General features: G+C 37.4%; 2 protein-coding genes across 2 annotated transcripts; one reads left to right on the forward strand and one right to left on the reverse strand.

The window, feature by feature from the left end:
- The first annotated feature begins 22,836 nt into the window (after window positions 1-22,836).
- LOC107825168 (putative membrane protein At4g09580) lies at window positions 22,837-26,182 on the forward strand. Its single transcript, XM_016651998.2, has 4 exons — window positions 22,837-23,360; window positions 24,810-25,080; window positions 25,163-25,333; window positions 25,765-26,182. The coding sequence occupies exons 1-4, from the start codon at window positions 23,098-23,100 to the stop codon at window positions 25,885-25,887; spliced, it is 828 nt and encodes a 275-aa protein (XP_016507484.2). The 5' UTR covers window positions 22,837-23,097; the 3' UTR covers window positions 25,888-26,182.
- A 3,895-nt stretch (window positions 26,183-30,077) lies between these two features.
- On the reverse strand, window positions 30,078-36,318 carry LOC107825167 (uncharacterized). The gene is made up of 6 exons (XM_016651997.2): window positions 35,372-36,318; window positions 35,196-35,254; window positions 34,765-34,834; window positions 34,534-34,659; window positions 34,330-34,458; window positions 30,078-30,740 (listed from the first exon to the last, which is right to left on the reverse strand). Exons 1-6 carry the CDS (start codon window positions 36,128-36,130, stop codon window positions 30,273-30,275), a joined length of 1,611 nt encoding a protein of 536 aa, XP_016507483.2. The 5' UTR covers window positions 36,131-36,318; the 3' UTR covers window positions 30,078-30,272.
- Between the last annotated feature and the right edge of the window lie 35,771 nt (window positions 36,319-72,089).

Raw genomic sequence — 72,089 nt, forward strand, 5'->3', positions numbered from 1 at the left:
GGTATTTTGCATCGTGCCACGACGTTAAATCAGGCACTTCTTGGGAGGCAACCCATGTTTCTTTTTCTTTTCTTTTCTTTTTTTGTAGTTAGGTGTTATTTTTGTACTAACTTGATTTGAAGTGTGCTACAGGGATGAGTGTGCCTTAGAGGAATGGTGGACAGAATTCTGGCTAAGTGTTGCAAGATTTGCGGACTACGGTTGAATTGTGCGGACCGCACATTTATAGTTGCTGCAGCAAAAGTGCTCTGCGGCCGCACAATTATCTTGCGGACCGCACAAGTGGAAGGTGGAATATACCAACTCTCTGAAGTTGGTCTGTCAGAAAAAGGGTCCATCTGCGGCCACGCCAGGAAATCTGCGGCCGCACACATAATTCTGCGTACCGCAATCAAAAAGTCGACTTAAGCTCCCAGGTAACAGAGTGCGGACCGCAACTCAAATTGTGTGGCCGCACTCGCTCCTCTTTCTCTTAAGAACTTCAATAGTATAAACAGAGGGTTAGGGCTACTGTTACACTTTTCCCTCTCTAAGCACAAAAACTTGCACTATATTGAAATCTCTTGGTAAATCATCTGCCATATGCCCAACAATTGTGATCACTCATCCCTTGCACTCATTCACACCTGGTATGCTTAAATTCCTTGTTAGCATTTTTCATTTTTTAGTTTAAATTGTAGTTTTTAAGTGATTTTAGGCCATTTGTTAGTAGAACTCAATTGTACAACCATTTAGGGGCAAATCTGTAGTGGGCTAACTAATACTTGCTTATTGGGGATTGGGTCAATGTATTCTCATGCTTTTATGTTGTTGCCATGTCAAAATTTGCACAAAAATCACAAAACCTAGTCAATCATACTGGACTGTTCGTATTCTTTGAATTCTGCAGCCTCAAGAAAATTGTGCGATCCGCAGAATTTGAACTAGGGTAACACTAATGAGAAAAAAAAAATATGTGGCCGCAAGAAAGTTGTGTGGACCGCAGAAAATATACTGCGGCCGCACATCAGCCAATTCTCTATCATCAGAGAGTTGGCACATTTTGAGTCTCTGAGTTGCAGCCGCAAATGAAATTGTGCGGACCGCACTTCACTTTTACGGCCGCAATGCTAAATTGGGCAGTTCGCGAGGCTTCATCTGGGGCCGCAAGAAAATTGTGCATACCGCTGATCCTTCCCTTCAAGCACATTGTGTCTGTCACCCTCACTAGCAACTGCGTCTATTTGATACAGATAATGGTTCGATCTAGAGGCAGATGAGACACTTCTAAAGGGAGGGGTGAACCTTCTCGGGGGAGAGGCAAGAGAGCCTTACCTAGTGCCCAACAGCAAGAAATAAAAAAAACAAAAAAACAACAACCGGGAGAGGGAGAGGTGCAGATCTCTCTAAGACGAGTTCATACGCCCCGTCTAGGGATGTATCAGTGGGAAACTCAGCCTCTATTTAGGAAACACCGGCAATACAATCCAGGACGTCAGGGAGATTTCAACAGCGTCCTCATCCCACAGCACTTCCGAGGGTTCGGAAAGTGCTAGTCAGGCTTTTGAGCCATCCACTATACCTGACCCTGAGGCACCAGATACATCAGTTCAGGACATACCCGATTATGGTAGAGGGGGAGATGCCAAAACTGTTGGGATTGAAAGAACAAAGAAGAAAGAGGTTTGGGAGGACCGATTCGTCAGCCTAGAAGCTTTCTCTAGTTTCTGCACATGGTAGCCGGCGAGATTGCTAACACTTGAGCGACAATTCTTACTGACAGATTTAGAGAGGTACAACCCGGCTGTGCTGAGATAGCTTAGAGAACGCAAAGGGTGGATGTGGTTTACCCAGATTGTGGTGGATGCAAAGGAATACCTTGTCCGGGAATTCTACGCCAATGTGGTGCATATCAAAAAGGTGACAAAGGTGACAAAAGTGAGAAACCTCAAAGTATGATTTGACTAGCACACACTGAACACATACTTGGGCTTTGATGATGTCGAACCAAAAGCATACCTAGAAAAGTGTACACTTAGGGATGCAGTTCGTCCTTGGTTAACGGAGATTCTAGTTGCACCAGGACCACCACCACCATGGATCACCGCTTGGATTCCTATCCACCAGAGCACATTGAACTTCGAAGCAAAAGGGTGGCAATCTTTTGTCTGCAGCAGACTGGACCCGAGTCAAAATAAGACTCATTTGCTGATTCCTCAAGCAATCTTAGTTGCCTCTATTATGGCCAGGTACCCTATCAATCTGGGTGCCGTGATGTCGGCTAACATCTCAGTAATCGCCCGGCAGATTGACTCTTCCTACCCATACCCCAACACCATTACAGAGTATCTTACGGATAAGGGAGTGGAACCAAGGGATTTTAATACAAAAGTGAGGTCGAAGAAGCCTTTCTCATGGTACTCACTTATGGATGCAAACAACCCAAAGAGAAAAGGTCAGCCATCTACCACCAAATGAGCCAACTATGGTAGTTGCGGAGGGAGTTGATATCCTATCTACTTCGGCCGAGCCTTCCTCTAGTGCCGAAGCTATGCCTCCACCATCATCCACAACCCCTTATGCAATTCCTGCCACAGTTTCCACTTCGGCTTTGAAGCCGGTGCCCATGCCTACTGCTCCACTTTCTGTGCTGCGAGTCTCCCAGACATTGGCGAGCCTCATCAATTGGATGCAGACAGCAACTGCAAAGCTGTCTGACTTATCCAGTGCTGTTGTAGCACAGTCTACTGTTCAGGCACCTCTGTTCCCCTTCGACAGTTGAGGAGACATTGAAGAAGATCCTAGAGAACCAGAACACCATCATGGCTACCTTGATACAGCACAGGTCAGTGATCGAAGAGTTGGGCAAAGAAGTAAAGAAGATGAGAAAGTCCCAGGCCAGTAAAAAGTCAGTGGAATAGCTTCGGAGGCAGGTGACCAAGCTTGCTGCAGCCGGAGATATCCCTTTTGACATGTTGATCGACACACCCTTTAGACCCATATCCTGTAGCACCATCCGCACCGGTGGCACCAGCTGGCCAGTCTAAGGAGCCAAACTCTGTTGCCGACACTTCCGAGGCAATGCATCAGATGTTCACCAACCTGGTCACTCCCAGAGTTGAGGATAATGAGATCCAGTAGGATGAGACTGAGGGCGGTGACATTGTTGTGGACACAGAGATGTCCAAGGAGCCATAGGGAGCTTTTCTTCACTATTTCCCCTAGTTAACTCTTATTTTGTTAAGCATTGGGGATAATGTTTATTTTTATTCAGGGGGTGGAGTTTATTTGATTTTATTTGGTTCATTCTGAGACAACTGGCCTGTAATAACTTGATATTATTTTCTTTCTCTTTTGTATTATGTATATATTCTTTCTTTTTCTCTCATTATGTATATTTAGTAGTTTTTTTTATTAGCTTCTTCATTTTTGTTTCTTTGTGAGTTCATAGTTTGAGTGAGTAGCTTCTTTGTTTGATTTAGTAGCCTCTTTATATGTTCTAGTAGATAATAAGCCTTTGGTTTTCTTAATATCACGGTTCTTTCCAAAGGTAGTTGTTGTGTAAACGGGGTGACTCGTCCCAACGATGGATGGCGTGATAACCTTCTTTAGGGAATGAGTCCGGTTTTGGTGTTTAGGTAATAATAGTAGTAGTAATGAATAAAAAGACCTAATTAAGTCATGCTCGAAGAGTCAAACATACTTCAATTGGTACCAACACACTTAACTACGTATTTATGGTTAGAAACAAGGTTTTTAAAAGAAATAGCTCTAGTTAGTGACTTTGTGACTCTTGTGTTGACCTTGGCAACCATCGAGTGGTTTAATTGAACCATAGTGATTTTCAATCTTGAATGTGGTCGTTGTGGGACCTCGACTCTATCCTCTTTAACAATCTAGTTGTGTGAGGGGTGAGATGCTTTATTGCTAGTCTAAGTACACGTGCGAAAGGTCTAGAACTTGCCCTAAATGTGTTTCAAGGCGAAATCCTAAGTTTTGCTTGGCTTGAGAAGTGATTGTAGGCTTTCCTTAGCCCGTTTAAGCTTTCTATTACCTACCAATGTTGTTATCCCTAGTCAACCTCTTTGAGCCTCGAACCTTTCTCATTTGACATCCATGTTACAAGCCTTTACCCATTTTGTCGTGACCCTCTCTTGGCACCCGAGCTTTCTTTAACACTCTTTTGAAACAAATGGCTAAAATGTAAGTTTGGGGGAGAGACGAGGAACTTGAAAAAGGTATCAAGGCACAAAAAGAGAAAAGAAATGATGAGAAGGAAAGACAAGAAAAGAAAATAGCCAAAAAAAAACAAAAATAGTGAATAAGTGGAAGAGTTGAAGGGATTCAAAGAGAGGTAATGATTCCAAACATGAAGAAATCAAAGAGGGATAAAATGAATGTAATGATCAAGAAAGAGTGGTGTTAAGTCACTCTAGTTCCCCAAGAAAAAGAAAGTGCCTCAAAGAATTGGCAAAGTGTGAGACGAGAAATGAAAAATGGAGTGCTTAAGGAAAGGTGTAACCACTCACCCATATTGTATCCAACCCTAATCCAAAAGACTTCATTACATCCCTAAATAAGTCCTATTTGATTTCAAGCTGAGTGAGCTTACATTAGTAGCAATCTACATGAGGGGCAAGCATGTGGTACTTGAAGCCGTACTTGCGACATTCTCTTGAGAGAAATGAGTGAACCTTTCATAAATCTTTGGATTAAGTGCTTAAGTTCTTAAGTAAGCCAGGTAAACGAAAAGTAAAGGAGGAGGAGTTTGGAGTCCACCATGACCTACATGATAGAGCAAGAGTCCTTGATGAGTAAAGTCAATTCTTGATGCTCAAATTTCACATTATAACTATATGTGCATGAATGTTTAACTTGTCGCCTTGTTGATAAAACATGAGTAATGTGGGTAATTGTTGGTCCCACCTGATGTGTGGATGGCTCACCTTTGACTCGCTGAAATGACCCTTAACTTTTGGAGGTGGGAACTAAATTATTTGCTTGAGGTCAAGCAAAGACTTAAGTTTGGGGGAGTTTATAAGTGGGGATTTTGACTACTTATTAGCGTCTTTTAGATTTTGTTTTACTCTAAAAGCATTGAATTGTGTTTCCGAAAACTAATGAAATTGTGCAAAATTACAGGAATGCTGGAAGTTGGGCTCCCGAGATGAAATTCGACTCAAAAAGGAGAATCCAAGCACAAGGCAATAAAGGGACAGAAGCACACAATGTGCGGTCCGTATAAGGAATTCTATAACCTCAGAAGAAATTGCGGACTGCAGAATTCCATCTGCGACCGCAAACAAAGAAGGAAAAATTAGCAGACATTTGTGCAAATTGCGGACCGCACATGAATTGTGTGGCCGCAAAGCTAGGCTAAGGGTCGAAGATCAGAGAGTATGCAAAAAGACCAAGTCTAGAGCCTTAGTGAATTGAGGACCTCACAAGATTTGTGCGGCCATAGAAGATTGCCTTGCGGCTGCAATCCTAATATTGCGGACCGCAGACGAATGCCTTGCAGCCGCAGTTCTAATTCTACGGACCGCAGAAAAGTTGCCTTGCAGCCACAGTTCAGAAATATGCGGCCGCAAAACTCCAGCTCCTGCCAGATGATGAAATTTGCGGACCACACATGGAATTGTGCGGCCGCAGAACCTTCCGAGAGGTATTTTTATCTGTGATTTTTAGCCTTGTGTAAATAGAATTTCACAAAATTAGGTCAAGTTTGAACCTCTAAAATTGTTGTAGCCATTTTCCTTTGCTACTTTAGGAAGTTTTACTTTGTTTTGGTGTATTTACAATAGATGTAATCATTTTTAGCTTCCATTATGAGTTTAATTAGTCTTTCTTCCTTATTTTCTTCAAAACCCATTATGAGTAGCTAGACTTCTACTAGGGTTGTGACTCAACCCTAGTGTGTAAACCTTATGGGTATCTAATTTAGTGCTTATTTATGATTGGGTGTTTATTATTTAGCTTAGTTCATGCTTTAATTGTGGAATTAATGGTTGTAAACATTAGTTCATGCCTATTTGACTTAGTCTCTACTTGAGAAAGAAAGACTTAGTCTAGGATAACTTAGCTAACAAGGAATTAGGTCAATTGAAAGATTGATTAACCCAATTAAAGGGTTCAACCTAGATATAGTAATAACCCGACTTGAGCTCTTATCAACTATTTTGGGTGATACCTATTTGGTCTTGAGAAAGCCAAATTGGAAAAAAACTCTCTGGCCGAGAGGTATTGAGTGGGTAAATAAGAGTTGATAGCTATAATACACCCCCAATCAACGAAACAAGCATTAAGGTCTTTATCCCATTAGGCAAACACCTAGGTCATGGTCACAGACATAGGCTTTTTATCCATTTGGAAAAACCTTAAAAATAATTTTCTCTAGTCTTCTTCCTTTATTTTGCAATCAATACAGTAAAACTAGAAATAGAAAACAAATCTTTGTGTGGAAGTGCAATCTAGATAATTCAATCACTCACAGTGAAAAATATATACCCCTAACCTCCATCTTAGCTCCCTGTGGATTCGACCCCGACTCTTAGTTGGGTTTCTATTATTGCAAACGACCGTTTCATATCTCTTTTGAGGTGTGTTTTGGACGTGATCAGTCACGCCAAGACGGTGACCTTAGCCATGCCGGGATTTCCTCGATTAGAGTGGAGGGGGACTCATGGCCACTCTACCAGCAGAGTTATTTCTTATGTGAAGGCTCGACGTATATTCAAGAAGGGGTGTCTAGCCTATTTGGCCTATGTCCGTGATTCTAGTGCGGAGGTTCCATCCATGGATTTAGTACCAGTTATTCGTGAGTTTCTAGAGGTGTTTCCTGTAGACCTGCTGGGGATGCCACCCGACAGGGATATTGATTTCTGTATTGATTTGGCTCCGGTCACTCAGCCCATTTCTATTCCACCATACCGTATGGCCCCGCCGGAGTTAAAGGAGTTGAAGGAGCAGTTGAAAGATTTGCTTGATAAAGGCTTCATTAGACTTAGTGTCTCGCCCTAGGGTGCGCCCGTGTTGTTCGTGAAGAAGAAGGATGGGTCGATGAGGATGTGTATAGACTATCGGTACGTTGAACAAAGTCACAATCAAGAACAAGTATCTGTTTCCGAGGATTTATGACTTATTTGATCAGCTTCACGGTGCCAAAGTATTTTTGAAGATTGATTTGAGGTCTGTCTACCATCAGTTGAGGATTAGGGCATCCGATGTCCCTAAGACAGATTTTTGGACTCGGTACATACATTATGAGTTCCTAGTAATGTCATTTGGGTTGACAAATGCCCCAGTTGCATTTATAAATGTGATGAACCGGGTGTTCAAACCCTATTTGGATTCCTTTATGATCGTGTTTATTGAAGATATCTTGATCTACTCCCGCAGTCGAGAGGAGCATGAGCAGCATCGTCGAATTGTACTTCAGACTCTGAGGGATAGCCAGTTATATGCCAAGTTTTCAAAATGCGAATTTTGGGTAGACTCAGTTGCCTTTTTGGGTCATGTTGTATCGGCAGAGGGCATAAAGGTGGATCCTAAGAAGATTGAGGCAGTTCAGAATTGGCCTAGACCTACTTCAGCTATAGAGATCTGGAGCTTCCTGGGTTTGGCAGGTTATTATCACCGGTTCATGGAGGGGTATTCATCTATAGCAGACCCATTGACCAGATTGACCCAGAAGGGTGCCCCGCTCAGATGGTCGGACGAGTGTGAGTTGAGCTTTCAGAAGCTCAAGACTGCTTTGACTACGGCTCTAGTGTTGGTGTTGTCCACCAGTTTAGGATCTTACACGGTGTATTGTGATGCATCTCGTATTGGGCTAGGTGCAGTATTGATGCAGGATGGCAGGGTGATTGCATATGCGTTGCGGCAGTTGAAGGTTCATGAGAAGCACACCCAAGACCCCCAGGACCCCATCCGAATATACCAACAGGTCCTAAAATACGATACGAACTTAGTTGAATCCTCAAATCACATCAAACAACATCGAAATCATGTATCGCACCCCAATTCAAGCCTAATGAACTAATGAACTTCCAACTTCTAAAACTAAAGTCGAATCATATCAAACCAACTCCAATTGACCTCAAATTTTGCAAACAAGGCATAAATGATACAACGAACCTGTTCCAACTTTCGGAACTAAAATCCGAAACCGATATCTACAAAGTTAACTCTTGGTCAAACCTCTCAATCTTTCAAACCTTCAACTTTCCAACTTTCGCCAAAAATTATCAAACCAACCTACGGACCTCCAAATCAATATCCGGACATACGTCTAAGTCCAAAATTACTATATGCAGCTATCGGAACCATCAAAACTCTATTTCGGAGTCGTCTACACAAAAGTCAAATTCCGGTCAACTCTTCCAACTTAAACCTTTAACCTGGAGACTAAGTATCCCAATTCACTTCGAAACATCCCCGGAACCAAGCCAACTACCCCAACAAGTCACATAACCACAAATGAACATAGAATAAGCAATAAACAGGGGAACGGGACTATAATACACAAAACGATTGGCCGAGTCATTACAGGATCAAACGTCACAATTTCTCTACAAGCTTCAAGCCTCAAGCAACCAAGTTCAAGTTCAAGAAATCAAGTTCAAGCTCAAGAACGAAGAACAAATCAAGATTCAGGGAGTACGAGTTCAAATCAAAGTTCGTGCTAGTTGAATTCAAGATCATCGGTCGTGACAATAAATATAGATTCAAGATCAAGCTCAAAGTCCCTTGAATTTATTTACTATTGGAAAGAAGAATCAGAGGAATCATAGAGATTGTATCACTCATATTGTTTGAAATCAACACTACGATTGTTGTAATATTTTTCAGTCTCGATTATTTTTTTGACACAAATTTATTGTCTACATACATGACTAGCTATAAGCTAAAAATGGTCTTTCTCTCCTTATAATATCAAAATGTACATATTACAAAGTAATATGAAGAAAGTTTCTTTGTTCTGTATTATTTTATCATCACCCATTTGTGGTTTCAGTAGTATTATAGAACATCTTCGATCTCTACGTATTTTGTAAATTAAGAATCTCTTGTGTTTGCACTCGAGTATTTTAGACTACAAGTTAAAAATAAATAAAACCAAAAAAAGAAGAAAAAAAGGGAATCTTCAACTACCATCATAACTTTGTTAGGCCTCCTAAAAGAATCATAACAAGGTCCACCCCGTGGAAGTGACATTAATCAGTAACACCCAACCTACGCAAAAAAAATAATAATAATAATAAGAACTAAACTAAAAAAGAAAGAAAAAGGTATATACTCATAATTTTCTACATGATAAATCTCTTCAATAATGCTACAAAAATGAGAAGATAATTACATAACAAAACTCTGTGGATAATAATCTCCTTTTCTTTTTTATACTTGGTACAATTTTAATGATGGAAAAGGTTATCCAGGGTCTTATTGTGCTCCTTTCAGTTATACCCTTTCATTATTACATCAATATCTGACTTCACATATTCTTTTTTTAGCGAATAGTAAGCCCCTCACATTTTCAAAATTTGTATAAACACTTGCATCTAGCCTAAGACAGAGTGATAGATTTTTAGAATACTTTTGATCGACAAGAAATTCTTGAAACCCTTCCACTGTTCTTGAAACACACCCACCCACACGCGCCGCGCATATATATATATATATATATATATATATATATATATATATATATATATATATATATATACTAGTATATATAAACGTGCGTTGCACGTTAATAATGGCACGTGATGGTTTAACCATTTAAATCATTTGAGAGCCGAAAAATATTATTACATTAGCATAATACGTGAATTTAAAATAAAAGGATGTAGATAATTTTTTTTGTGTATGTTTCCTTCTAATGCTTTGGTTGCTTTGTCATAACCAGAAATTTTCTTGTCGATATTGATATTCCTCTTGAAAGTGCAACATACAGTTGTTCGTGCAAAAAAATATATTGCGATAAATATAGTCCAATATTTAGAATGTTTGTCCTTGTATCATAGTTTTTGCATGTATGACGTTATTGTCAAAACTTCTATATACCATCCATATGCTATTACATAAGCTATTCAGCGGATCTAAGTTACAGACACAGTTTTCTTCAAAATCAATCTATATGCAATGGAAGATCAATTTTAACTTAGTCTATTACATATATGGTGACATTGACATTGACAACAAACTTGTGTGGTAGAAGGCCATTTGGTATTAAAGTATTTAAGTATTCTTCTTGGTAGTAATTGTTGGTATCATATTCTGCTGAGTCAAAAATTAAAAAATATCTTATTTTTACCATAAAATATTGCAATCAACCTTTTATTTATTTGATCAACATATTCATTTCTGCTAGCTAAGATAGCTTTTTAATTTCTATCATGCAATTTGCACAAATTATATTTTAATCTATTGATAGAAATATTTTCCTTATTAAATGCACTACTATTACAACTGGGATTGATAACCAAGTGTTTTGGAAGAACCAAATCATCTTTTATTAGATGCTCTTTTTCGTTTCTGACACGAAGCAAGAAGTTACTTGTCACGATCCAAAATCCAACTAGTCGTAATGGCACCTAACCCAACCCGCTAGGTAAGCCAGTTAATAACTATCCAATTCCAATGAAATTTTACAAGACAATTAAGTAAAAGAAAATATCTAAATCTTATACATTCCCCAAGGACTGGTAGTACAAATCATTTAGAGTTTACAAAGCTGGTATGAAATAAATACATCATCTGTTCGAAATGTACATAAACAGATTTTTCTAAATCTAAGGCTATCATGAACAAGAGGCAGCTACGACCGGAACACAGGTACGTCTCCAAATCCAGCTCACGTCGATCCCATCAACATCAGCATCCAATATTTGCACGCAAGGTGCAGAAGTGTAGTATGAGTACAACCGACCCCATGTACTCAATAAGTAACAAACCTAACCTTAGGTTGAAAGTAGTGACGAGCTAGAACAAAGGTCGGGTCTAACACCAATAGCCAACAACAGTCCATAACAACGTAAAGCAAGTAATAAAAGAAGTAACTCAAAGATAAAATGCTCAGCTTAATTATGATTTCTGAAAAGAGTTCTGCCTCTCAAGTGTATCAGTGAAAACTCATGTCTTTTACCGAAATTGCCAAAAATATGAGTAAGTTTGAAAACAATAATTTTCACAAAAATTATTTCAACAATAAATAAGATGTTTCATTTTCTTTCCAAATAACCAGTGGAAAATGCATCACTATGCACATATGCCAATATGTGTGAGAAGTCATGAATGATGTGATACCGTACAACATGAGAAAAATGCATCTCTATGCCTGTATGTCAAATGTGCATGTCAATGCGATGCAACTCAGTGATAAAACCATATGCATACTCTCAGAGTATCATTTCACTCAGTAATCCCAATCACTCAGTCCTCCCAGTCACTCAGTCCTCCCAGACACTCAATCCTCCCAATCGCTCGAAAATCGTAATCGGTACTCGCACTCAGTAAGTACCTGCGCTCACTGGGGGTGTGTACAGACTCCGGAGGGGATCCTTCAGCCCAAGCGCTATAACAAGCCAATCATGGCATAAATCAGTCAACCATGCTGCGACATGCAGCCCGATCCCATAAATAATAATAACATATATATAAAGCCAATATGGCCTGCTGCGGCGTGCAGCCCGATACCATAATCATCCTCACAATCAGGCCCTCGGCCTCACTTAATCATCAATCTCTCCAGTCTCTCGGGCTCACAATGTCATAAAAATTAGCCCAAAATGATGATATGATGAATCAATAAATAGCAACAGAGACTGAGAGATGATATGAAATGAATGAACATGACTGAGTATGAAGTTACAATTTAAACAAATAATTCGACAGCCGAAATGACCTCAGTGGATCCCAATAAGGCAATAATACCAATATTTGCCTAAGCATGATTTCTAACATGAGTCATAGCTCAGTTTTTCTAACACATAAAAATACATGGAGAAATACGAGTTAATTGACTATAAAGCTCTACGGAATCAACTGAGTCTCAATTTCTACGGTGCATGCCCACACGCCTGTCACCTAGCATGTGCGTCACCTCCAAACAATTAACATAACACGTATAATCAGGGTTCATACCCTCAGCTCCAAGATTAGAGATGTTACTTACCTCAAACCATGTAATTTCTTACTTTGTTATGCCCTTGCCTCGAGAATTGGTCTCTGAAAGCCTCGTATCTACCCACAATTAATTAGTTTCAGTCAATACAAATTATAGGAATCAATTCCATATAAAAATACAAATTTTTTCACAAAATCCTAAATTTAACTCAAAAATCGTCCGTGAGGCCCACGTCTCGGAATCTAACGAAGCTCATAAAATCCCATAACTCATTCAATTACGAGTCCAACCATACTAGTTTCACTCAAATCCGACTTCGTATCGACATTCAAATCCCCAAAATTCATTTTATGAAATTTCTACAATTTTTCCCAAATTTTCATTTCAAAATACTAATTGAATGATAAAACAATGATATATTCATATATATTAACCAAATCTGAGTTAGAATCATTTACCCCGATTAATTTCTTTAAAAACTCATGAAATATTATCATAAATCGAGCTCTCAACGTTCAAATGTGAAATAATACCCTAATCATCGGTTATATAGTACCACGTCTGATCTCCCAATATGCGGTCCGCACATTTTTCAAGTTCTGCGGCCGCAATCCAAATTCTGCGACCGCACTTCACAGTGTCTGTACTACTGGGCTTCAGTAAAATACTCATACCTTTTTGTACAAAACTCCAAATGATTAATGCTATACCTTTCTGGAAACTAGATTCAAAGGTATACAATTTTCGTTTTTGAATCATCTCCAAATTCCTTGTAGATTGAAAGATATAAGCTTCCGAAGTCGGACCAGCGAACCTGCGAAATCACCTTTCTGCGGACCGCACAATTTCAACTGCGATCCGCATATCTTCATGTGCGGTCTGCACAATTCCTACTGCCCCAGCACTTTGGGAGTTTTCGGCCGCACTTCTGCACTCTAAAATGTGCCCTTCGCACTTCAACTGTTCCATAACATCGTCAGAGTGCCGAAATGCCCGGACTCGCTCAAAACTCACCCCGGAACTCATTCGAGGCACTCAGAACTCCGTTCGAATATACCAACAAGTCCTAAAACATGATACGAACTTAGTCAGGCCCTCAAATCACATCAAACAACATCAAAAACATGAATCACATTCCAATTCAAGCCTATTAAAATTAAGAAAATTCTAACTTCTACAATCGATGCCGAAACTTATCAAATCAAGTCCGATTGACCTCAAATTTTGCACACAAGTCATAAATGACATAACGAACATATTTCAATTTTCAGAATCGGATTCTGACCCCGATATCAAAAATTCAACTCCCTGGTCAAACTTCTAAACTTAACTTTCTATTTTAGCCATTTCAAGCCAAATTCAACTACGGACTTCTAACTAATTTTTCGGACACGCTCCTAAGTTCAAAATCACCATTCGGAGCTATTGGAATCATCAAAACTCTATTCTGGGGTCGTTTATATATAATCAATATTCGGTTAACTATTTCAACTTAAACTTTAAACTTTGAAACTAAGTGCTCCAATTCATTCTAAAAACCTCACCGGACCCGAACCAATTACTCCCGGCAAGTCATATAACAACTATAAAGCACAAATTGAGCAGTAAATGGAGAAACGGGACTGTAATACTCAAAATGACAGGCCGGATCGTTACATTACTGAATACTAGATCTGTTCTTATTTTATATTTCTTGTCAATTAAATCTTTTTCATTTGAGGCCATAAGTATAATTTTAGCAAGCTAGTTTTTACAGTCTCTGCTTTCATCGATTTTGTAACTATTGATAGTACTTGACAGAAATCACCTTCCAAGCCATTAGTTTTTCACCAAATGATTCGGTGGTATTCAATATAACTCCGGGGGCAATTATTTCGATCATTTAACACTTAGCCATAAGCGCTTCATGCCATATTATCAATTTTGTTTTTCTTATAAATTTAGCGTTGTTGCTCTGCTTTGATATATTTGTGATGGCTATTTTAGTTATTTGAAGAGGTATATCAAATCTAAAGTGAGTGGCCTCATAATAAAATCGTTGCTGGTACATCATTTGTTATTATTGCTAACAGTATCATGCCTTTTGATTTGATATTTGCAAGTAATGCATGACATAGAAATATTATTTCGATTCCGCCGGAGGCATCTACAAAGGATAATCCCGCTATAAGAGTCGACTCTTTATAATATAGTCTTGAAAGCTTGTTCTTGTTCAAGATTTAGCTTTGATTGTGCTTCAACATACACTTGTATGGCTGTTTGATTCTTAATACTATAATAACATTTTTTACTTTGTGTTCTAATTTTTTTTAATCTCTAACGCTCTTTTTATGGAATAAATTTATGTACCCTAAGAGTTTTCTAACTTGAAAAGTAATTTTACTCATATGATAAATTTAAAAATAATTGAATTGGATTCTCTTGCTAAATAATTAATTAAAAGATTTAATTATTTGGTCTTAACACAAAAAATAATTTATTTTATGTTGATTCAGATTCTTAATATTAGTTCATCTCTTGTTTGAAGATTTAATCTTAATTATAATTTTATCCACTATAAAATTTCTTTTCAAAGAGTAAAAAGATCGATCTGACATTCCACTTTTAGATCTTTATCTTTGCAGAATCATTAGTGGTATTGACTCTTACCAATCATTTTTCTTTCTATTTCTCACACATTTATATTTTTAAATATTTTCTTAGTTGTTCTTTAATAATTGGGTATATTTTTCAATATTACACGAAAAATTAATTAAAAATATATTATTTGAGTAGTAAAACAGTTCAAATATAATATAAAAATATATTATGGGGATATTTTTTCTCAATTTCAATGATTTATGCACTCCATTTAATATTACTTTTATTTTATCTTAGTATTGGATATTATGGAGTGGTAATGTACTGTCAATGTGGAGGATTCTTATGGAATTGATTTTATTAAACCTTCAAACATATTTTTAATAAGAATGTAATAGATAAACTTTCTTAATTTTAAAATATTAAATATTAAAAAATTAACATAGAAGGTCTTGTAGTCCAAAAAATATGTTATTTTAGTTATGTTCTTTCCCTATGAGTTATTCTCTTTAAAATTTTAGGATTATTTTGGTCTATCAATATTGTATTCGTGCTTTTATAATAATATAGGCTCTCCTTTTTCTAAATAAATTTGGATAATATAATACATTCTCAAATTAAATTAATAATAGCATATTATAATACGTTTTCAAATTAAATTATTAATAGAAATTTTTAAGAAGTATATCCTATAAGTAATTGGGTTTACATGACTAAAAATATGTCTCTATCCCGAAAGTAATTACATTAATAGGAAACCTAATGTATTCCTAAAGGTATTAGGTTTACATGTTAACATGTAGTACTATATGTCTATGTTCTAAATTAATTATACTAATAGGATTCCTAAAGGTAATTATGTAGGATTCCTAACTTGTAGTATTATGTCCTAAAACTAATATGATTACAAATGTCTAGAATTTTGGTTATGTCCTTTTATTGTGAGTTGTTATGCTTAATATTATAAGGTTATTTTAGTAAACCGATATTGTATTCATGTTTTTATAATATATATATATATATATATATATATATATATATATTATGTCCTAAAACTAATAGGGTTATAAGGCAATATCTAGAATTCTGGTTATGTCCTTTTATTATGAGTTATTATGCTTAATATTATAAGGTTATTTTTGTAAACCGATATTGTATTCATGCTTTTATAATAATATAGATTATACATATATTATACATCCAGCTATTTTAGTTTAAGTGCTTTGCACGTAGATTACTAGTTTCTATGTACGTGCTTTGCACGTAGATTTTAAGTCCATTATTTATACGAAGGGAAAAAAAATTTAAATTAATAAATGACCATTAATTTTCTTTATTTTTTATTTGATTTTCCAACTCAATAAGTTTTCTGGACGTAAATCCATCCATAGGTTGAAAAGAAAAACAATTCATAGTAAGATTGATATATTCTGTAGATATGGATTTGAGCATAAATAAAGGGAAAAGTTTGCAACAGAAATTATAAATAAAATCGCTGAGGGAAATTTACTTGAATAAAAAATTTAGTACTAAGAAGATATTATTCATCAGTTACGGCCTTATAATACTTTTTTGTCTTCGATGACCGAATGATAACATATTTATGCATATCATGATATATAATCTTAGTCTAGTTTCTTTCTCTTTATACCCTTCTCTCCCACTTGCATATCTCTTGTCGCTTCTCACACATCAATTAAGCCGAACTTAAAGATGTAAACCATACTATAAATTAATAATGTATAACAGTAGTTAGAATGGTTTTCTAAGATAAATTAGTTTGAATAGAAGAAAATGGCTTATAAAGATTTTCGATGACTTCTTGTGTTATATGTTAATGATATTGAGTGAGAAGGTTTTATACTACTAAAGTCACATTTATAATAGGTCATAAGACTCATCTTCACAAAATACATGTGAAAATTAAAACCTGAAGATTAAATTTTAGACATAACTGTAAATTCAGTCTACCAATCACTAAAAGAGTAATTTTTCTCCAATAACACTAAGGAAAAATCATAAACTTAGCTAACACTTTGTCAACTGCAATAACTTGCAAAATAAAATGTTATCTTTACCTGAAAGATGTAACTTTTATTTTCCATTGAAGAATTCCTTGAAAAAAGAAAAAAGATCAAGACAATAAAATCTTATATAATGTATTACCTATTTGGCTTTCAATTGATCTTCATAACTGCTTCAACTCCGGTAAGACTTTCCCATATTGCAAACCATCCATGGATGTAATTTCTACCTTATCATAAAAAAATAAAAAAAAATCAACATCAGTCCAAGCGACTCAATTATGCACAATTTTTTTTTAAAATTATCAAAGTTATATTTCAAAGTTGAGAGTTGCAACTATATACGAGAAAATATTATATAATACAAAGAAACTATAATATTAGTATCCATTGGCTTCATGACGATGAACGTACTAAAGTTCAGTTTTTACGATCTTTGCATAGCAAAATAACAATAAAAAATAATAATCCAATTTTCACAAACTAAAAAGAAACATCCATTCAAATCTAGTTCTCATATAGCAAAATCTACATCCTTGTGAAGAATGGACGTTTGGTAGATAATATGATTTATGTTTGTTTTCAAATCGATATTCCAATCCAATTACATGTCTTTTTAACATAAAAGACTCTTAAATTTACTTGACTTCTAAGATAAATCTATTTAAAGCAGTAAACTAAAATGAAGGACGTATTTGACTTAGATTCAGCAACTAATGGAGTACTTTTACTTTTTTGTACATTAATATTATAAAGATATCTAATTAAGAAAGGGTATAAAAATCGATCAATATTTTGAGAATATTTTTATCGTTTAATAATATGTGAAATATATATATATATATATATATATATATATATATATATATATATATATATATATATTCCGGTTGTGTGTGTGAGAGAGAATTCCCATCAATTTGAGAGCAGTTAGAAACGAATCACAAGAAATTATGAAAGAACTCTGTCCCTTATATGAGCTAATAAGACCAAAGAGGGTGGCAGAATTCAGCGTAATGCATAATTACAGATTTCAAGATGAAAGGATGGTTTTTCTCTATCTCATATATCATGTGGGCACTCACAGTGTCTATATCTAAAAATAAATAAACAACAACAACCCAGTAAAAATTTGTTAATGGGGTCTGGGGAGGGTAGTGTATACGCAGACCTTACTCCTACTTCGAAGGAGTAGAGAGGTTATTTCCGAAAGACCCCCGGGTCAAGAAAACAAAAAGACAAAAGGAGACAATATTAGTATCACCCAGAAGAAAAATGCAAAGCAAAAGCAATAGCTAGTAAATAGGTCCTGCACTGAAAAGTAAAATAGTAAAACATCACATTGCCACTAGCTATCTTAGACAAAAACCCTAACAGACTGATCTCATAATGGTACGAAATAAGAAAAGACTCAACTATCTCCTAACCTACAACCCTAATACTCGACATCCACAACTTCGTGTTAAGTAATTAACGTGGGCCGCAGAGAGCAGAGAGCAATGAGCGGCGAAATCCCATGTGCTAATTCTCGTTTAACGTACGGCAATCATTGCTTGTCTGTTCCCTTCGCTCCTTGTCGTCTTTGACACGCCCACGTTAGGGCTTAGCATGAATCAGATCGGATCGGATTTAATACATTTTGGATTTGAATTTCGGATTTCGGATTCTACAAAATGTAATTTGAATCCGATCCGAATTAATATTGAATTGGATCGAATTTTAAAGTTTGGATTTGATTAATATTTCGGATTTCAGATCGGATTATATGTATTATTAAGGCTATTGCTAATCTAATCAGCTAATGCATCTGCCTTATCTGCTTCTTCTGTGTTATGTGCTAATACAAATATCTCTTTTCTTTTCATCCCTTTTATCAGCATTGCATCTCTAAGAAAATATTTCTCTGGAGGTTCGAGTTGTTCTGCCTCAGAGTTGCAAACTCATACGTATATTTTTTTTTTTGTAAAAGAGGCAATACAGCAAGAAAAATTCATGTTTCTGCAATTATGAGGGTACTATGGTGCCAATATAGCTAAATCCAGCAATTGTTAAGGTAATAATTTAGAGGAAGATATAAAGGAAGTACTAACTATCCGAAATTAAAATTTAGTATTTATACATGCCCTAATAATTTCGAATTTCGAATCGGATCGGGTTAAAATTATACCAATCCGAATACGATCCGAATATCCGATCCAAATATCCGAAATCCGAAATTAAGCGGATCGGTTCGGGTTTCGGATATCCGATCCAAATGAACAACCCTAGCCCACATGCTCATCCTGTTTTGCTCCTCGCCCCGGGAAAAAAACATAAATAGATAAAATTTAAGAAAAATTTTCACAAACGTAGCAGCAATAGGTATTTTACATACATGTCAACTAAATAATTATATTCCTAGCATAAAGCTTTAAACTCTTACCTAAAATCACACATCTAAAGTGTTCATTTCCTTAAATATAAAATCAAAGGGTTTCCGATTTCCATCTAATAATGAAATTGTCATTAATTATGATTTTATTGGTACTTTCTCTCTATTTCAATTATGGTAACGTTTTATTTGGTGGTATAACTATATTTTATTGATAAATGTGAATGCTTGTATAATAGTGCATGCTTGGATGAATAAGTGATATTTATAATATTTAGATATTATACATATTATATTATTTGTATAATACATTAATATTTATTTAATAAGTATATTATGAAGTATAAATTAAATATTATTAGTATAAAATATTATTTTATTTGGATATACATAGTATATAACTCTTTTTCTCAATATGATAAATATATACGACGTATATTCGGAATATTAAATTTTATAATATAATATATACCACATATTTATTGTATAAATATTATATATTTAGAGCACATTGTAGTTGTTTAAACATTATGTAGTATTACTATTATATATAAAGTATAAAAATAACTCATGAATGTTTCACGTTTAAAACCTTTCATTTTATTTAGTGATTGAATTTTGTGGAAGGGAGAGAAAATAGTGAAAAGGAAGAGAAAATCATGGCATAAAGGATTCTTAAATTTATTATGACAAATTTATACTAAAAAAATAACACAAATCTTTAAATTTATTCTAGAAAGATGCGATGAATCTGTAACTGTTATATTCAAATGTAATAGAATATAAAATTATTAAATAGAAAATATGTGACTATATAATGTACGTTTTATAAATATTTACTGATTACATTACTTCATACATGATTATAGATCTAAATGTCCAAACAATTAAAAAAAATTAAACTCCAAAAATTTGAATTTTTCATATTTTCATTACCATATAGATGAGAGAGAAACATTTAATAAGGAAGAAGGGAATAAAATAAATCTCTGATTTAGTGGGATCTATTTATTTTCTTAACCTGCCAAAATAGTAAAAAAATCTTTCATTATTGAAATAAACCACAAGTGATGTTATTTATTTAAATAGTCTTAAATAAGAGACCTACCATGTAAAAATCTCAAGAATTAATTCACACATCCAAATGTTTTAAATTCAATTCTCATTAGATCTTCTTCTTCCCCCCACCCAAAGACAAATAACAATAAAAATTTAACCTTCAATAAATGCCAATCTTATGCTTTGAATATAAATAAACATGAAAAATATAAAGGAAATGCCTTCAGAGGATATAAGCCAGTCAAATTTGAATTATTAGACTTTTTTAATAGTAGTGTTCATATTTTACAGGAAAAAGGAATATACAATTCCACGCCTCCATGTTCCAGCCATGAAATCCTCCAAATAATTTCCATTTGTCTGCATCCATATGTACATTGCACAACTGTCAAACCTTCTCTATTTGCATCATCTCTGTGTTTTACTTCTCCAATAATGGTAATTATCAATAGTTAGAGTTGAAAAGGATATTTGTTATTTTTAGTCCAACGAATCCTCATATACTTAACAATTAGAATTTGTTGCTGCTGGACTTCTAAAACAATTGTCATGTTCTTTTTCCCTTGAAGAGAAACATGATGACGTTGATTGGCAAAATGGCAATGATCTTAAGCTAAAAAATTGAGCATTGATTATAGTTTTGTTTCACTGTCATTTTCTTTCATTTCAATTTTGCCTAACTTCATTAGTTTAATTTTTTTTTTAGGTTTGAGTCTGATTTTCTACCAAATGTAACTTTTAAGCCCTTATTTCTGGTTTAGGTTCAATTGCCACGATTCCGTAACTTTTAATCCTTAATTAATTGTGATTTAGGTCAACATTTAATACCTATTAAATTTCATGGAAGCTTAAAAGGATGTTCTAGATACTAGGATTATAATGTGAGGATAAAACCAGGGGAATTAGATAATGACGTGATTAAACTAGGGGATTATAATGTGAAGTAGATATATTTTATTGGTAATATTTGATATATTAAACTAAAAATAAGATACGTAGGGTATAATACAAAATAAGGAAAGGGCTGAAATGTCCCTCAATTATTGAAAATAGAGCAAATTTGCCCTTATTTTGAATTTGATCCCAAACATATCATTATTAATAGTGGATTGGTTCAGATTTACTGGGGTTTTAGGCCTTCTTAGCCTTTTACAATATTAAATTTAAGAAAATGTCCTTTTTAGATCTCTTATGTGTAAATGAAAGATTTTTTATGTGTAAAAGTAAATCTCCCATGTGTAAAAAAAAAAAAGGTAAGGTCATAAAACTAAAAACAAATTTGTAAAAGGCAATTTGGTCCCAAATATGCCTTTATCATGATTTGACTAGCTCATATTTGCCTTCACCAAAACTGAAACAATTTATTTTTTTCAATAAACCTTTTTACCTTAGAGTTAAAAATTTGACTTCTATTTCTAAAAGAACAAGAGGAAGGACAAAAAGAAGAAAATAAGAGAAAAGAAAAAGAACATGTACAATATTTTCCCTCCATAAATACACATCAAAAGCAGAGATTCACAAAATATATTATTTTGCTCAAAGGACAACAAATAAGTCTTCTCACTTTTAATTTATATCTTTGTGAATTTCAACACTCTTTTGTCTATGAAACTGCAATTATATGCATAAATATAGCTCAAAAGAAATATAAATAATATTTAATAAATTTTATTCTTTCAGGCATGGCAGCAATAGTAATTTTTTCAGCAAGATCAGAACTTCTCGTTAAGTGTACATAATAACTCACTTTCTTCATTTACTTTTAATTATTTTTACTGATTTAAGAACTTTAATTTGTATTTGTGTTCTTGAATATTATTTTTTCCATTGAAAAATAATTGGTCTTCTAGAATTGGTGTTCTATTTAATAGTTGTTAAATTTTTGGAGAGTTAAAAAAAATTTAAAAATATGAATATGTATAATGGGAAATTAGATGCTTTTGACTCTTTTAACTATTTTGGATCTATATAATCTTTTTGGTTAAATTTTGTACAATTGTTTTTGGGGTTGACATTATTATCTTGCATGGTGACACTCCATCTTAATAATAAAAATATAGTTTAAATGGGTATAAATAACAAGTTGAAAGTTCGTTGGATTTGAGGGACAAATATGAGCTAGTTCACTCGTGATAAGGGCATATTTAGAATCTAATTTAGACGGATGGTAAATTTATTTTATTTTTCATAATTGAATGGATAAATTTATTCTGATCACTAGAGATAAAGGTATGTTCAGGATCAAATTTGATTTTACACTAGAAATACATGATTTTTTTAAAAAATTTTAACCTTAGCTTCCCTAAAATACTTTGAGAGAAGAATTTTGGAGAGTGACCGACTAATATGCACGTGATTGTTATTCCACATAGAGATGATATAAAAATAATGTCGTAGTTATGATATAAATAATTTCAAAGTATTCATATTAAAACTAAAAATTTAACAAACATGAAACAAAATTATTCTATATTTATGCTGAGATTATAATCTCTTATCCTTATAATCAAACATTCCTTATAAAAGAGAAAAAGAAAAAAAGGTAAAACAAAAAGAAATAGTAGTCGATAACCAAACAAACGATGAAAACGTTTACGTGTAGCAAGTAATGTCAACCATTTCTTCGTAACTTTTCTTTAATTAGAAAAACACCCCCAGAGAAGAGTATAATTGAGTAAGCTTTCCCCTGCCCTTTTGGTTTGATTCAGAGAATGAAGGAATATTCTTTATCTTCCTCCATAAATTGATTGAGAAAGACAAACAGAAAAAAAAAAAGGAAACCTTTTTTAGCACATAGAAAGAGGGAGGGGAATGAAGGAAGAGTATTTCTAAAGCAAACGAAAACAAACCCACAAAATTAAACTTCCTTCCCCCTCTATGCTTGTGCATAAATTTGTTTCCTTTTTCTAAAATTGGTTCAAGATTTTTTTTGGTTTGGTTAGATTATTGTTGAAAAAATGGAGGGAGAAGTTGGAACATCATCTTCATCTTTGAAGTGTGAAATGCAAGGGAATGGGGGAAAAGGTGCAAGTAGTGGTGTTGTAATAAATGAAACTAAATCTGTTAATAAGTTTCCTTTGACATTTTGGGAGATTGGGGTAGCAGGTGGTGTTGTTTTGGGTTATGCATTGGGTCTGCTTTGTATTTATCTAACTATGCCTGCCTCTGATTATAGCTTCCTAAAGCTTCCAAGAAATCTTGAAGATCTTCAAATACTCAGGTAAAAATGGCATCTTTTTTGTCATTCTTATTGGCTTTGAATGTATTTTCCCAATATCTTAATTCAATGCATATTTTAGCTTGCCAAGCTATTTTTTGATTTTCTTTTTTGGTTTTGAGAGAAGATGGAAAAAGGGGAAATCTTTGACCTAAAAAGTGCTGAAATGGTGTCTGGCTTCCCCCACCCCCAACAAACCCCAGTTAGAAAAATTATGCCTTCCAATGGAAAGGCCAAAATTTGTTGATTTGTAAGATGTTGGATTGAAGAGCTTAAGGGGGTAGTTTATGTCCATTACTAGATTTGTAAAAAAAAAAAGAAGCTTTTTGAGAAGGTTATAACTTTGGTGCCATCTGTAAACCCATTAGCATAGAAGAGAATGTAGATGCAGCTGACCTGCTCGAATTAGAGAAATGATGCTCATTGTAAATTAAAGCGGAGTAACAGATTCTTTGAAGGAAAGGAGGAGGGAAAACTTAGCCCTTTGACATTTGATGGATAAAAAAGTAGAAAGTTTATTATATCTAGTACATTATTCTAGATGGTCGACTGAGAGGCAATTGAAAGTGACACTAGTGAATTGCCCTTGCTCTGCTTTACACATATACTCCTCGATCAACCTAATTGACCATGAGGTTGGACGTGGGAACTGCTGATAACTCAGTGTTGAGTTAGAGAAACAATTTATTGGTAAGACTCGGTGTAGATGTTCGGCAAACCTCTTTTTAAATGTGAAAAGAGTGAACTTCAGGGGGAATAAACATGAGGGGGTTAAATATGATCTGAATTTACGAACATTTACTAGTTTCAAGGACAGTTTGGGGAGTAAAAGGCTTTCTGTCTGACTATGCCTCTGTGCCTATTTCAGTCTGTGGCACCACAAACATATTTATCTTACTTTATCAATAAAAAGGGGGTATCTCAAACATTCACAGTTGCTTGTTCATTGATGGAGAGCTATAAGTAAATCCCGTTGAACGGTGATTAGAATGGATTGTTAGATGTAACATGTGTAATGGGAGAAATTAAGAAAAGACGTGGATTGTTAATAGTTTTAAGAATTGAAGTTGTTATGCACCCATTGCATGAGTGGGGTACTTGGCCAAGGAATTGATCAAACAACGGGTAGGAAAATCAACTCTGTTCACTAAACTTGCTTGCTGGTGATATGTCCTGGCTTTGAACTGTGCACTTGAAATGCTAATGTATTTGTGCAAGCAGATGCATAGGTATCTACACAAATAGCACTTGTAGTTGACATTTAGCATTGTTTTTATCAAATACTGCACTTGTAGTTGACCATGCATGCAAATCTGCATTTTCAGGCTTGTCCTAATTGTTGGAGATGATATCATATACTAGTATATTTCTTTCTTATTCCATACTAATTTCCACAAAAGACACTTGTATTATATGATTTTTATACCACATATGGTTTTAAATGTTCTGTAGGGATCACCTGGAGAGCTATACTAGTGACTACACCATCCAGGTCCTTGTGGGTTACTGTGTAGTCTACATTTTTATGCAGACATTTATGATCCCAGGAACAGTTTTCATGTCACTGCTTGCTGGATCTCTCTTTGGAATCTTCAGAGGTGTAGCACTGGTCGTGTTCACCGCTACTGCGGGTGCATCATCTTGCTATTTTCTATCAAAATTGATTGGGCGGCCTCTCGTGTTCTCACTGTGGCCTGATAAGTTAACTTTCTTCAGAGACCAGGTGATTTTCAACTCACAACCCAATCATAATGTTCCGCTTTCCTATTTGCTACTGTTGCAGTAAAGTATCTCTGATCTATCAGGTGGCTAGAAGGCGAACACGGCTGCTAAATTACATGCTTTTCTTGAGAGTTACACCGACACTGCCAAACACATTTATCAATGTTGCTTCACCAATCGTGGACGTGCCTTACCATATATTCTTCTTTGCAACTGTCATTGGGATCATTCCAGCTGCTTACGTCACTGTCAGGGTACTCGTACTCTTTATTCAACTCTTTATGCAAAGTGTCAATGACTAAGAAATAGGGAACATATTTCGTTTTAGCCAACTATGGTTTTTGCTCCCTTTGACTTAAAAAGAAAAACATTTTAGATTTCTGATGCAAAGAGGGAGTAGACTTATCGACTCCTGGGAAGTGGGGTTCTGTAGGAAGGGGAATTAAAAAGATGGAACATCTTACATACAAAGAGGGAGCTGATTTTAACTTGTGTACTTTTTTGAGTTCATCTGATAAACTCTTTTCGTGTACTACTTGTGTGAACATGAGCTGTGATGGTAGTAAATTAGCTAAAATCCAGACACTAGTGTACAAGCTATGAATTTACGATATTTTACAGTATTAGTTTAATTCTGCTGTATTAAATTTAAAATTGACTATGCTGACCAAGGATTACAATGCAGGCTGGAATAACTCTTGGCGAATTGCAGTCAGTGGGTGATCTGTATGACATGCATTCTATAGCTACTCTTTTCCTTATCGGTCTTGTAACTGTTACGCCCACATTGATTGGCAACAAGAGCTAATTATAGAGCTCAGCTTCAGCAGAAAACATTGTGAAGTGCCATGACTACTATTAACCTTCCTCGGCATGACTTCATTATCTGTACAGATTAGCATTAGACAAGTGCATTGTGCTCGAGTCTCTGCCGCAAAAAGTTATGCAGCTATCGAATTTGATCCTGAAGCATTTGTTTGCAAAAGCAACCCAAAAAAAAGAAAAAAGGATCTGATGTCATTTGAAGATATTGATGTGTAAGCTTCCGTCATGATTCTGTAATAGTTTATTTGACATGCTATTGGAAGACATTGCCTTAGATCTTATATTCATTTCTTTCATCTGTTTCCTTTTTCTTAGTTTCATATTTGAATGAATGGAGAGTTGGAGAGCCAAAATCTTAAATAGCTTAATAGCTTGTTTGGTCAAGCTTCAAAAAAAACTGCTTATTTTAAAGGGGGTTTTACCTAGCTATACTATATTAGAAATTTATTTACTATTTTCCTTTAGATTTCTTAAAAATTATATTGTGCATCTATATTTACTATTTATATACAAAACCATGATAAAGAAGGATCCCTTAAATCATGATTTAAGGGAGCACGTCTATCAGCAAAATTATCACCCTACAATCATGATTTTCTTCCCAATTTCAAAAGATTTCCAAGTCATTCTCTCTTTCATACAAATCAAACAATACCTCTCTTTTTCACACAAATCAAGCTACTATCTCTCTAAAACTGTAGCGTCATATATTTTTCTGAATCAATTCTGCCACCAACCATTAAAAAGCTTCAACTATTGACAAATCTATCGATATTTATCTTTAAAATTGCAGCATCATGGGGTTTACCATTAACAACCATTAAAAAGTTTCGAAGCTTTAAATTCGATATTCGCGTATTATGAATTTGTGATTTCATTGGATTGGGTGTTCTTCCAAACGATTGAAAAATATCATTTAGAATTTATATCTCAATTTTAAGAGTGATTGGTTAAGTTTAGAATTAGTTTTAGCTAAAATTTCAGATTGAAACTCGAAGAAGAAGAAGTTTCAGATTTGTACCACGATTGTATGATAATTGTATTTGATACATCAATGCCTAATGCAATTCTGATACAATACTAATACAATATTTTATCATAATTTAAGTTTAGAGTTGATTTTATGTGGATGTTTTAGATTGAAACTTGAAGAAGATAAGATCAAAATTGTATAACTATTTTTTAGAATTGTATCACGATTTTATATCACAAATTTGTATCTAACTTGTACCTGATACATCAATACCTAAAATGATACCTCTTAAAATCTTGTATTAGAACTATATCAGTTTTTTTTAGAATAGTAACATGTATAGGTAGAAATTTTTCAGATTCCCTGTGATTTTTGCGATATATCTTCAAAATTGTATAATATTCCTTTTTGAGAAAATGTCAGCATAAAAAAAGCATTTCTTTGGCGTAGATTTCTTTGGTTCCATTTTAATGGCGAGTACGACTTTATTTTTGCTTCTAGATCGTCCATTTGTGTTTTTCTTGTGGCTTCTTATACCAGTCTCAAAAAAATTGTATTGGATTATTAAGAAATTGGAAGAAGAATTTGCTTTCAGATCTGCATAGAAGAAGAGGGAGAGGGGAATAGAGAAAAAAAAAGGAATGGATATAATTCATACCCTTAATTGTATATACTACAAGAAAATTTCAAAAGCGCTTTTGTTGGTACTTGAGCTCTTTTGTGAATTGAAACACAGTTGAGCAGCATCCAGAAGCTTCAAAAGCGTTTTAAACTCCCTATTTTAAAAAGTGCTTTTGTAAGAGATGCCTAAAGTACTTTAATAATTAGCTAATCAATTTGAAAAACAATTTTGCCAATATTGGAGGGAGAAAAGTGAGCAAAAGGTAGAGCAATAATTTCAGGTTTGTACACTTGGCCGTCTATCCAGGGAAAGAGTGAGCGAAACACAAATTTTGCTTTGACGTTTGAACTAACCAGGCCATATCTTTTCCAGGGAATGACATCCTTTTCCACGATTTCTACACTGAGCTATCCGTATCTTACCTGTTATGAGTTGGAAAACCGAAAATAGGAGCCCGGACAATATTGGTGAAATAGACCAAGTATAACCAACTACTGTCTTATACGGAACAGAAAAACAAAAACAACGCACCATCTAGCTACTCATTTAGCCATGAAGCATGGTAACGAAGATAATCACAAAGTTTAACAATGGCATCTCGGACAGAAAACAGAATCAATAGTGTAAACTTTGGTTAACGAGGGGCAAGTTGTACACAATTTAGTTCTACGTGAAACTGGAAGCTACAATCCGAGAAGTGAACATACGAATGCACACTATCTGTTACGCGGCGCCTTCCTGAAGTTCCTTGGAAGGGCGACGTAAGGCTAGGCAACCGATGTAAGTATGGTTGCTGTCCGCCAACTGAGGTCCCCTCCGTACGCTAGACTAGATTGTCAGTGCCGTACGGGAAAACCAATGTCATGAGCAATTGAAAGAGAGCAGAAAAGAGAATTGAGAATGAAAGAAAGCTTGATTGCATTGAATGAAAGCTATTACAGAAAACAAGACGATGTCGGGGGGGAGAGACACCAGTACAGAGAATTGTTTGCTTGCCTGAAAGTATTGATTGCTTGGTCCCCCTTAATAATGCTTAAAAAAAATAAACCAAAGTTACATGACTAGACCTATGAAAGCTGGAAAATCACACTTAAAGAAAATGCAGCAAAACTACTCTATATTTACAATGAAAAGGACTTAGTCTTCTACAAAGCAGCAGCAAGTCCGTTGGCAGCAACTTTGTCTTTAGCATCAGGGTCTGCGCGCGCGGCATTGTCTGCGCGCGCGGCGCTGTTGGCTTTTGCCTGTGGCTGGGCGCTGGCGATGGCTATCGGTGGGGCGACAGAGGCACATGCGCGCTTGTCACTTGGAGCTGCCGAGACCACGGGGCCGACCGTGGCGACGGGCGTTGGGAGGCTGGCCAGGACGCCACGGGGCGCGTCCAAGGGATCATGGGGCATGGCTGGAAAGCCGCCCATGACATTCTCCCCCACCTGAGTTGGCGACGTCCTCGGCGCCTTCCTTGCAAGGTAATCATCAATCAGGCTCTTGTAGGCTTTGAGGTTTGTTCCCCTCTCCCAAGTATTCTCCTCTGCATCACATCCCTGCCATTTCACCAAGAACTCCTGGTGATCTTTTCTTGAGGCGTGAATCACTCGATCATCAAGAATAGCTTCAGCACGCCTTTTCCCGGTTGAATTGGGGCCTCGAATACTTGGTATTGTGAGTTGGCTTCGTGAAGGATCCTCCATATCTTCCCGAAAAGGTTTCAGGAGACTGACATGGAAAACAGGATGGATTTTCCACCAAGCTGGGGTATCCACCCGGTATGCAACTTTCCCAATGCGCCTTTCAATGGACAAGGGTCCAATATATTTTTGCAATAGGCGAGGGTCATGGACCCCTGCAAACAAGTACCGCTTTGGGATTTTGACCATCACTTTGTCTCCCACCTGGTATTCCACAAAGCGGCGATTCTGATCAGCATGCCTCTTCATCCGCTTTTGGGCTTTGACAAGATAGCTCCGCACTATCTCCAAATTTTGCTTCCATTCTTTTGAGAAGCTGGCAGCCCGAGGAGATTTTGACATGTTTGGTGCGTTCACTGTGTGTGGGAGTAGCGGTTGCTGTCCGGTAACAATTTCAAAAGCGCTTTTGTTGGTACTTGAGCTCTTTTGTGAATTGAAACACAGTTGAGCAGCATCCAGAAGCTTCAAAAGCGTTTTAAACTCCCTATTTTAAAAAGTGCTTTTGTAAGAGATGCCTAAAGTACTTTAATAATTAGCTAATCAATTTGAAAAACAATTTTGCCAATATTGGAGGGAGAAAAGTGAGCAAAAGGTAGAGCAATAATTTCAGGTTTGTACACTTGGCCGTCTATCCAGGGAAAGAGTGAGCGAAACACAAATTTTGCTTTGACGTTTGAACTAACCAGGCCATATCTTTTCCAGGGAATGACATCCTTTTCCACGATTTCTACACTGAGCTATCCGTATCTTACCTGTTATGAGTTGGAAAACCGAAAATAGGAGCCCGGACAATATTGGTGAAATAGACCAAGTATAACCAACTACTGTCTTATACGGAACAGAAAAACAAAAACAACGCACCATCTAGCTACTCATTTAGCCATGAAGCATGGTAACGAAGATAATCACAAAGTTTAACAATGGCATCTCGGACAGAAAACAGAATCAATAGTGTAAACTTTGGTTAACGAGGGGCAAGTTGTACACAATTTAGTTCTACGTGAAACTGGAAGCTACAATCCGAGAAGTGAACATACGAATGCACACTATCTCATGTATAACAACATTGTGGACAAATGCAAGACCTAAGATTTTCTAAATTTCTTTTTTCTGCCTGCAATGTCAGGTGTTCGGTTGTCCAGCTTCCTTTTTGTCCCAGTTTGTTTCAAGCCGGAGGCAGCAGCCTTGAGTGCTTTTGCTTTTCGGGCAGCAACAGATGGTCTCTTTGCTATGCGCTCATTTGGCTTTTGTGATATCTGGGTTTTCGGTTTTGATGTTCCTCGGCCGTTCATCCTAGATTGAGTTTTCTTCTGCACACCCGATTTGCTTGCTCTCATACCCTGGTAGGAGTTGGCAGCCTTCGCTTTCATGTTACTGTTACTGCCTGGTGTTGCTGAATGTACTGCAAACCTCTTTGCTGGAGAACTGAATCTGTCTTCGGTTGACAAGCTTTTCCTCTTAGATGGAGTAGAATTTGCTTTAGAATGAGACACTCTCAGCTCACGATCCCGTAGCTTCAAGTTACGCTTTCTTGCGACAATGTTGGCAGCATCCTGCGAACCCAAGTATAATATATAAGGAACAAATTATCTTTCAACTTAAGCAACCAGGGTAAAAAGCTACTGAAAAATTAGTGAAACTCATCTAAGACATTAGGATATATTATCTTCAAATAACATGCTTACAAAATAATTAACTTCAACTACTCTGTAATATTATAAAAGGAAAAAAGAAAAAGATAGTCCTAGAAACTGAACCCTTCTTCTCATTTATTATTCCTTCTATTGTAGGTAATTCTATTATTCCTTCTATGATATTTTGTAACAAAGTACTGCTTCTCTGACTTAAACAAAAAGAACCATATAGAAAAAGAATGATATATATCAAACATGACATTCCAAGGATTGCAAAAGACCGCCAGACTAATAAATATCTGTTTATTGGGCAACTGGCTCCAATCAACAAGAATAAGATAGGAAAGCTAGATTACCAATAAATTCCATAATAAGGCTGATTTGCGCACCAACTCAACTAAAATATTTTCTTTCTACTGCCTGAAGATCAACATAAATGGGACCTTTCTTCTCTCATCTCCCTCTAAATGCAGGTGGAAGCATGAGGCGAGAAGTTTTTTCTCGGCCTGGAACATTCATTGCTACATCTGAGCAACCTATGGTCTAATTTCTTGAAAAGCCAAGAAGATAGATCAATGGTCAATTTGCTATTTATCCCGTCTGTCAGCACAATTTCCGCCAGTACGGGAGAGAGACAAAGGGATAGTTGCTCAAGAAAATGCATCCATTAGTTTTTGCTTGTTTAAAAGAAAGGAATTCCATCTTTCCTTGACTCATTTCCTTCCTGTCCCTAGAAGGCGATTTGTAGTAAAGTTTCAGGGGTTAACTTTGCTAGATTTCTAAAATTTGTAAAAGATCAAGTAAAATTACAGGCTTCAGTGCTTATGCACAAAGGAAAGGGAAAAAAGTTGGTAGGGTCACTTCAGGAAGTATAATTAAACGGAGAGGATAAGTACAAGGTAGCATTATTTAATGGAAAAGGGATAAAACCGCAGCAGTTCAAGTTCAGATTTAGATTAGGGATAATTTTAGACCTCCCTTAACACTAACTTCCCTTGTGGTTCACAATATTACGTGTACCTCCCTTAATTTTATTTTTTACTGTAACAATTCTATTAACCTAATTATCATTAATATAAAAATTTATAATCAGACTAAAATACCTTTTTTAATATGTTTTCTTTGTTAATTAATTATTATTTGTAAACACATTTTAAAATTCATTTCACCGTGTTTTCCGTCACCCTCACCTATCCCACCACTACCACTCACAAATTTTTCTCCATCGCCTGCTCAATGACCATCAATTTTCCCATCTCAGATCATGGCTTCAACTTCCACCATTGCCAAACCCCGCCGCTCTCCTAGAAGACATCCTCAAAAAAGTCTAATCCGAACTCGTTAACTGCCATGGCTCCCGCATCTCTGTTACTGACTTTAGCCCATTGTGAATAAGAATTCCTTTCCATTATCTAAAAAATTGAATCAGATCTGTGAAGCCTTTGAACCAAAAAGTACGTCTCCAAAGAGGCTGGAGGCACCATCACACAATTTGCCGCAACCCCTTCAATATTTGAAACTTCATTTGACCCCGTTGATTACGTTACCACTGGTACATGGAGAAAAGGCATACAAAGAAGCTGTAGAATACTACCATACCAGTGAGAAAAGGCATAAGAAGAAGCTGTAGAATACTACTGTGTTGTATATAGAGTGGCAAATAGGAAAAGATACACCAAGATTACAAATGTCGATGCATTTAGAACCAACCCCAGGTGCAAAGTGATTGAATCTATGCGCTAACAAAATAATTCATGGAAATGAATTTAAAAAGAAAAGAATACAAAATTAATTAAACATGGGTATGTTAGAAAGGGTAATTTAGTCAGATCATAAATTTTTATATAATAATTAAGTTAATAGAATTGTTACATCAAAAATCAAAACAAGGAAGGTACACGTAATATTGAGAACCACAAGGGAAAAAAGTGTAACAGAGCCAAACCTGAGGGGAGGTCTCTGAAATTCTCTCTTTAGATTATTGAATAGGGACTGCTGCTAAGTTACAGGGCAGGAGAGAGTAATAAAATAGGGGTAGATATTCCTATGGCGATGCTCCAGCTTACCGAGGACATGACCATGGATAGGAAGGTGCGGAGGTTGAGAATAAAGGTAGAGGGTTAGGTAGCCGAGTGTTGTCGTACATTACTTAATGTCAAGTCGTGTATTTTCGTATTCCTAGATTTCTGTTATTACTTTTTTGTTGCTTTCGTTTCGGTTTTCTAATTGCATTACTTGGTGTTAGTCTTGTATTTTCGTTTCGGTTTTCCGAGTGGTTAGCTTGTTGCTGCCCCTTCCTTTATCTTTCCTGTTCCCGAGCCGAGGATCTACCGGAAACAGTCTCTCTGCCTTCTTAAATGTAGGGGTAAGGTCTTCGTATACACTACCCTTCCCAGACCCCACTTGTGGGATTACACTTGGTTTTTTGTTGTTTTTTGTTGTTGGGTAGATATTCCTTTTCTGCAACTTTTTCTAAATAACATTATAATTGAAAAGGTATACCAAACAAAGAAAAAGAAAAAGAAAGAGAAACTAAAGCAGCTAAAGGACTTAGGTAATTTCATCCATAAAGTCCACCAGATAACAAGTTGTGATGTTTGAAAAGTGGACAAGTGACCGGGGAAAAGCTGATTGACTCTTCCGCAACAAAGGAAAAATTGAATAACCCCAAATAGTTAGGTAGCCTATTTTACTAGAATCAATGACCCACAACAAATCCCAGAACCACAAAATACCTTGTCTATGCAAACCTTAAAGGTACTATAACTAAAAGCAAGAAACTAATCTAGAATTACAATTTGATGCTCCAGAGCTCGGGCCTTATAAGATAGTATTCCCCGCTCTTTCCTTGCACATTCTCCCAGAAAGTAACTGTCACCATTTAAGGAGACTAGCTGATGCTAGAGGTTTACAGATTGGTGCCCAGCTTATCACCAACAGAAAGAGGCAAAAAGCTTAACAGGGAACGGAAAGAAGCTTCCGCTTTCCACGTCAACTCAAGGGATAGATTCAAATAATGATTTTTATGGCTGCAGAAAAGACTGGCAAAACTGCAAACACCTACACTGATGGAGATGCATGCCGACAACAGCTAAAATAACCGTCTATGTAATATGAAGCACGTATCACAAATCTTAAACTCCTCCAGTTAGTACGACAATTAGACATGAAGAAACTAAATAGTCTAAGACTTGACTCTCTTTTCCCAGATAAACCAAATGAGTTTTGTCTTTCTAATCCCAGATGAGGAGTAAAGCAATCAATCAACTAAGCCTTGATTCCAAACTAGTGGGCAATATTATTCCACTGTATCCATCATTCAGAGGACCCAGATAATGCTAAAGCAAACAAAATAAAGATATTTCCATCTACAGCTAATTTCTAGCTTGTATATATAATCAAAGTGCCAACTTTTAAGACTGAATCACTTCAAAGTCAGTATGATGTAGGAAAAATAATATTAATGCCATTATAAATTTGGAAAGCAAAAGAAGTTGATAATATATACCCTCGTTTTGAACAAAACATAAGCAATTCCTTTTCCTAGCAGAGTATTGGGATCTCTGATCACACGAACAGCCTCAATGCTCGACTCCAACTCTTTCATACCAGAGAACAACTGATAAACTTCTTCATCCTGCAAGGAAATGAAGAAAATCAAAATGTGGCCAAAGAAAGAAAATTGCCAATTAGAACAGTAAAAGAAACTGACCTTCACATCAAATGGAAGGTTACCCACAAAAACAGTCCTTTTGTTATCATACAGTGCACTATTCTCTCCCTTCATCTTTTTGCGTGGCGGACATGCTCTGTCAACTCGGATATGTCGTCCTTCAACCTATGTAGAGAAATACCATAAACAAACTTCCCAACAATCTGACTCCTGAAAAAGAGCTTCTTTCAGAAGAATATGCAAAAGCAATCAACTGTAAGAGAAGCTTACCACTGCCATATTATGAGCCAAAGAAGCCTGGGCAGATTCCTCTGATTTAAAAACAACATAAGCATGAACACTGCATTTACAACCAAGTAACCTTATCATAAAATAGGAAATCAGATATAAAGAAATATAGCAATACACCAATCAATGCAAAAAAGCAGCATTTTCGGGACAAGAAACTTTCATCTCCCATACCCATTAAAGTTACAATAACAGAAAGGGTGTTACTATCAACCATACACATGATCAGTTAACTTTGATATCTTAGTCCAACTTTCTAAACAATAATCATGAAAAATCATCACCAACAATCAACCAATGACGCCTCAAACACAAGTTAGTTGGTGAATCCTCAGTATCAATTCCGCTCTATTGAGGTCCATTTAACTATTAAAAAACCAAAATGCAGCTTAATTATAATGTGTTCATCTAACCTGCCAGCATTATCATTGAGTTTTTTCTTAATGATAGCAGCCTTCCTTGGAGTTGCACTCTGCCAAAAAAAGTAACATATAAAACAAATCAAAATTAGGCTCCAAGGTAAAACAATTTACACATAATTCTTAACACCTAAAGCACATAAAAGAAAGAATAAGTAGCTAATACTCACATCAGCTAACGGAATAGACCGAATCCTTACAGATTCTACCTCTCCAAAACTCCCAAACTCCTTCATTAAAGCCTTCTTCTTGATCTTCAAAGGCAAATTCCCAATGAAAACAGTCCTTAAAAGTTTACTCTCATCATCAAATCCCTCAGTTGAGACCATCATATTCTCTGGATTATCCATCTTCTTCCTCTTTTCTCCTACCACCATTTCTCCAATCCTTTTCTCCACCTCCTCCTCCATATCAACCACCCCATATCGCTTCGCCTCGTACTCTGCCTCAATCTCATCCCTTTTCCTCTTTTTCTTCTCTTTTTTCTTTGACTCTGAACCCAAATTTCCTATCATATCCTCTTTAGCTTCTGAACCCAAAATTAGATTTTTGTCCTTTTTCTTCCTCCGAGAATCAGAAACTACACCATTTGATTCCTCATTAGCTTCTTCAGATACAGACCCTGAATCCAAGATTACAGTTTTATCCTTTTTCTTCCTCTTCTTGAGTTTTGCAGTATCAGAATCATTATTTTCAAAAACCCCATCAGTTTGATTCTCGATAGAAGCTTCTAGAATACCTAATTTTGGTTCTTTGGAAGCTGTGGGATTGTCATTATTAGGTTTTCTTCTGAAAGGATTGTTATCAGAAAAGAGTGAATCAATGTTTGAATCTGTTGGGGTTGCTCCAAAAAGGGTGTTGAAAATATCTGAAGAATTTGAGGTTTCATTTTGTGATTGTTTCTGCTTCTCTTTGGATTTCTTTGCCATTGAGATTGAATTTCAGACAGAAGAAGCAAAGTTTCTGGGATTGAAAGTGTAGAACGGGAGATTTTGGGGGTAAGAAGAAAGAAATTGGATGTTATGATTGGAGAGAAAAAAAATAAGTGGCACCTTATACGTTGTAACGTGAACCCTAGGTTTAATGTTGTCCAAATCGTTTCTTGCTTCGTTTCTTTTTCCTAACTAAATACTTGCCAATTACACTTTATATACATAACGTGAACCCTAGGATTATTATTAATGTTGTTAAAGACAGGTAAACATAGATTATTTGTTGTTATCCGTCTCAACATTTTTTTGCAAGCACTTAATTGATTATTTATAAAAATCACTTTTAACACTTAAAAGTGATAGTATTTAACATTTTATGCCTGTAAGTTAATTTGATTTAATCAATTAATCCACCCATACTCCTAACAGTAATTTGAATAATTATTGTTACTCCTAATTTCTCCTATATAAGTATATTTTCACTGTTCTGTAACTTTTTCGCTACAAGAAGAACTTGTAAGTTCTTCATTTATGATTTTAAGCACAATTTATTTAGTATATAACAACATACTCAGTATAATCTCATAAGTGGGGTTTGAAAATAGTAGTGTATACCCCTAAGGGTGACAATTTGAGCCCAAACACATACAACCCGCCCAACCCGCACAGAGATTAATGGGTTGGGCTACAAATATTTTAGCTCATGAGTCTATTTGGGCTGAGCCCAAGTTAACCCATTATTTTTATGGAGAATTTGCAGTTGTACCCTATATTTGTGTCATCTTTTAACATGTACCGTATTTTTAAAAATTATTGATTTGGTAGCCAACTGACAAAAAATCCGTAATAGTATGACAATTACACCCTTGACAAAAGATATAAAACCTGCATCACGCATTAATCGCGTGATCTGCAACCTCATTCGTGAAGAAAGATCTCCTACTCTCCTCTCCTCTCAGCAGCTTTATCCAAAAACCAGAAACTTGTCCAGATTCATGTTCAGAATCACACTTACATGAAGTTGTTTCACCTTGAAACTAAAACTTCATGCTAATGAAGCATGAAGTTGTTTCATGTTGAAGCTAAAACTTCATGCTAATGCATGTTGAAGTTATTTATCCTGCATTTTACAGTTTTGTCATGAGTTTTATCCGAAACTTCAGTCTAAACATGCTGAAGTTTTTTAGTTCATTTGCTAAAACTTCAGACTAAACATGCTTAAGTTACTTAGTTCATTTGCTAAAACTTTAGACTAAACATGCTTAAGTTATTTAATTCATTTGCTAAAACTTCAAACTAAACATGCTTAAGTTTTTTAGTTCATTTGCAATATGTAATTTTCTAATGAGTTTTTGCTAATGCATGCTGAAGTTATTTAGTTCATTTGCTAAAATTTCATACCAAAACATGCTGAAGTTTTGTCATGCAGTCTACAGTTTTGTCATGAGTTTTATCCGAAACTTCAGTCTAAACAAGTTGAAGTTTTTTAGTTCATTTGCTAAAATTTCAGACTAAACATGCTTAAATTTTTGTCTTACAATATGTAATTTTCTAATTAGTTTTTTCTAATGCATGCTGAAATTATTTAGTTCATTTGCTAAAATTTCATACCAAAACATGCTGAAGTTTTGCCTTGCAGTCTACAGTTTTGTCAATAGTCTTTTATTAAAGAAGGGCAAAATCATCTTTTTAAAATGCTTTTAACAAAAAAATGGGTACGGATGCAAACGGAAAAATAAAATGGGTATAAGTTAAAAAGGGGCGACCTAATAGGGCGCCCCATGCAATTTTTACATTTTTTATAGCCCATTCTGACCATGAAGTAGCCCAATTACAACCCATGAAACTCATCCAAAACAAAGGGATCTCAACCCAACTTATCTAGAAATTTACTTAGTTGCCCCATCATTAGTTTTTGTATCTAAGTTTAAAAATGAGAATCAAGGTATTTAAGTTGTCCCAATTTGTTTTTTTCATTTATCTTCACCACCCCCACCATCCTTCCCCGCAATTTTTTTTTTTTACTTTTTTTATTTTTTTATTTTTTTGTATTTTTAATTTTCTATTTTCTATTTTTTCGTTTTTCTGCACCCCCACCCCCACTCCCCCACAAAAAAAGTATTTTTTTTGTATTTTTAATTTTCTGTTTTCTGTTTTTTTCATTTTTTTGCACCACTCATCCACCCCCAATCCCCCCACCCGCAAATTATTTTTCAACTTACACATTTTAAATACTAATTTGTTATTTAAAAAATTATATTTTTATTCTCAAAATACTAATAGCATTTATTTACCTTTTATACATAGGTATATAAAAGGTAAAAAGCAAGATGAGCATGGTTCTAAAATATGGGTCAAGTTGGGCGGGTTGGGCTGTGACCCATTTTTTAGCCCATCTTGACCCAACCCATCTTAGCCCAAGTACACTTTGGGCTGGGTTGGGCAATGACCCATTTATTAACCTAACTCATCTTGACCCGCCCAAATTCAGCTCAAACCGCCCATTTGCCACCCCTATGTACCCCTACCTTGTGAAAGTAGAGAGGTTATTTCTGATAGACCCTTAACTCAAGGAATTTATTTAGTATAGATTTGTAATTTATTTTGCTTTATGACAGTATCAAAAATATGAACTTCCATTAAATGTGAATTTTGCACAACCTAAAGCGATAAATATAAGTTTACAACTTTAGTGTACGTGTGTTGCACGTATGCTTAGCGTCAATCAATAAAATATATGTATAAGAAGAACATGCAAATCAAGTTATCAAATGCTAAGTTTTAAAATGTTTACATTAAGTTAATATTTTACAAACAATAACTTAGTACATAGAAAAGTATAGGGAGTTGTCATTTGTTGAAATAAATACCAAAAGAAAGAAAAATAATTAATGACAACTCACTGAGAGTATATTTTGTCTTCTAATATTTCATCATTATTGTTTAATGTTTGAATTTTTAACAATTTGACTCTTAATTCTACACTATAACTGATTTGTAAGATGGATTTCAAAAGAATGACTTGAATTTTTCGCAAATTAGTTAATTCAAAAAAATATTGGTTAATTAATTTAAGAACTTAATTATTTTTTGTTAACATTAAAGAGAATAATTTATTTTTGTTGATTCATATTTTAATATTAGCTCATTTCAAGTTTTAAATATTTAACTATAATTATATATCCAATAAGAATTCTATGTTCAGAGTAATAAAAAAATCGCTATGACATATCACTTTCGCATTTTTATGTAAGTACAATCATTAGCGTTATTGAATCTTACCAACATTTCTCTATCTTTTAAATTCTTAAAATTTAAAATATTTTCTTAGTTAAGCTTGATAATCGAATTTTAAACGAATTAGAATTAATGATGATTTTTGAGATTACTACCAGATATTTTTTCTTACTCTCAAGCATGATTTAATAACAAAAAATTTAGTTAATATCAAAATTCTACATATAAGTGTAACGACCCAGCCGGTCGTCTTGAGCATTTGCATTCCGTTCAGCTATTTGAAGTCTTGAGCAGCATCGTATGATGTATTATGACTTGTATGAATCGTTGGTTTTGGTTTTCAGGTTATTCAGAATTGATTTGGAAGAATGATTCTCAACTGAGAAGCTTTAAGTTGGAAGAGTTGACCAAGTTTGACTTTTGAGTATTTGATCCTGGATAGGAGTTTTAATAGTTCCGTTAGGTCCGGATAGTGATTTTGGACTCGGGCGTATGCCCGAATTTGCATTTGGATATTTCTAGAAGGTTTCGGCACTAATTGGTGAAAGTTAAAAATTTAAACGTTTGGAATGTTCATAAGTTTGACCGAGAGTTAACTTTGATGATATCAGATTCAGATCGTGGTTCCGGGAATTGGAATAGCTTCATTATATCATTTGGGACTTGTGCGCAAAATTTGAGTTCATTCCGAGTTGATTTGATATGGTTCGGCACGAGTTTTGGAAGTTGAAAGTTCAAAAGTTCATTAAGTTTGATTTGAGGTGCGATTCGTGATTTTAATGTTGTTATGTGTGATTTGAGGTCTCGAGTAAATTTGTGTTATGTTATGGGACTTGTTGGTATATTTGGACGGGGTCCCGAGGGGGCTCGGGTGAGTTTCGGATGTGGTTCGGATCATTTCGAATGGTTTTGCATGGCTGGTTTTCTGCTGTTACCTATTGCTTCTGGTGTTCTTCGCGATCGTGAAGGTCGAGTCACGATCGCGAAAGGTGTTTTGGGCTGCTGTGAACTTGCGCTTTGCGTTCGCGTAGAGTTAGGACTGGTCTTCATCGTGTTCGCATATGCTTCTACGCGTTCGCGTGGTGATTGGGCTGAGCTGGGCAGGAGGCTAGTTTCCTATTCGTGTTCGCGATGTTGTTCATGTGATCGCGTAGTTTTGTGAGCCTTGTGTATCGCATTCGCGAGGCTTTTGCTGCGATCACATAGAGTAATTCTGGGGCACTGCATTTTTCTTCTTCGCGATCGCGATGGTATTTCCACGAACGCAATTCATTAATTCGTCCAGTGAAAATAAAGTACTCTATTTCAGAGGTTTCGGCCATTTTTGCATATTTGGAGCTATGGAGCTCGGATTGAGACGATTTTTGAAGCGATTTTCATCATATGAATTGGGGTAAGTGTTCTCTACTCAGTTTTGATTATATTTCATGAATCTATCCTCGTTTTTGGTATTTGGTTGATGATTTCAAAAGGGAAATTGGGGGGTTTTGTCTAAGATTTCATAAAGTGAATATTTGAGTTTTGAGCATCGATTCGGAGTCGGATTTGAGTGAAACTAGTATGGTTGGACTCGTAGTTCAATGAGTTATCCAATTTTATAAGTTTTGTCAGGTTTCGAGGTGCGGGCTCGAATTTTACTTTTTTGTTGACTTTGGGCTTTTGATTAAAGATTCGACCTTTATCGATTGGGTTTGTTTCCTTTGGCATTATTTGATGTTCTTGAGTTGATTTTGGCTAGTTTCGAGCCGTTCGGAGGTCTGTACGTGCGGGATGACATTTTTGGAATATCGTTTGGCTTGCTCGGTATTGGATTCGGCTTGTTCGAGGTAAGTAACACTTCTAAACTTGGTGTTGGGGGTATGAATCCGTGAATATACGTGTTATGTGTTTAGTGTTGAGGTGATGCACATGCTAGGTGACGGGCGTGCGGGTGTGCACCGTGTGAATTGTGACTCAGTTGATCCTGTGGTACTGTGTAGCTACCAAATCTTATTTTTATCCATGAAATTTCTACGTGCTAGAGTAATTGAGCTATGATCCATGTTAAAAACCATGTTTAGGCTATATGCTTATCCTGTTGGGACTCATTGAGGTCATTTCTGCTGTTGAGTTATGTGCTTGAATTGCAATTACATACTCAGTCACATACATTCATTTACATATCATATCTCAATCTTTATTATCATTTGTTATCACATCATGTTATCATTGTTTGGGCTGATTGGCATGACATCCGCGTGCCCGAGAGACTGGAGAGATTGATGACTGAGTGAGGCCGAGCCTGATTGTGAGTGATGATTATAGGATCGGACTGCATGCCGCAGCATGCCATATTGGCTATATATATGTTATTATTATATGGATCGGGCTGCACGCCGCAACAGGCCTTATAGACTTTATTATTGTGGGATCGGGCTGCATGCCGCAGCAGGCCAGATTGGCTTATATTAGCGCTTGGACAAGATCCGCCCCTCCGGAGTCTGACATACCAACAGTGAGCGCAGGTTTGATGATATATATATATATATATATATATATATATATATAACACGTGCTTTGGTGAGGGGCTTATGAGCGAGGCACCCGTACAGTGCTAAGTGATTTTGTGTGTGTGTGATGAAGTGGGCATTTGAGGCAGACAGCTTGAGTATGTTGAGGGCGAGAGTACCTGGGAATATCATCGTGAAATCATTTATTTGACATGCATACTTGGAATGTAGGCATAAAGATGCATTTCCCTCATGCTATACGGTATCGTGACATTCATATCTGACATGTAGGCATTGAGACATATATTCCTCATGCTAGACGACATATGATAATTAATGACTTGACATGCATATTGACATGTAAACATAGAGGTGTACTTTCCTCATGTTATCTGATAATGAATCTTATTTGTTGTTGAAAGCTTTTGGAAAAAATCACAATTTTCTGATATACTCACATTTTGGTGATTTCGGTAAAAGATTTGGGTTTTACTATTATACTTGAAAAACATGCCTATTTTTCCGCAACTGTGAACGAGTTGAGCATCATATCTTCGAGTTGTTTCTTGTACTCCTTTTATTGTATTGTTATGAGTTGATGTTGAATATTGGTGTTGAACCCTGATCGTTGTCCAAGCTCGTCACTGCTCTCGACCTAAGGTTAGATTTGTTAGTTACTTATTGAATACATGGGGTCGGTTGTACTCATACTACATTTCTGCACCTTGCGTGCAGATTTTGGATGCTGATGTTGCTGTGCATGGCGGGAGCTAGCATTGAAGATGTACCTGCGATCTAGTCATAACTACCTCTTGTTCTTGGTAGCTTTAGAATTATTAATTTGTTCATGTATATTTCAAATAGATAATGTATTTATTTCATACCAGATTTGTAAACTCTAAATCTTAGAAGCTCGTGGTTTGTACTACCAGTCCTTGAGATTTTGTATAAAAGCTCAGCTATTTCATCATTTATTTTCTCAGTTAAATCTCATTTGAATAGGATTGTTACTATTTGGCTTACCTAGAGGGCTGGGTTAGCATCACGACTAGTTGGATTTTGGGTCGTGATAATAAGAAAAATAATTGAATGAATATTTTGTTATTTAAAAGAAATACTTGTAAACCTTGAAAAAGGACTCCTAAAACTGGAAAAAAGAGGGGAAAATAAGGACTCCAAAACCAAGAAAAGGAAAATAAGGACTACTAAACCTAAACTTTTATAACAAAAAAAAAATACTCGTAAAGCTAATATAAAACAATACTGGTGAAGTGCTTGAAATTCAATACCCTAAATCTAAATAGAGTTTATACGAAGGACTCCAACTAAATAACATGATTTTCTAGATCAAACTCTTGCGCATTAAGGAAATAATTAAGTAATTGTTTCTAAATATTAGGAAAATAATTAAATGACTATTCCTACAATTTAGGAAAATAACTTAAATTACTATTTCTCCAACGTGATGGACCGATAGGTCATCTTATGGTTTAAAACTTAATTTTGTGATCCGAAGCCTTAAAATCTCATTTTTACCCTCCTTGATTTGCATGCGCAGTCCGGACGTCTTTTCGGAAAGCTTTTATGTTAAAAACTGTGAAAAATAAGAATTTTTGCCCCAAAAAAACTTCATTTGAGTTGACTTCGTTCAACATTTTGAGCAAACGAATCCAGATTCGTATTTTGATGGTCCCGGTGGGTCCGTATCGTAATTTGGGACATGGGCGTATGCCCGGAATCAAATTCGAAGGTCCCTAGCCCGAGTTATTGATTTTTGTTGAAAATTAAAAGTTTGAAAGATTTATGATATTTAAGAATCGGCTGATGTTTGGATTTATTGATATCGGGTCCGTATTTTGGTTCCAGAGCCCGGTACAGATCCACTATAATATTTATGACTTGTCTGTAAAATTTGATGAGAAACGGAGTTGGTTTGACGTGATTCGGATGTTCGGTTGTGAAAATAGAAGTTTTAAAGTCTTCTTGAAAATTTCCTTTGAATTGGTGTTCAATTCGTAGTTCTAGGTATTATTTTGGCAATTTAATTGCGCGAGCAAGTTCGTATGATATTTTAGGACTTGTGTGCATGTTTTGTTTGGAGCCCCGAGGGCTCACGTGAGTTTCAGACAGGCTACTGGGTGTTTTGAACTTAGTAATCATAGCAGTTGCTGCAACTGATCTGCACACTTCGCATTTGTGAGGTCTGGCTCGCAAATGCGAGCCTCGCATTTGCGAAGAGACCATCGCATTTGCGAGCAGTGGGCTGGGGGGAAGACCTTCGCAATTGCGAAGTTTTGATCGCATTTGCGATCCTGGCAGTCCGCATTTGCGAACACTAGTTCGCATTTGCGAAGGCAGCAGACATAGCCATTCTCGCATTTGCGATCACTGGGTCGCATTTGTGATCAAGCCTGAGTTCGCATTTGTGAAGATTGCAAAGGTGTGACATTTCTCGCATTTGCGATGAAATCTTCGCATTTGCGGTCCCAGGTCGCAAATGCGACAGAACAAATATGACTTAGACGGGATTTTTGGTTCATTTCTCAAATTTTCAAAACCTAAAACATTAAAGGCAATTTTTTCAAGACTTCTTCTTCCCACAAGTGATTCTAAACTAGTTTCTTTCAATCTTTCATTACATTTCACAAGTTTTTAACCTAAAATCTAGTGTTTTCATGGTGGAAATTTGGGGGTTTGGGTAGAGTTAGGGATTTTTGAGGAATTGGGATTTAGACCTCAAATTGAGGTCGGATTCCAAAATAAATTACATAACCGGGCTCGGGGGTGAATGGGTAATCGGGTTTTGGTCCGAATTTTGGGTTTGAACCAAGCGAGCCCGGGAGTTGACTTTTGTTGACTTTTTCAATAATGACCTAAATTGAATCTTTTGCAATCGTGGGTGATCCCTAAGGCTTATTTTGAATCATTTTCTTGGTAATTTGCTAGATATTGTTGGTTTGGAGGCTGGTTTGAAAGGCAAAGCTGTGGTTGAGCTTTGAGTGGTCTTTGGAGCGAGGTAAATGTTGTATCTAACCTTGACTTGGGGGAATTAGGAACCCTCAGACTATTTGCTATGTGAATTTCATGTGAGCGGCGTATATGTGAGGTGATGAGTGCTTATGCACCGCCGAATTATCTGTTTTTCCCTGTTTTCTCGTTCTTCTTATATTATCGCTCTCCCTGTCTTAGTTGTTATATGCTCTAAATGTGTTTCCATGCCTAATTGCCACTTGTAGTCATTGTTTCCTCCTGTTTATGATATTAGTTCTTTCCATAGTTTCATAATCTCCTACCATTTGCTCAAGTTGGTTTATATGTACCTTGTAGTTGTAAATTCTACATTGGTCTCGCTGTGTAGTATTACTTATTCGGATTATCATATTGTACAAGGTTTCCTATTTGTTCAGTTTGGTGTCTTGGAATTGTAAAGGGTTTTTCTATGATTTGAATTGTGAGTTTTACTATGCTTATTGAGTACTTGATATTGATATGGCGGGATCGGGTTGCACGCCGCAACAGGTGAAATAAGGGTGATATGTTGAGGTGGAATACGGGTGAATTTGTACTATACGGTAGGATCGGGTTGTACGCCGCAACAGGTGGAATAAGGGTGGATTGACATGGTGAAATAATGGTGAATTATGATTCTGATATTGACATATGGTGGGATCGGGTTAAGCGCACACACACACACACACACACACACACACACACACACACATATATATATATATATATATATATATATATATATATATATATATATATATATATATATATATATATATGTATGGTGAAATAAGGGAGGAATTTGTGTTGTCTGGTCAGATCGGGTTGCGCGCCGCAACAACCTATATGTTTCCATTTCTTGAGCTGTGTTGGTTTTCTTTTGGTATTTGTATCTGAATTATTAAAAATTGGTGATTCTGGACGGCACTGTTTTATTCTTGAGGCTGTGGTTATTATTTTCAGTTGGCTGTTTAATCCGTTCAGTATTCCCATTTTCTGTCATTATTATATACTGCGTTCAGGTTGTAGTGTAGGTGACCCACCTTAGCCTCGTCACTACTTCATCGAGGTTAGGCTTGGCACCTACCAGTACATGAGGTCGGTTGTACTGATACTACACTCTGCACACTGTGCAGATTTTGGAGACGGTCCCAGTGGCGACTACTAGAGAGCTCGGATTGGACAGCCTGCGGAGACTTGAGGTACAATTGCTTAGCGCCCACAGCTCCTGAAGTCCCCGTCTTTATTTTTATTTAGCTTTGTATTTTCATTCAGACACCTTTGTATTTATTTCAGACCCTTGTATGCATTACTCTAGAAGCTCATGCCCTTGTGACACCGGGTTCAGGGATTTGTAGCAGATGTTTTTATGGTTTTAGCTTCCGCATTTATATTTGGATTATTGCAGTTAAATCAGTTCTTCTTCATTAATTAAGTTTAAATTGTTAAAAAGGATAAATTGTTCTAACGTTGGCTTGCCTAGCAAGTGAAATGTTAGGCGCCATCATGGTCCCGACGATGGGAATTTCGGGTCGTGACATCTAATGTGAAAGCTAATTTTGAAGGATAAAAAGGCGAATGATAGGTGTCATTTTAGGTATCATTTCGAGTTGGTTTGATAGGAACCAGACGCGTGGTTGTGTTTTTAGAAGTTCTTGAAGTTCATTGTGATTTTCATGTGTTTTGGTGTCTGAATCATGGTTTCGGATGTTATCTTGGTATTTTGATTGCACGAGCGAGTTCGTATGATACTTATGTACTTGTGTGGATGTTTGGTGTGGAGCTCTGGAGGCTCGGGTGAGTTTCAGATGCGTTTCAGAGTGTTTGAGAGAGATTAAAGTTTTGCTGGTGTTCTGGTCTCGCATTTGCGAGTTTCTCCTCGCTTTTGTGAAGTTGACTGAGGCATGCAGAGTTCGCTTTTGCGAACTCTGGATTGCATTTGCGATAGAGGCCAGGGCTAGGGAAAGGTTGCTTTTGCGAAAAAGCAAGTGTTCACATTTGTGACATATTTGTCGCTTTTGCGATGGTTTCAGAATTGTTCAAGCTTCGCTTTTGCGAAGGCTTTTCGCTTTTGCGTACCCCAGGTCGCAAATGCGACATCTGCAGCTTGTTTATATCTGAGTATTTTGGGACTTAGCTTCATTTTATCATATTTTGAACCCTAGATTCGGTAGGAGGCGATTTTATGGAGATAATTTCTTACAAAACTATTGAGTAAGTAATTTTTATCAATTCTCAATTTTATTACATGATTATATATGACATTTAACATTAAATTCATGAATTTCTAAGAGGAATTTTGGGGATTTTTGTCTATGTTTTGAAAAATAAAATTTGAGATTTGAGAGTCGAATTGGACTTAGATTTGAAAACAAAACACATATATGAACTCGTGGGGTTATGGATAGTCGAGATCTACCCTTGGACTCGGGTTTTGACCGGGCAAGCCTGGGGTTGACTTTTGTTGACTTTTGTTAACTTTTGGAGAATTGTATAAAGATCATAGCTTTATTAATTGAAATTAATTTTTCTTGCATTATTTGATATTATTAAGTCATTTTTGGTTAGATTTGAGCCTAGCGGAGGTGAATTTGCAGAGGAAAAGCTATTTTGAGTATTGATTTAGCCTAATTGAGGTAAGTATCTTGCCTAACCTTGTGTGGGGGAAATACCCCTTAGGATTTAGATTGACTGTACTATTTGAACTATGTGAAAGACGTGTACACAAGGTGATGAGTGTGTACACGGGCTTATATGCGGTATTTGAACGATTTAGACTCTTAGGCTACTTATAAGCACCTGATTGAAGTTATTATTATTTGTTCTATCTTCCGATGTGAAGTTTAGTCTTACATGCCTTAATTGAAGTGGTTATTACATGTTCTAGTTTCCATTGTCAAGGTTGCTCTTATATGCATTTATTTGTAGTTGTTGTTTTATGCGATTCTCTTCATTGTTGAGTTATTCTCATGCATTTAGTCGTAGTTTTCATTTCATGCTATCTCTTTCAATGTTAAGCTTATGTTATGTACCTTAGTTGGAAGTTGCCATTTCATGGGAATACCTTCATTATTAAGTATTGATTATTGGGATATCTTTCTTTGTTTAGTTGAAATACATTCATTTTTGTTGTTATTGAGATTCTTGTATATATTGTGGTTGAGCCGTGGGCTATGTGTTGTGGTAACATTGGTATTGTTAATTTTAGTAATATTGTGGCCTATGGGAACGTGTGGTGCGAGTTGATTATTGAGTTGTAATATTGACACGCATGCGGTGGTATTAGGGTGGGTATTGAAACGCATGCGGTGAGATAAGGCAGGATTTATACGCGTGTTGCTATTAAGGGAATTACTTGAAGCCACGCGGTGAGATAAGGGGGCTAAAACGCGTGGAGCTATTTCGGGAAAAATATTTTTTAAATAAATGCAAGGCTCACGCGGTGATATAAGGATGATTGTGATTTGTGAAATGAGAACATGAGGTGTGGTACCTCAGTGTGATTTTGTTGTACATTCTAAATTGGAAAGGTTCGTTGATTTGAATGGGTATTGGTTATTCCTTAAATTATTTCACTTGTATTTTGATTGTATATGGTTATTTGTTGTTATTCTTGTGTTAAAACAATTGTGACTTCTTGTGTGAGGCATGCATTCTATGTGGTTTGCGGTGTTGCTTTAATGTGCCAATATGTACCTCCGTTGTTACTTGGTAAATTGACTGTCAAGATAAATTTACTTGCGTGTAGTATTATCTCATATTCTGATGAGTTGTTGGTAATATAGCGGTTTTAAATAAAAAAATTATTAACATGTTTTTTGTTATGTGACTCTTAAGATAAAACTCGCTATCTCACTCGGTGCTTTATTTTAAATGGTTATCACATTTTACTTTAATCAGGTTCTCAAATTAAACTCATTACCCTATTTGATGTTTTACCATATTTAAATTGTTATCATGCCTTACTTTAACAAATTCTATATTTAATTCGTTAACTTATTTGATGTTTTACTTTGTTTAAAAATGTTATTTTACTTTACCTTATTGATTTCTAAACTAAACTCATTTGATACTCTATTTTGTATAAATTGTACTTCATTTTTCTTTATTTGATTTCAAAAAAATAAACTCATTATCTCATTTGACGCCTTACTTTATTCAAGATTGTTATTATGCCTTATTGTATTTAAATAAATCTCTCGAATATTTTATTTGGCATTTGACACAGATACAATGTACAGGTAGCACATGGACTTTTCCGTGCGAAGGCGATCGATATTGTGGGCACGAGGTGCCATGCATGTAAGATTTGGAATTGTGGCTTATGATTTGTGGCTACGAGGTGTGGTGCCTCGGGGTTATTCTTGTTGTAAGTCATACGTTGGGATCGATTTGCTTACTTGAATTGTCATTTGTTTCCTTGATTGAGTTCATTCATATTTCATCTATATTCTTATTATGTTGCTGCTTATTTACCCATTTACTTCTCATTGCCATTTGTGTTTTTATTATTCCATTGTTGGTTTTATATTAATAATCTTTCTGTTGTTAGCCTTATATTGATGTTCCTTCCATTGCTAGTTTTATGTTAATATCTTGTATGGGTTTTATGTCTAGTGAGTGTCTCGACTTACCTCGTCACTATTCCACCGAGTTAGTCGTGATACTTACTAGGTACCGCTGTGGTGTACTCATGCTACGCTTTTGCACATTTTTGTGCAGATCGATGTACTTCGGATTGTGTTGGTTTTGAGAGTGTCTACGCTGCTGGAGACTTCAAGGTATACCTGCTTGACGCTCGCATGCCTCAGAGTCACCTCCTAATATCATCTTTACTACTGTTTATCTTCATTTCAAAGCAGTATTGTACTTAGAAATTCCAGTGTATTTTGGTAGAGCTTATGACTCTGTACTACCGGTTCTGGGAATTGTATAACTGTTGTTCAGTTTTAGTTACATTACTTCATTTATCAGTTTAATTTTTATATAGGTGAATTGGTTATTTCTATTAGATCTCTTCATGTATTAGGCTCACCTAGTCTTAGAGACTAGGTGCCATCATAATTTCTAAGGCGGGAGTTTGGGGTCGTGACAAGTTGGTATCAGAGATCTAGGTTCATAGGTGCTATGAGTCATAAGAAAGTTTAGTAGAGTCTTGCAAATCGGTACAGATACGTCTGTACTTATCTTCGAGAGGTTACAAAACTATTAGGAAATTCCACTTCTTTCATTCCTTATCGTGCGACATTGATTCAGCTTGAAGCATATATCTTACATTCCCTTGCATCCACTCGTATACAATACTGCGCACTCGGTATCAGCTATGCAAAGACGATTTGTGATGCTGCAGATGGGCTACGAGGGGGCTATGGATGCTCGATCATTATCTCAGCGTGTTGTCCAGACTGAGGACATGAATGTATTGATAGGTCCTTTAGTTGTTCATGTGTGGGGTACAGCTAGTTCTGGTATCTAGTTGGTGGATATGAGCTTGGGAAGATTTAATTGGTTGCCTAGTCGTTGTGATCGCGGTGGGGTCATGAGAGGATGTTGATTTGAGGATAGTTGGTGGTATTAGAGACTATGTGTTTTGTATGGGACTTCTATTCAGAGAAAGGTACATATTGACATTCAAGGCACTTGAGGAAGCGGGCTTGACTGTCACGAGGATGGACATGCGCTTAGTCGATGATTTGAGGTGTCTTATAATTGGTGTTGTACGAACTATGAAGGTTAGTATTGTGGATCATCAGATGTTATGTCCTACGAATTCGCGCCAAATGGGGGAGTCTACTATCGATGATCAGATTGCATGGTCATGTGTTATATCAGTTTTGGTCAGAGGTATATTTGTGGTACTGAAGGGTTCCCCGGAATTGTATATGGCCAAGGTATGAGATTTGCATGGGATAGTGCTGGGACTTGCAGTATTTTTGTGGCACTATTAATTCTACATTTCAGTATCAGAGAGGTTAGAGAAAAAACTTCAGATTCATAGAAGGTCTCTTTAGAGTGGGTATCTCGATTGCGGCATTATTGGGTGCTTAAGAGGAAATGCAACGATTTATGGGCTTTTAGACGACGTGGTTCGTGCTAGGATCTCCTGTAGTGAGCTTTGGTTTAGGATCATTGTGTACGGACAAGGGGAATTGTTAACCTAAAGACAAATTGAGGAGGATTCGAAGAAATGGGTCAACTCGGTGGTGTTGGGTCAACATAGCAATAAAGTTAATTGGTCCTTTTTGGCGTGGTAATGCCTTACTAGCATTTTGTGGCAGGACTCTTGGGTTTGACGGCTTGCGTGACTTGGTTGAGTTGGGGAAACTCCGTTCTGATGGCTTGGCTATGTGCGGACGGGTCTCGAAGAGTTCTTGATAGTGTCGACCACGGCTTGAGTCAAATGTCTGCTACCGACATAAGAAAAATATTGCGTGTTATGATTTTCTCCTGGATGGGGTCACGAGTTCTAGATAGCATAGACAATTTTAGATATTTAGAAGAATGCTAGCATTATTTGATACCACATGAAAAAGGCGCGTACTCCAAAAGGCGCATTGTGCTTTGACTTGTGGATGCCTGACTGGTATTACGATAATCGCCTGATTGATCGACCGTTGATGTTCAAATTTTGCTATGTGCCACAAAAGAATTATGGAAGTATTTCTCGTGGGATGATCGTTTATGATGAATGTGTTAGTTATTTGAGTAGTGTAGTTGGGATCAGATATGAAGATTATGATATTCTAGGGATTTGAGGACTAAGAGTAGATTCTTAAAGGCAGATTGTTCCATGGTCGTTAACGGTAAAGGTATGTTAAAAGGTTTACGGCCGAGTGTGTGTCCTATGGATATGTTATTGTGGGCTTTTCAGAGGTTATCTACCTATTTCGGGAGGATTGGAATTGATTTAGAGGCCAGGTAGACCTAATGAGAATGTATGTTCTACATCGGGTCGAATTTGTCTACACAGTACAACTATTGTTGAGGAAGTGTATCTTCAGCTAGAGTTGACCTTATTCGTGTTCTGATGTGTTCTATATGTTACTCTCCTACGCCACGATGGGTTGTGAGACTGTTGACTATTTACACATGATGCGGTTTTGTTTGGGCTTTGTGGCAAAATTCGAGCGAGATGGCTCCTGGGGTATTGAATGGTTGATTGCGCCTTGGTTATGGTCTTCCTGTTTGTGATATATAGTGATATCCATTTCTCCATGGTAAGGGTCGCGCGCTTCATGTGTTTGTAGATTGGTACACATATTGATTGTGAGACTCATGGCTCGAGGTATTTCAGGTAGACTGGTGTTTCGATTGGATCACGCATCGCAACGGATTTAGGTGGGGATATGATCCTTATGCTTATTTAGTATGTTTCGCTTCTCCTTTGTGTGATGAATTCATAGCATTGCGTCTTGTGGTGGTACCTATGGAGCCGGCGTGATGGTTCTCTCATTTCCATTCTCTTTCCATCATTGGGTATATTTGAGTTATTGTTTGTTAGTACATGGATTGCATGGTATGTGGCACTAGGTGGCATTGGTGTGATAGGTCAGTCGAGTAGCTTTTACTGGATGAGGTGAGGTTGTTGGACCTGAAATGAGCGCTATCGGATTTGATTAAGGTATGCTTGGAAGAATAGTGTCACTAGCCGGCTTAGATCTTGGCTATGGTTCTTGTCGGGCAAAAGAGCTCCACGACTTGTTGATCTGATGAGTGGTTATGAGTTGATGCATGTTTCCTCTATCATTGGTAGTGTATGAAGGTTTAGAATAAAGTTTTATTTAATATGAGGTTTGTTACCGGTACCGGACTTGTCATTTAGCAATTGAGCTAATATCATGTGAATATGTCTTGGAATATGGTTATGGATTGATACAACTTGTTCGGACCTGTACAACACATAGATGCAAAAATCGGGTCTCTTAATGAATTTCACACGTTGGAATTTGGGTCTATGGTTGATATATTAAGGATGGAGAAGGAATTCGGTTGGATTGTGTAGTCAGACTTATGGTGATTGGGTGATGTGAAATCACCCATGGGTATGGGCACGCCGAGTTTATACAATGATTTGGTGGCCTTGGTACGATACTTGGCACGTTCGAGGACGAACGTATATTTAAGTGGGAGAGAATGTAATGACCCGATCAGTCATTTTGAGCATTTGCACTTTGTTCGGTGGTTTAAAGTCTCGGGTAGCTTTATAATGTATATTGACTTATGTGTATTGTTAATTTTGGTTTTCGAGCGAATCAGGATTTATTTGGAAGAATGATTCTCATTTTAGAAGCTTTAAGTTGGAAGAGTTGAGCAAGTTTGACTTTTGCGTATTTGATCTCGAATCGGAGTTTTGACGGTTCTGTAGGTTCGGATGGTGATTTTGGACTTGGGCGTATGCCCGAAATTAAATTCGGTGGTCCGTAGGTTGATTTGTCATGTTTTACCAAAAGTTGGCAATTTGAGGTTTAGGAATTTCTTTAAGTTTGACCGTAGGTTGACATTATGGCTATCACGTTCGGATTTTGGTTTTAGAACTTGGAATAGGTATGTTTTGTCATTTGTGACTTATCTGCAAAATATGGTACCATTCTGAGTTGGTTTGATAGGAATCAGACGCGTGGTTGTGTTTTTAGAAGTTCTTGAAGTTCATTGTGATTTTCATGTGTTTTGGTGTCCGAATCGTGGTTCCCAATGTTATCTTGGTGTTTTCATGTGTTGTTTAGAAGTTCTTGAAGTTCATTGTGATTTTCATGTGTTTTGGTGTCCGAATCATGGTTCCCAATGTTATCTTGGTATTTTTATTGCACGAGCGAGTTCGTATGATATTTACGTACTTGTGTGGATGTTTGGTGTGGAGCCCCGGGGGCTCGGGTGAGTTTCGGACGCGTTTCAGAGTGTTTGAGAAAGGTTCAAATTTTTGCTGATGTTCTGGTCTTGCATTTGCAAGGAATTGGTCGCATTTGTGACCACCGCATTTGCGAGTTTCTCCTCACTTTTGCGAAGTTGACTGAGGCCTGGAGAGTTCGCTTTTGCGAACTCTTGATCGCATTTGCGGTAGAGTCCTGGACTGGGATGTAACAACCCGATCGGTCGTTTTGAGCTCTAGCACGTCGTCCGGCGGTTTGAGGCCTTGAGTAGCTTCACTTCAGGTTTTATGATTTGTATGCATAGTCGGAATTGAATTTCAGGAAGTTCAGAGTTGATTCAGAAGGAAAAATTCTCAATTCAGAAGCTTTAAGTTGGAGGAGTTGACCAAGGTTTGACTTTTGAGTAAACATCCTCGGAATTGGGATTTGAAGGTTCCAATAGGTTCTATGATGATGTCGGACTTGAGCGTATGTTCGGGTTGAGTATCGGGTTGTCCGGGAGCATTTCGGTGCTTATTGCGAAAAGTTGGCATTTTAAATATTTTAGAATTTCCTAAGTTTGATTTGAAGTAAACTTTGATGTTATTGATGTCCGTTTGGGATTTCGAGCCTTGGAATAGGTTTGTATTATGATTTGTGACTTGTACGTAAAGTTTGGCATCATTCCGGAATGTTTAGATATGATTTGGACGCGTACGTCGAAGTTTGAATATTTGAAAGTTGAAAGAAGGATTTTGATCGTCGATTCATGATTTTGATGTTATTCGTGGTGTTTCGAGATTTTGGATAAGTTTCGATAAGGTATTTGGGATTTTGGTGTGATTGGACGGGGTCCTGGGGGCCCCATGTGTGTTTCGAGTATGTTTTGAATCATTTTTTCTTGATTTGCAATTGTTAGTGTTGGTGTCTGGTGTTATTCTTCACGAACGCGGAAGGACTCACGCGCTCGCGAAGAAGGAATTGTGGCTGCTGGAATTTGTGCTTCGCATTCGTGTCTGTTGTCTCACGTTTGTGAAGGTTTGAAGAGCAAAGCATCGCGTTCGCGATTGGGGCACCGCGTTCACGCATGGGAAGAGGCTGGGCCTGGGATCTTGGCTCTCGCGTTCATGGAGGAGTGGTTACATCCGCGAAATGATTGCCTGGTGAAGCATCGCATTCGCGAGCCCTGTCTCACGTTTGCGAAGAGGAGTTTTGGAGTTGGAGTAGGATTGCACTTCGCGAACGCTAGGGTCAGGCCGCGTTCGCGAAGAAGGCCGGGTCTGGGCAGTGTTATTTTAAATCGGGATTTTGGCTCATTTACACCTCATTTCTTCCATGGGAGCTGACTTTGGGGCGATTTTGGAGCGCCATTTTCATCATTAATCATGAGGTAAGTGATTTCTACACGTTGTGGGTTAAATACACGAATCTAGGCTTGTAAATTCAAGAAATTAAGTGGAAAATGTGGGATTTTTGGTAGAATCCCTAGAATTGATATTTTTGGATTTTGACCACGAAATTGGACCTGAAATTTATATATTTGAGTTCGTGGTATTATGGGTAATGTTTATCTTTGAAACTTTTCGGAATCCGGGCACGTGAAGCCGAGGGTTGACTTTGTTGACTTTTAGAGCGGAGTCTGAAATTTTTATAAATTGATTAATTATGAGTGTTGGAGTATATTTTTATTGGTTTGCATCATTATTTGACTAGTTCCGGATTGATAGGCATCGATTTGAGGTGTTAGAGGTGTTGGAGCAGGTTATGGAACTTCAGAGTAAGGTAAGTCTCATGTCTAACCTTATGAGGGAAACTACCCCGTAGGTTTTAAATTGTTATATGCTACTAGTTGTGGGTGCTACTTACGCACGATGTGCCGGGAGTCTGTATGTAGCTAAAAATATGTTTATGTCCCGATAGACTTAGAACTTTATCATGTAATATTTGAACTCAATTTGCTAGCTTAATTAATTATATTTATAATTGAAATTAATTTGAGAATTTATTAGGCCGAGCTTTATCACCTTGAGTTGTTTGGAGAGATACTTGATAAATGGTAAAAGTCATATTTACTTTATGCTCTTGTACATGTGTTATAAGCACGTGACTCGTAATTCGATAAGTTTCTTCCTTTCCTGTGGATCGGGCCGAACGCCTCAGCAGTATATTGAGATGCATCTCTGGTTTGTACCGGTCAACCCTCGGCAGTGTACACACCACTCTAAATCGGGACGTACGACCTCTGCATAGTCATGTGTAATACCGCTAGGAGTCCAAATATTCATGAGATTCCCCTTTGATTGAGACCTGACACTTATATGGTATTCCTTATCCGTTTGAGGTTGCACTTGATATTTCTGATCTGCTGAGATAGCACATGAAGTTTGAGAGATTTATATCATCAAAAGAAATGATAGAGGATTATGTGAGTTACAGTTTTTACCTCATTGTCACTGTTGTGTTTCTTATGTGTTTGTAATTTATTATATTGTTTTATTGGATCACTAGTAAGTGTCGATATCGACCCCTCATCACTACTTCTTCGGGGTTAGACTAGATAGTTACTCGGTATGCATTGATTTATGTACTCACGCTACACTTCTGCACTAAATATGCAGGATTTGACAAATTCATTTGGTGGTAATCTTGGCACGTAGGTGCAACCGCTGAGGGGAATTTATGGTGAGCTATTTTCTATGCTACGTACCGCAGCCCACAGAGTCTCCATCATATTTATTGCTTTATCCTGTCTATTTTACATTCCAGACTGATGTTGCATTATTATTGCACTTCTTAGTGGACGCTCATGCATTTGTGACACCGGGTTTTGAGATATTCTATTTGATGTTTATGTATTTGCATAATATTGTCAGCTTTTATTTTTTATGTCTTACTTACTATGTATGTAACTATAATTTCCAATGCGTAAATTTCTTTACCTAATAAAAAACTTTATGATTTCGAAAGTAATAAAATGAATAATTAACATGATAGTTCACTGTTGGCTTGCCTAATGGCGACGTTGGACGCCATCACAGACTATAGTGGATTTTGGGTCGTGACACCTTGGTATCAAAGCAATAGGTTCACTTGGGTCTCATGAGTCATGAGTAAGTCTAGTAGAGTCTTGCAGATCGGTACGAAGACGTCTGTACGTATCTTCGAGAGGCTGCAAGGCTGTTAGGAGCACTCTCTTCTTGATTCCTTGTCGTGCTATTTGATTCCATTGAAGTTATGCCTTATTTTTTCCTACTCATTCTTATACGATGTTGAGCGCTTGTTATAAATCGGGCATCGAGGAGTTGTAGTGGTACTGCAAATGTTGTGCAAGATGTTTCTCCCTGTGTATTCGGGGGGGCTATTATCGTCGCCTTGTGGAAGGGTGTTCTGTCGTTTCAGTCCAGTGTTAGTGTTGCCTACGATTTCGAGGCTATGCACACTGTATTATAATGTTCATGCATTGTTATCGCGCAATGTTTGTGTAAATGGTATGGTACTTATTTATGTGTCGCGATAGTGAATGACTCGAAAGGAGGATTACTCGGTTCATGATTTAGAGGTTCGACATTTAATTCCAGTGGAGGAAAGGCAATTGGACTATGGATGTTCAGGCCTTGGCTGACAAAGTAGCGATACTTAATATTTTTGAACGTGGTAGAATTCTCATTTGTGATGTTGTGTCATCGTCCTTGTTGGAACGCATTAAGGCTCACCGGTGTTATGGTCTCCTTTGAATTGCCTTCGGGGTAGGGTGTGGTAGAATGGTGCTTAAGCAGCGGTTATCAAAGGTGACAGTGTATGGCGGCTTCAGAATCGAATCGATGTTTCTAGTTGTTGATGACTCGAGCGAGATGATTTTTATGGAGGCTCAGAGTTGGTGGAAATTTATCCGTTCGGGTGGTACAAAGATGGATTATGATTTGAGGTAGTATTTTGGCTGCGAAGGAGGAGGAAGGATATAGTGGGAGATGTCTCCTAGTGGTTGAATTGCTAGCAAGTCAAGTATGAACATCAAGGGCCGAGTAGTTGCTTAAGGAGATGGTTTAACCGAAGTGGGAGTGGCAGAGTAGCGTATGGATTCTGTGGTAGGATAGCCACATGCTTTGAGAATATATAGAGCGATTTGGGGATCATGGTGGACAATGACTAAGTCTATGAATTTCATTTAGGATGGTGGATACTGTACTAAGGAAGGTCGAATATGATAGAAAGGAGTTTGCTTGGAATGAAGAGTGTGTGAAGGCTTGATTATCGTTTTGGGATGCATTGTGACTTCGAATTTTGGAACGTATAGTTGGACCTTCAGTTGATGCTAATGGGGAATGAACGGACCCTTACAGCTGGTGGACGAGCATGGGCTCAGGACGGTTTACTGTTTCATGGTAGTTGTAACTAGGGCAATATTGTTGGAAGATGTCGATATGGAATTACACGGGTGGGCTATCTCATGTGAGCAGGCTAGCGGTTGCGTGATTTTTGATGAAGTTCCTACGAAGAGTTCTACTTTCTACCCAGCGGGAGGCATGTACTACGATGTGAGCTTGGACCGCTTGAAGAAGATGGTATGACTGTCAGGAGGTCGAATGTGCGGTTGTGGCTGATAATTCGGAATGTTTTATGAAATGTTTAACAAGAGATTACAAGAAATTTGGCGGGTTAACGATGCGAGATCATGGTAATTGAGAAGGATGAGTTATTGTGGATTCTGGATTTATGTGATTGTAGCTTAAAGCTAAGTGGGGGAGCCCACCATCTATGATTAGGTCACGTGGTCGTGTGCTTGTGTAATTTCTGGTTATCGGTACATTGGTGGATTAGTTATGACTAAGAAAAGAAAACATCAAGGGTAATTCGGGTAAAGGACTTGAGGAATGTGTGCTACATTCGCATTATCGATTCATGTGCAGATTTTGGGAGGACTTAGAGTTATATGGTTCTTGTGGATGTGATGTACAAGGAAAAGAATTCATCCGGTTGCTTCTTTGGTAGTGTTCATATGCTAACAGAGCACTAGAGTTTTGTTATATTCGGGACCAAGTCAGAGTGGGTGACTCTCAACAATGGTTCTAGTAGGTTCAAGAATTAAAGTGCGGTATTTAAGGATTTTGGGTTCGTTATATGGCTGAGGACTAAGTTTTGCAGCAGAGTGTGAAGGATACTTGGAGAATTTCTATGTTATCATCGGGTCTGCGGTGCAGTGTTAGAGAAATGGGAGAACAACTTTGGATTCGCAGAAGGTCTTTCAGAACGAGCGTATCAGTTGGAGATACTATTGAGCGCATGAGGAGGGTATGAGATGACCCATGGGTATTGAGATGACGTGGTTTCGTGATTGGGTCACTCCGGATTAGTGTTGTTTGAGGTCTGTTGTGTGTTTGCATAGAGCTATTATTTCAAAGGCAAGTCAAGAGTAAATCAGGAGAAGTTGAGTCAGTTAGTAGTGGTTTGAATCAGCATGGTTGTGAAAACAATCGATTCCCTCAGTATGGTAAGGCTACGCAGGTGATTCATGGTTGTACATGCGGGCTTGACAGCCGCCGCAATTTGATTGATTTGGAGGTATTTGATTTTGATGGCTTTGTTATATGTAAATGAATTCCGGAAGAGTTATGGTGGTTTAGACCACGACTTGAGGAAATGCATTTTCTGCGATTATGGGAATTCGGTTGTGTGTTGCAATTGTTCTTCTGAAATGAGTTGAGTGAAAGAGTTCTAGCCGATGAAGTGTTTATTCTACTGTTGGTTTAGGGGTTATGATGAAATTTTTGTAATCTCGCATAGCGGAATGATAGGTCCAGTGAGCGATATGGAAATTAAAAGTTGAGGATCAAGGTGGCGGTTTGGTTTTGATAAGAATGTCACAAGCTCGGAGGAGAGGGGGAGGATTTCAGATGTTCAGAGTATGCTGGAACTATTTTCGGGTAGCCTGAGCATAGTCTGTTTTGTGGAAGAAGTGTTGGGTATTAAAATGTGGATGCTTGACTAGCACTATAGAGATAGCATGGTCGATGGCCATTGACGTTCAGATTTTACTTCCTGGTACGAAAGGTGGTGGGAGAATATCCCACAGGAAGATCGTATAAGTATGACGTGTTAGTCATTTAATTGTTAGAGAGTGAAATCTGGTATGGAAATTCTGGTACTGTCGCTAATGGGAGAATTTTGGTTGTGGACTGTTGGAGTTTGTTTCGGATTTGACGGCTGCTCGTATGTGTCATGAATAGGGTCATTGTGGATCTTTGTAAGGTTATTGGCCCAGTATGGGATGATCGGAATCGGCTTGATGCATGTTGGTAGATCTAACATGAATGTATGCTCTACATCAAGTCGGATGTGTTCATTCAGCATAGCATTGCTTATGGAGGATTCTTCGGGCGTTGGATGTTATTCCCGTCGTCAGCTATTCTATGTAATACTCTATTATGCCATGTGGGTTGTGAGACAACTTGATTATTCACACATGTGTTGTAATCCCATGTAGCTTATAGTGTTATATGAGTAAGATGGCTCTCGAGATGCATGTCATTTATTCCACCTTAGTCGTGCTTGACATTTTGTAGCGCATGGCGCTACCTGTCTCCTCGGGGTTGTGTTTATGCATTTGTCAATGCTTATGGTAGATATTCGGGCATTTCGGGGGTATGAGCATTTTGGCTCGGTAGGTATTTTCCTTATTGATTGTTTTGTGTGGATTGGGTAGCATGCCGCCACGAGTATGATGTTCGGATCGGGTTGCGCGCCGCAATGGTATCATGTTGGGTACGGTTCCTTGTACGTACCTGGTGTGTTATGTTTCTCACCTTCGAGATAGGTACATAGTATTTGTTTGGCTGTCCTATTCATTATGCGAGTTGGGTAGTTCTTTGCCAGAGTTCGTTCTTCCTTATGGGTTATATTCGAGTTATAGATTGTTGGCGCATTGATTGCGTCAAATGAGATTTTAGGTGGTGTATGAGGTGGCTTATTGCCGAGCGGCTTGTACTGGGTGAGACGAGGTTATCGGACCTGAAATCAGTGCGATCAGAATTATATAATGTATATTAAAGAGAAAAATTGTCACTAATCATCTCAGAGTGAGTCAATGGTTCTTGACAAGCAGAGACACTCCATGAATTATTGGTTTGGTAGGTGGTTATGAGTTTCTACATATCTCTTTCATCGTTGAAGCATTGCAAGGGTCGGAACTGGACTTATGTGTGTTATGAGGTGTACTACGGGCATCGGGTTCCTAAAGTTGCAGCTATTGTGGTTGGAAAATGTTAGTATGGGCATACAAATTATGCGGTGCAATGTGTGATTACAACATGGGTGGATGATCACGTTTTGGGTTTGGCATGTTGAGATTGATACGGTATTCGTATGTTCGAATCAGGTCTCGTAGAGAAATTCGATTGTTGGAATTTGGTTCTAAGGCTTATTGGCTAATGTAGCAGGAAGAATCTTCAGTCTAGCTCGAGCTAATGTGCTCACATGGGTTGTGGTGACACGGGTAGGTGCACAGGTGTTAAACAATGATTTTGAGCAACTCCAAAACGTTTCTTGGAACGTTTGAGGACGAACGTATGTTTAAGTGGTAGAGAATGTAACGACCCGACCGATCGTTTTGAGCTCTAGTGCATCGTCCTACGATTTGAGGCCTTGAGTAGCTTCAATTCATGTTTTATGACTTGTACGCGTAGTTGGAATTGAATTACAGGAAGTTCGAAGTTGATTCAGAAGAAAAAATTCTCAATTTGAAAGTATTAAGTTGGAAGAGTTGACCAAGGTCTGAATTTTAAATGATCTTGGAATCGGGATTTGAAGGTTCCAATAGATTTGTATGATGATTTCGGACTTGGGCGTATGTTCAGATTGAGTATCAGGTGGTCCGGGAGCATTTCGGCACTTATTGTGGAAAGTTGGCATTTTGAATATTTTAGAATTTCCTAAGTTTGATTTGAAGTGGACTTTGATGTTATTGATGTACGTTTTGGGATTCCGAGCCTTGGAATAGGTTCGTATTATGATTTATGACTCGTATATAAAGTTTGGCATCATTTCAGAATGTTTAGATATGATTCAGACGTGTTCGTCAAAGTTTAAATGTTTGAAAGTTGAAAGAAGGATTTTGATCGTCGATTTGTGATTTTGATATTATTCGTGGCGTTTCGAGCTTTTGGATAAGTTTGGATAAGGTATTGGGACTTTTTGGTGTGATTGGACGGGGTCCCGGGAGCCCCCGGGTGTGTTTCGGATCATTTTTCCTTGATTTGCAAATGCTAGTGCTGGGGTCTGGTATTATTCTTCGTGAACGCGGAAGGAGTCACACGTTCGCGAATAAGGAATTGTGGATGCAGGAATTTGTGCTTAGCATTTGCGTCTGTTGTCCTGCATTCGCAAAGTTTTGACGAGCAAAGCATCACCTTCGCGATTGGGGCACCGCGTTCACGTAAGGGAAGAGGCTGGGCCTAGGAGCTTGGCTTTCGTGTTCGTGGAGGAGTGGTCGCGTACGCGAAGTGATTGCTTGGTGAAGCATCGCATTCACGAGCCCTTTCTCGCATTCGCGAAGAGGAGTTTTGGAGCTGGAGCAGGATTGCTCTTCGCGAACGCAAGGGTCAGGCTGCGTTCACGAAGAAGGTCGTGCCCTGGCAGTGTTGTTTTAAATCGGGGGTTTGGCTCATTTGCACCTCATTTCTTCCATGGGAGCCGACTTTGGGGCAATTTTGGAGCTCCATTTTTATCATCAATCATAAGGTAAGAGATTTCTACACGTTGTTAGTTAAATACATGAATCTTGGCTTGTAAATTCAAGAATTTAAGTGGAAAATGTGAGATTTTTTGGTAGAAGCCCTAGAAATTGATATTTTTGGATTTTGACTACGAAATTGGACATAGAATTAGAATATATTATATATTTGAGTTCGTGATATTATGGGTAATGTTTATCTTAGAAGCTTTTTAGAATCCGGGCACGTGGGCCTTTGGGTTGACTTTGTTGACTTTTCGAGTGGAGTTAGAAATTGTTATAAATTGATTAATTATGAGTGTTGGAGTACATTTTTATTGGTTTGCATCATTGTTTGACTAGTTTCGGATTGATGAGCATCAGTTTGAGGTGTTAGAGAGGCATTGGAGTCGGTTATGGAACTTCGGAGCGAGATAAGTCTCCTGTCTAACCTTGTGAGGGGGAAACTACCCCGTAGGTATTAGATTGTTTTGTGCTACTAGTTGTGGGTGCTATGTACGCACGAGGTGACGAGAGTCCGTATGTAGCTAAAAGCATGTTTATGCTCGGATAGACTTAGGACTTTATCATGTAATATTTGAATTATTTGAACTTAATTTTCTAGCTTAATTAATTGAATTTATAATTGAAATTGATTTGGGAATATATTAGGCCGAGCTTTATCACCTTGAGTTGTTTGGCGAGATACTTTATAAATGGTAAAATTCATGTTTACTTTGTGCAACTGTACCTGTGTTGTAAGCACATGGCTCGTAATTCGATATTTTTCTTCCTTTCATGTGGATCAGGCCGAACGCCTCGGCGGTATATTGAGATGCATCTCTGGTTCACGCTGGTCGACCATCGGCCGTGTACACGGGCCGTACGAACTCGGCATAATCGTGCGTGATACCACTAGGAGTCCGAATATTCATGAGATTCCCCTTTGATTGAGACGTGGCACTTATGTGGTATTCCTTATCCGTTTGAGGTTACACTTGATATTTCTTATTTGTTGAGATAGCACATGAGATTTTAGAGATTTATATCATCTAAAATAAATGTTGGAGGATTATGTGAGTTATAGTTTTTACCTCATTGTTACTGTTGTGTTTCTTATCTATTTGTAATTTCTTATATTATTTTATTGGACCACTAGTAAGTGTCGATGTCGACCCCTCATCACTACTTCTCCGGAGTTAGGCTAGATACTTACTGGGTACGCGTTGATTTACGTGCTCACGCTACACTTCTGCACTAAATGTGCAGGATCTGACATATTCATTTGGTGGTCATCTTGACGCGTAGGTGCAACTGCTGAGGGAACTTTATGGTTAGCTGCTTTCTATGCTACGCACCACAGCCCACACAGTCTCCATCATATTTATTGCTTTATCTTGTCTATTTTACATTCCAGACAGATGTTGTATTATTATTGCACTCCTCAGTGGACGCTCATGTACTTGTGACGCTGGATTTTGGGATATTCTAGTTGATGTTTATGGATTTGCATAATATTGTCATCTTTTATTTTTTATATCTTACTAAATATGTATGTATGATTTCCATTGCATAAATTTCTTTAGGTAATAAAAAAATTTATGATTTCGAAAGTAATAAAATGAATAATTAACATGATAATTCACCGTTGGCTTGCCTAACGGCGACGTTGGACGCCATCATAGCCAATAGTGAGTTTTGGGTCGTGACATGTGGAAAGGTCACATTTGCGACCAACTGGCCGCTTTTGCAAAAAAGCCAGTGTTCGCATTTGCGATATATTTGTCGCTTTTGCGATGATTTTAGAACTGTTCAAGCTTCGCTTTTGGGAAGGCTTCTCCGATTTTTCTAGGGTTCGCATTTGCGAATCCCAGGTCGCAAATGCGATATCTACAGCTTGTTTATAGCTGAGTGTTTTGGGATTTAGTTTTATTTTATCATATTTTGAACCCTCGACTCGGTAAGAGGCGACTTTGTGGAGAGATTTTCATACCAAACTATTGAGTAAGTGATTTTGATTATTCTCAATTTTATTACTTGATTATATATGACATTTAATATCAAATTCATGAATTTCTAAGAGGAATTTTGATGATTTTTGTCTATGTTTTGAAAAATAAATATTTGAGATTTGAAAGTAGAATTGGACTCGGATTTGAAAATAAAATATATATATGGACTCGCGGGGTTATGGGTAGTCGAGATCTACCCTTGGACTCGGGTTTTGACCGGGCAAGCCTGGGGTTGACTTTTGTTGACTTTTGGGGAATTGTATAAAGATCATAGTTTCATTAATTGAAATTGATTTCTCTTACATTATTTGATATTATTAAGTCATTTTGGGCTAGATTTAAGCCGAGCGGACGTGAATTTGTAAAGAAAAAGCTATCTTTAAGTGTTGATTTGGTCTAATTGAAGTAAGTATCTTGCCTAACCTGTGTGGGGGAAATACCCCTTAGGATTTGGGTTAATTGTACTATTTGAACTATGTGGAAGACGTGTACACGAGGTGACGAGTGTGTACACGGGCTTATATATAGTATTTGACCGGTTTAGACTCTTAGGATACTTATAAGCACTTGATTGAAGTTATTATTATTTGTTCTATCTTCCATTGCCAAGTTTAGTCTTACATGCCTTAATTGAAGTTGTTATTACATGTTCTAGTTTCCATTGTCAAGGCTGCTCTTATATGCATTTATTTGTAGTTGTTGTTGTATGATATTCTCTCCATTGTTGAGGTATTCGCATGCATTTAGTTGTAGTTTCCATTTCATGGGAATACCTTCATTGTTGAGTATTGATATGGTAGTTGTGAAATCTATTAATACATTATGGTTGAAGTTGTTGATTATTGGGATATCTTTTCTTGTTGAGTTGTTTCTCATTTATTTTTGTTGTTATTGAGATTCTTGTACATATTGTGGTTGAGCCGGGGATATGTATTGTGGTAACATTGGTATTGTTGATTTTGGCAATGTTGTGGCATATGGACACGTGTGGTGCGATGTCACGACTCCAAAATCCCACCTGAGATAGTCATGATGGCACCTAGACTCTAATACTAGGTAAGCCTAGCATACAAGAGAATTTGATAGTAATAATAACTAATTATATTAAATAAAGCTGATAAGTCTCATGATAACATCAATACTGAATAACAATCACAATATTTTCAAAACCTGGTGAAACTGAGTCATAAGCTCTAAAAGAAGCACACATAGAATCTCTAAATACAATATTGTTTTGAACTAAAAATAAATAGTAGTACAACTAAAATGCAGAAGGTAACTCCAAGGCATGCGAGTGTCAAACAGGTTTACCTTGAAGTCTCCGAAGCATCTAAATCAGCTAACTGGTATACGGCACGGGCGGAAGTACCTGGATTTGCACAAAAATATGCGGAAGAATGGCATAAGTACACCACAATGGTATCCAGTAAGTACCATGCCTAACCTTGGAGAGTAGTGACGAGGCCAGGTCAAGACACTTACTAGACAATAAAGAATTGAACAAAGTATAATAATAATTCATCAACAGAAAGTAAATAAGTAGATGGAAATAGAATAGTACTATGATGTAAGGCTAACAACGGAAATTAGAGCAATAAGGACAACAAGGGTGAACATATGATAGAAACAACAAGTGATCAAATACTGTAAAAATACAAGTGAAACAAATGAAGGAAAGACATTAACCGTTCAAATCAACAAGTTTTTTCAGATAGAATGTACAACAAGAATCACAACCGAGGTATCACAACTTATTTTCACATTTCAAAAGTCAAATCACAATCTTCCTTATATCACCGTGTGAGCCTTGAATTTATTTTAAAAATATTTTTTCGAAATAGCTACACACGTTTTAGCCCCCTTATATCTCTGCGTGGCTTCAGGTAATTTCCTTACTAGCAACACGCGTATAAATCCCACCTTATCTCACCGCATGCGTTTCAATACCCACCCTTATACCACCGCATGCATATCAATATCACAACACAGTAATCAACTCGTACCACATGTGCCCATATGCCACAACATTACCAAATCAACAATAACAATGTTACTATAATACATAATCCACGACTCAACTACAATGTGTACAAGAATCTCAATAATAACAAAATTAATGAGAAACAACTCAACAAGAAAAAGTATCTCGGAACTGAACAACTTCAATTATTAGCTTTCAAAACTACAACTTCAATGACTCACAATAAAGATATTCTCATGAAGTGACAACTTCCAATTCAAGTGCATAACATAACCTCAACAAGGAAAGAGATAGCATGAAATGGAAACTACGTCTAAAGGCATGAGAATAACTCAATAATGGCAAGAATAACATGTAACAACAACTGCAAATAAAGGCACATAAGGGAAAACTTCGACAATGAAAACTAGCATATGTAATAACAACATCAAATAAGGCATGTAGGATTAAACTTGACGACAAAAAGATAGAATAAATAATTATAACTTTAGTTAAGAGCTTAAAAGTAACCTAAGAGTCTAAACATGTCAAATACCACAATAAGCCCATGTATACACTCGTCACCTCGTGTACACGTCTTCCACATAACTCAATACAATCAGCTCAATTCCTTAGGGGTAGTTTCCCCCACACAAAGTTAGGCAAGATACTTACCTCAACTAGGCCAAATCAACGCTCAAAAATAGTTTTTCCCTTAAAATCCGCCTTCGCACGGCTAAAATCTAACCAAAAACGACTTAATAACATCAACCAATGCAAGAGAAACCAATTACGATTAATAAAGCTATGATCTTTACACAATTTTCCAAACGTCAATAAAAGTCAATCTCGGGCCTGCCCAGTCAAAACCTGAGTCCAAGGGTAGATCTTGACTAGCCATAACCCCACGAGTCTATATATGTATTTTGTTTTCAAATCCGAGACCAATTCGGCTCTCAAATCCCAAATTTTTATTTTTCAAATCTTAGGCAAAAATCCCCAAAATTTTTCTTTGATTCTCATAAATTTGATGTTAAATCTCATATATAATCATGGAATATAATTGAAAATTGATTAAAACTACTTACCCAATAATTGCAGGTGAATATCCCCTCTCCAAATTACCTCCTACCGAGTCGAGGATTTTAAAATGAGAGAAATAAGATGAAATCCCATCTTTCTAGCCCTTTTATTCAGGTACGGACGTCGAAATTGCGACACTGGGTTCGCAATTGCAAAGAATGACTCGCAAATATGGCCCTGACAGCTTAATAGGAAAGTCACAAATGCAACATTGGCTTCCCATTTGCGAAGCCTGCCCCCATCGCAAGTGCGACTAAATTGTCGCAAATGTGAGACTACTGTAAGGACCCGTAAAAATTTAAACCAAAAACTCGGAGTTTCATGGTGCCAAGTTAGATTCCTGCGTTATTATAGTAGAAATTCTTCGCGGCAAGCTTACGAGCCGCGGTTCGGACTTTTTGGGTTGAACATTACCCTACGGACTGAGAGGAAAATGTTTCGTAGAGGAACGCATTTCTGCGGCCCATTATGCGGCCGCATAATCACTATGCGGACTGCATAATGGCCGCAGAGTGAAGCAGTAAGTTTGGCCAACTTGGGGTCAGTTTTGCGGTCGATTATGCGACCGCATAATCGATATGCTGACCGCATATCGATCGCATAATCGATATGCTGACCGCATATCGATCGCATAATCCCTCTTGAGTTTTTGCGGAGGGAGTTCTGCGGTGCATTATGCGATCGCAGAACGAGTATGCGGACCGCATACTGGTCGCATACCTGGGCCGTAAGTTCAGGCCCCTGAGGGATATTTCTGTGGTCACTTTGCGGACCGTATAACCATTATGCGGTCGCATATGCGACCGCAGACCTGTGTCGGGGCACCCATTTTCTTAATTTAAAACCCGACCCCCATTCCGTTAAAACACCCCTTTAGTCCATTTTGAAGCTCATTTCTCATATTTCTAGTGTGAGAGAGAGAGGGTTCTAGAGGGAGGACCTAATTTTCATCAATCAATCTTCAACCATCACTCAAAGCTTGGAAATACTCAAGTAGAGCACCCAATTTCTTCATCCAAAAAGGTAAGACTTCATCACCCCAGCTCTTAATTTCAAACATAGCTATAATGGGGTATTAATAAGATGGTCCATGGGTGTGAGGGTTGTTTATCTTGCATGCTTGTGATAAAGAGTGTGGGAAAAATAAAAAGTGAACTAGAACCATGAACGTTTTCCAAATTTTGTGTTCAATTTATATATTGCAAAAATAGATTGAGGTTGCTAAGGGTTCCGGATAATTGTATAGTCTAAAGAAGTGCAATTGAGGTATGTATGGCCAACTCTTTTCTTCCTAGAATCGAACTCTCGGTGTTCGAATATTTGGTGTAAGTTCCGACTTGATCATACTAGAATTGTTTGCCTTAGTATATTGGGGTTGGAAGATTCATGTTCCCTAATTATTTTATATGTTTACCATGTCATCATGCTATTTGAGAACGTAACTATGATTTTCTAAACTCCTTCCCTTATGTGTGAAATGCCTTATGTGATGGTACTTATCGACATGCATGATGATGTTACTTGAACTAATAAAAAAGGGAAAGACTTGAATTGTAAAATGTGACAAAGTGCCAAGAACTATTTAATAAATGAGACTGTTTGTGCCATGTAATAAAAGATGGGAAAGTGATGTGAATTGAGAGAATAATTGAAAGAGGTTATGTCTCAAGTGAGATGGCTTAGCCGATCGGTCTGAGATCGGACGCCATGCCGTACACATGGTGGCATTTGTGTTAGAATTATTGATTTACATTATGGATATGTCTCACTTGGGATGGCCTAGCCGGTCGGGCCGAGACCGGACTCCGTGTAAAAACATGGTGGCATTATGAGTTGTGGCTTTGGCACTAAAGATTATTAACCTAAAAGATGGAAAGATTGAATTGGAGATTTTGTGATCCTTACTTGATGTTTCTTTGTATTTCTGTGAAGTACTTATTGATTGTTGTGACTGCCTTCTCTTTGTTTCACTATTCATTCTACTAAGATTGGTGTTTGCCTTACATACTAGTACTATTCGACAGTACTAACGTCCCTTTTGCCGGGGGCGCTACATCTTTGAATGGATGTAGGTGGTTCCATCGCAGATAGTGCTGACCGCAGATAGTGGTGTTCTCCCTCACACTCATCACAACAGTCTTGGTAAGCCCCATTTCTTCCTGGGGTCATGTAGGCCTTCTTCTGTATAAGTTTTCATATTTTGAGGTATAGCCGGGGCCTTGTTGCCGGCATTGTCATGTTGCTCTTTTGTACCCTTAGAGGCTCCGTAGACGTTTATGTGGGTCATGTATGTATGTTGGGGTGGTCGTTGGACCGAGTTTTATTTTGGAAACTTAACTATGGCATAATGTATATAATGAAAAAAAATGAACTAGCAACGTTTATATATTTATATAACTGATCTCTCCCCTATTTTTTCAAATGGTGACACATTCCTTTTTTGGATCATGAATGAGTCGGGTAGGAAAGGTTTACTAGGCTTGCTCGACCAGGTTCACTCGGTTGAGCGTCGGTTGCGCTCCCCGAGGTTGGGGCGTGACAAACTTGGTATCAGAGCTTAAGGTTTTAAAGTGTCCTAGGATGTCTCGTAGTCGTGTCTAGTAGAGCCCTTCTTATCGGTGTGTTGTTGACCACATCTATAATTAGGGGGCTACTTGGTCATTTAAGAATGATACCCTTCATTTTTGTTCTATATCGTGCGATAGAGCGGAACGTGAGGTTGTTTTCCCCTAACTCGTGCATTGTTCTAACTTTCAGTAAATGGCACCTAAGAAGAGAGCGAGAATTGGCCAAGAAGCCAATACCACCCCATGAGTGGTTGTTGATCCCTTACTTGATAATGCGGGTGAGGATAATCTCCCTTCTATCACACTGCCTGATTCGTCTATTCCAGAACAGACTTCCCCAGTTCCTACAACCGCGGAGGATGCCACAATCCCTCCCGCCGATATACCTGTTCCACCTCCAGCCCTAACTCCTGGTCCCGGCATTTCTGATGGGGATCTTAGAGGAGCTATTCAGATGCTGACTCAGTTAGTAGCTTCCCATGCTCAGAGGTCAAATGTTGCACCCACCTCATTTAGCTTGCAAGGAGATTCTTCTGGTTCTAGGGTAAACAAGTTCCTTCAGTTAGACCCTCCAGTGTTCACAGGTACTGATCCCAGGGCAGACCCTCAGCATTTCATTGATGAGATGCATAAGACTCTCCGAGTTATGCGTGCTACGGAGATAGAAGGAGTAGAGTTGGCCTCCTATCGTCTGAAAGGGGTGGCATATTCCTGGTTTGAGATGTGGGAGGATTCCTGGGAGGAGGGGAGCCCTCCGGCGGGATGGAGTGAGTTTGCAGATGCCTTCATAGACCATTTCTTACATGTCGAGACTAAGGCAGCCCGTGCTGTGGAGTTTGAGACCCTTAAACAGGGTAGTAAGAGTGTGTGGGAATATCACATGGAGTTCATGCGCCTGTCAAAGTATGCTGCTCATATGATGCCAACTATAGAGACTAGGGTGCGTCGATTTGTGCAGGGCCTTAGCCCGATTTTGTGGTAGGGTTACCATGCACTCCGCATAAATTTGACTCAATTTGGGTGATCATGGATCGACTCACGAAATCAGCACACTTCTTGTCGGTTAAATCCACCGACACTGCGGAACAATATGCTCAATTGTATATAAAGGAAATAGTCAGGCTTCATGGCACTCCAATTTCCATCATTTTCGATCGGGGGGCCCAGTTCACAGCTAATTTCTGGAAGAAATTTCAGCAAGGTTTGGGTACGCAGGTGAATCTTAGCACGGCCTTCCATCCACAAACTGACGGGCAAGCAGAGCGGACTATTCAGACGCTTGAGGACATGTTGCGTGCGTGTGTGCTTGACTTCAAGGGTAGCTAGGGTGATCATTTGCCGCTCATAGAATTTGTTTATAACAACAACTTCCATGCTAGTATCCAGATGGCGCCGTTTGAGGCCTTGTATGGTAGAAGATGTAGATCGTCGGTTGGGTGGTTCGAGGTTGGATAAGCTGAACTAATAGGACCAGACCTTGTGCATCAGGCTATAGAAAAGGTTAAGATCATAAAAGAGCGGTTGAAAACTGCTCAGAGTCGTCAAAAATCCTATTCGGATGTTCGTCGCAGAGACTTAGAGTTCAAGGAAGATGATTGGGTGTTCTTGAAGGTATCTCCCATGAAGGGAATCATGCGGTTTGGAAAGAAAGGGAAATTAAGTCCGAGGTATGTCGGGCCGTATAGAATCATTCAAAGGATAGGTCAGGTGGCGTACAAGCTTGAGCTACCACCTGAGATGTCATTAGTGCACCCAGTATTCCATGTGACCATGTTGAAGAAGGTAGTTGGAGATCCGTCCGCTATCATGCCGGTTGAGACCATCGAGATTAGTGAAGAACTGTCATACGAAGAGATTCCGGTTGCTATTCTTGATAGACAGGTTCGAAAGTTGAGGAACAAAGAAATTGCATCCGTAAAAGTATTATGGCGAAACCAGCAAGTTGAAGAAACTACTTGGGAAGCCGGGAATGAAATGAAAGAAAAGTACCCTCATTTGTTTGAATAGCCATGTAATAGTTCTATGAAGTTGTCCCCCCTAAATTTTGTA

Source organism: Nicotiana tabacum, chromosome 23, assembly GCF_000715075.1.
Source record: "Nicotiana tabacum cultivar K326 chromosome 23, ASM71507v2, whole genome shotgun sequence".
Taxonomy (NCBI): Eukaryota; Viridiplantae; Streptophyta; class Magnoliopsida; order Solanales; family Solanaceae; genus Nicotiana; species Nicotiana tabacum.

Excerpts from the sequence above, each read along its gene's own strand:
- LOC107825168 (XM_016651998.2), top strand. The coding sequence starts at position 23,098 with ATGGAGGGAGAAGTTGGAACATCATCTTCATCTTTGAAGTGTGAAATG. Across the intron at positions 23,361-24,809 it reads GAAGATCTTCAAATACTCAG|GGATCACCTGGAGAGCTATA; the intron begins GTAAAAATGGCA and ends AATGTTCTGTAG. Across the intron at positions 25,334-25,764 it reads CTGCTTACGTCACTGTCAGG|GCTGGAATAACTCTTGGCGA; the intron begins GTACTCGTACTC and ends ATTACAATGCAG.
- LOC107825167 (XM_016651997.2), bottom strand. The coding sequence starts at position 36,130 with ATGGCAAAGAAATCCAAAGAGAAGCAGAAACAATCACAAAATGAAACC. Across the intron at positions 35,255-35,371 it reads GGTCTATTCCGTTAGCTGAT|AGTGCAACTCCAAGGAAGGC; the intron begins GTGAGTATTAGC and ends TTTTTTTGGCAG. Across the intron at positions 34,660-34,764 it reads TGGCTCATAATATGGCAGTG|GTTGAAGGACGACATATCCG; the intron begins GTAAGCTTCTCT and ends TTCTCTACATAG.